The 72,089-nt window shown below is 34.4% G+C and overlaps 1 protein-coding gene and 2 pseudogenes across 1 annotated transcript; all 3 read left to right on the forward strand.

Annotated features, from left to right (window-relative positions):
- LOC124890520 overlaps positions 1-3,574 on the forward strand; it is a 6,481-nt pseudogene extending 2,907 nt beyond the window's left edge.
- Positions 3,575-32,926: 29,352 nt separating this feature from the next.
- Positions 32,927-47,314, forward strand: LOC107842101 (annotated as a pseudogene).
- Positions 47,315-58,225: 10,911 nt separating this feature from the next.
- On the forward strand, positions 58,226-66,390 carry LOC107842105 (rRNA N6-adenosine-methyltransferase METTL5). Its single transcript, XM_016685881.2, has 9 exons — positions 58,226-58,443; positions 58,818-58,874; positions 59,371-59,468; positions 61,439-61,508; positions 61,948-61,996; positions 62,083-62,171; positions 62,304-62,351; positions 65,578-65,637; positions 65,778-66,390. The coding sequence occupies exons 1-9, from the start codon at positions 58,384-58,386 to the stop codon at positions 65,886-65,888; spliced, it is 642 nt and encodes a 213-aa protein (XP_016541367.2). The 5' UTR covers positions 58,226-58,383; the 3' UTR covers positions 65,889-66,390.
- Positions 66,391-72,089: the final 5,699 nt, after the last annotated feature.

Genomic DNA, 72,089 nt, shown 5'->3' on the forward strand with positions numbered 1-72,089 from the left:
AGATCTCCAACTACTAGGTCACTTCACATGATTTGTCAAACAGATCTGCCAAATATCTTGTACCGCCATTACCAACCAGTGGGGCACGCCTCTTGACCACCACTTGTCAAGAAGACTTTCTACACATAACACCAACCATAAATCTCCAACTTCTAGGTCACTTCACATGATCTACCAAACAGATCTGCCAAACATTTTGTACCGCCACTACCAACCAGTGGGACACACCGATTGACCACCACTTGTCAACAAGACTTTCGACACAAGGCATCAATCGTAGATCTCCAACTACTAGGTCACTTCACATGATCTGTTAAACATCTTGTACCGCCACTATCAACCAGTGGGATAGGCCGTTTGACCACCACTTGTCAAGAAGACTTTCGACACAAGGCATCAACCGTAGATCTACAACTACTAGGTCACTTCACATGATTTGCCAAACATCTTGTACCACTACTACCAACCAGTAGAAAATATCGCTTGACCATCACTTGTCAAGAAGATTTTCGACACAAGGCATCAACCGCAGATCTCCAACTTCTAGGTCACTTCATACGATTTACCAAACAAATCTACCAAACATCTTGTATTACCGTTATCACCCAAGGGACAGGCCTTCTGACCACCACTTTCTAGAAAGACTTTCGACATAAGACACCAGCCAAATATTCTATACCGCTACTACCAACCAATGGAATACGCCGCTTGACCACCAGTTGTCAAGAAGACTTTCGACACAAGGCACCACCTGCAGATCTCTAGTCTTGTTGTCACACCGGAAACTTCTCAAAAAACACAGTCCATTACTCCGACACATCCGAACCTGGCTCTGATACCACTTGTTGGGACCGCGTATAACTTCACCCAAACTCCGCACTAGTATGTATTGTCTACTTTGGGCCAAGCCCTCACGGATTTATTTTTGGGCACCTCCCAAAAGGCCGAAAACTAATGGAGTTGGGTGAGACTTCAAATAAAATAAATCCCGCTACGGTAATAATATTGTGGTAATAAAAAGCAATAATTATGACAACAATAATATGGTTAATCAAAAAGAACAATAAGAGCAATAATGACACCAAGATTTTTACATGAAAATCCTCCTAAATAAGGGAAAAAAGCACAGAGCAAGAGGAGAAACTGATATTACTATAGTAAGGAATTTTTACACCGTAGTCATAAATACAATATTCAAAGTGACTGCCACACACTCAAAAGAAATAACCCTCTTTTGACTTCCGCCTTACTAAAATACCTAGTAAGGAATTTTACACCGTAGTCACAATACAATACTCAAGGTAACTACTACACACTCAAAAGAAATAATACTCTTTTGACTCCCAACTTACTAAAATATCGTTCACTCTAATTTTTCCTTCACAGACTAATTTTATCACAGTCTATGAAATACTCTGCTCTCTATTGTTTTTCTCTCATCTTGGTGTTGGTGTTGGTGTCCCAAACAAATGAGCTGAGAAGCTCCTTATATAGGCAAAAAATAGCCACATTGATGCCATTGGTGAAATAAAAAATACTATCGAAGAGCAGATTTTTCTGTAGCCAATTTTGACAAAGTGAAGGGTTAGGTATGCAAAAATTTTTGACTCTTTTTTCTGCCAAGAACAGGGGCTGGTTTGTTGTTGTTTGACATTTCTTTTTCCCAAATTTTCAACCCTTGCAGCCAATGAAAAAAAATAAGGCATGGGATGGACCTATAATATGGATCGTAGGAACTTGGGATGATATCAAGCTATGTTTCACAGATTGTAACTGTGGAAGCCGAATACTGTTGACCACTCGGAATACGGAAGTAGCTGAATATGCTAGCAGGTAAGCCTCCTAATCAAATGCGACTCTTGAATCTTGATGAAAGTTGGAAGTTACTGAAGAGAAGAGCGTAGAACACTGTATCCCCCCTGAATTTAAACAACTTGGGAAGCAAATTGCTCAGAAATGTGTGGGATTACCTCTGGCAATTATTGTTATTGCTGGACTTCTTTCCAAAATTGGTGAAGCATTGGATGAATGGAGAAGTGTTTCCGAGAATGTAAGTTCGGTGGTAAGCACAGACCCTGATGTCCAATGCATGAGAGTGTTGGCTTTGAGTTACCATCACTTGCCACATCACCTAAGACCATGCTTTCTATATTTTACAATCTTCCCTGAGGACAAAGTGATTTATGTGAATAAACTTGTGAAATTATGGGCAGCTGAGGGTTTTTTGAAGGTAGAAACAATGAAAAACATAGAAGAAGTGGCAGAAAAATGTGTTAAAGATCTTATAGATCGAAACTTAATTTTCATCCACAGGGGGAGTAGTTTCGATGGAAAAATAAAAGCTTGTGGAATGCATGATGTGATCCGTGAACTCTGCTTGATAGAAGATCGAAACAAAAATTTTGTGAATGTTATTACGGATAATCAAAATCCAGGTACTTTTCTACAAAGCAAGTTCGGATCAGCATCCGATCAAAGCAATCCAAACTTGTCTCCAGTCAGTTGTCTATGGTTCATAATAATGATTCCTGTTCTGTTCTCCTCTTTACTGAAGACACCTCAAGCTCAATAATGATTCAAGAGTTGAAGCGTTTCAAGGTACTATAAGTCTTTGATCTTGCTTCACTTACATTGGACGCTTTTCCCAATTGTATAGTTGAACTATTTCACTTGCGATATCTAGCTTTGAGTGTTTACGCGTCCACTAATGATTGGGATATTTTCATTCCACCATCAATAGCTAGCCTTCAGTATTTGTAAACTTTAATACTTAGGTCTCCAACATCTCTCATGTGGAAGTATACTAGGCCTTTCACATTACCATCGAAAATTTTCAAGATGTCATAATTGAGGCATCTCTCTTTGGACTGGAATTACTTGAATCAACATGAGTCTATACAGAGAAGTGAGCGTTTGAGAAATTTACAGTGTCTGTCTGGGTGGAATCCTCTATCTTGTACTTCATCAATGCTTAGACTACTTCCCTATGTAAAGAAGTTGCAAATATGTGGTATCCAAGAAGACTACATAAGAAGGGACAAGGTCTTCCATGATCTTTGCCGCTTAGATCAGCTTACGAAACTGAAGTTTAAGATAAGAAAGATAATTGGAAGACCGATATATGATACATCTTTTGCTCTTCCTACTCTAGGTACTTTTCCGAAGAACCTTACGAAGTTAGCTTTTACTGGTACTCGTTTGCATTGGGAGGATTTGGGGATTCTCGGTAAGCTGCCCAAACCCGAAGCCCTCAAGCTAGGATATGATGCCTGCATTGGTGCAGATTGGGAAGTAGGTAGGTGAGGGAGGGTTTCCACACTTGAAGCTCTTGCGACTGAAACATTTGTACTTGCATAACTGGAGAGCTAGTAGTGATCACTTTCCATGCCTTAAAAGACTAGTCATTAACCGTTGTTGGATCATGTATTCGATTCCACAGGATTTTGTAGACATAACCACTCTTCAGCTGATTCATATAAGTGACTGTGCAAAATCGGTTGGGATCTCTGCCAAGAATATTCAGCATGAAACTGAAGACAACTATGGAAATTCTGTTGAGGTCCGTATCAATTAGTCCTTTCAATTAAGCCTGTCTTTTGAGTTAACTTGCTTCATGTGTCTACGTTATATGATAAGTAACAATTGTATGTGATTTAGAAACATTCTGGTAGCCACTTTTTTCGCCAAGGTACTTATGTTTCAACAGTAGTACAACAATTGTAAAAAGAGATTTACATTTTTGGTCGGTTTGTTTGCATTAGCTTAATTTGAGCTGAGGGTTTCTTGGGAACAGCTTCTCTACATCCAAATGGTAGGGGTAAGGTCTATGCACACTCTACCCTCCCCAGACCTACTTTGTGGGATTTCACCGAGTATGCTGTTGTTGTTGATCTTTTTGTTTGCGACCTGTCTCTTTGACTAACTTGTAATAAGAAAAGGGAGAACTTTTGGTCTTTTTGTTTACTTATTTGTGAAAAACTTCAAAGAATGAAAGAGCAAGAATTGAAAATTCTCTTCGTATAATTGTGTGTCATACCATACAGATTACCATTGTATTTATACACAAAGAAAAACTAAAAAAAGGAAAACCTAAAAGAATATTGTGAGCTGTCATTCTAGAATATTCTGCCTAAACTGCCTCTAACTTATTCTAAAGATAAAAAACAAACTAAATATATACATGAATGGAAAAAATAAAAATAACCCTAAGGCCCAATATGACTGATGACTTTTAGCCCGCATCAACTATATTTATTTCTCTTCTTTTTGAAGCAGTAGAAACAGTGCAATTATTTTCGCCGGCACCACCCCCTCTCAAGTTGATGGCCGGTGATCGGACTTGCAACTTGTGCAATAAAGATCGATGAAGAGGCCCTGCCAATGCCTTAGTGATCAGGTCAGCTAGCTGAGAAGAAGAAGGAACAAAAGATAAGGAAATTAGACCGTCGAGAAGTTTTTCACGAATGAAATGGCAATCAAGCTCAATATGCTTGGTTCATTCGTGAAAAAAGGGATTTTGAGCTATATGAATGGCCGCCTAACTATCGCAACTAATGGGCACTGGGAAAGAGGGATTAACGGTCAAGTCCTGAAGCAAACGAACAATCCAGGTAATTTCAGCGACAAGGCGACGCATAGACCGATACTCAGCTTCCGCAGAAGAGAGTACAACAACCGGCTGTTTCTTCGATTTCCAGGAAATTGGACAACCCCCAAGACTCAAAAAAAAATGCTAACAGATCGATGAGAATCTGAATATATAGCCCAATCGGAGTCGCAAAATACTTAGATTTTAAGATAAGGATCGGGAGATAAGTAAAGCCCCAATCTTGGATCTTTGCTCAGGTAACGCAAAGCATGATAAGCCACCTTAAGATGTCCAGTACAAGGATTCTGCATATATTGGCTGAAAGTTTGTACAGTATAAGCTAGATCAGGCCTAGTATTGGTCAAAAAATTCAGCTTTCCCAGAAGTTGCAGATAAAATGTTGGATCTGATAGTGGCTCACTAGAGGAGGAAGAAATTTTAAAACTTGGATCCAAAGGAGTAGAAGTGGTGTGACAACCCTCACAGTCAAATTCAGTTAAAAGTTCTAAGGAAACTTTCCTCTAGGTAATGATCATCCCTTCATTTTCTCGTACTAATTCCATTCCTAAGAAATGATGGGCTGCTCCCAAATCTTTTATCTTAAATTCAGAATGTAGAAATCCTTTGATCTCACAAATTTCTTTTGTATTGTTTTCAGTGATCAATATATCATCGACATAAATGGCCAAAATAGTTACAAAATCCCCTGTCAATTTGAAAATAAACGAGCATACCACTGACAAGATGCCTACTTTAGCCAATAAAGCAATTTGTAGTCAACACACATGATTGGAAGAAGGTGGTGTCAATCCGGGGGAAAATCTCATGTATATTTCTTCATCAAGATCACCATGAAAAAATGCATTGTTTACGTCAAGCTGGCAAACTTTCCAATCCCTTTTTACCGCAATTGATAAAAGACATCTGATAGTAGTGATTTTTACCATGGGAGAGAAATTTTTGGTGTAATCAATCCCTTCCCTTTGTGTATCTCCCCGAATCAGTAAATGAGACTTCAATCGTTGTAAAGAACCATCTGACTTTAATTTCACTTTATACACCCATTTGCAAGGCAATGCTTTCTTTCCATGTGGTAATTCGACTATGTCCTGGGTACTATTGTCATCTAAAGCCTCAAGTTCATTAGCCATGGCAGTGCTCCAACCAGGATGCATTATCGCTTGAGCATAGAAAGTTCATTGATTTGACAGATAGAATTAACTAAAACCTGATTAGAAGTAGTTAAAGTAGAAAAAGAGTAACAATGTAATGAAAAAGAAGGTGGATTAGGAGAAATGACAGAATAAGAATTTTCACAAATGTAATCTGATAAATACCTAGGTCTTTGAGGAACCCTTTGTGATTGTTGCAGTAAAGCACCCTGTTCTGAAGGTAACACTGGAGTGGCATCTGTAGAGCCAATAGGAGAAGGACTAGATAAAGTAGGTAAGTCCATCTGTAGAGCCAATAGGAGAAGGACTAGATAAAGTAGGTAAGGAAGATGAGAGATCATGAGTCATTGGCATTGGGAATAGTACATGGATGGGGAAACACCAAAGTATCTTCTATATCTACGATGGGAAAAAATTGAGGAAATAATGTGGACATAGGTGTAGAAGAGGCAAAAGGAAAAATATCTTCGACAAACCTGACATTTCTTGAAATAATGAACTGATTGTTATGTAGCTGGAGAATTTTGTAGCCTTTTTTTCCAAAATGGTACCCTAAAAATATTCCAGGGAAAGCTCTAGGACTAAGCTTGTCCCTGTTTCTGGAAAGACTGGATACAAAACATAAATACCCAAAAGGTTTAAGAAAATTATAATTGGGAACAGTTCCAAATAAAACCTGATACGGGGATTTCTATTTTAATATAGAGGATAGAAATTTATTGATCAAATATGTAGCGGTGAGAAGACAATCACCCCAAAATCTTTTAGGAGCTTGAGACTGAAATAATAAAGCTCGACATGTTTCCAAGAGGTATCTATGCTTTCTCTTAACTACACAATTCTGTTGTGGTGTTTCCACATAAGAAGTTTGATGTAAAATACCCTTTGAGTGAAAAAACTCTTTAGGATCATTCCTTGTTCCCAATTCAAATGCATTATCAGATCGGATACTCTTAATCTTGGTAGAAAATTGTCATTCAATTAGAGATATGAAACTTTGTAAAGTAGGGAATGCATTAGACTTAGTAGATAAAAGAAAAGTCCAAGTACATCTTGAGAAATCATCTACTATTGTTAAAAAATATCTTTCTCCTTTATATGTAGGAATCTTATAGGGCCCCCCAAGTATCTATGCGGATTAGTTCAAAACAACACTTTTTTCCAGTGGTACTTTTAGGAAAAGATGGTTTGGTTTGTCTCTCCATAGGACATATAGAACAAGGGAACTCCATTTTTCATGATAATTTAACTTCAACTGATGTATGTGCTTCATAGCATCAAAATTCTAGTGTCCTAATCTATTGTGCCACAAAATAGTACTGGAAAAAGCTGAATAACCAAGAATATTGTTATTGATATTTCTACTGGAAAGAGCAGTACAACCATTGCTTAAAATAATATCATCCTTTTGACAGGTTGATTTAGGAGACAAACTAGACTTAAACTCTAGACTAGAATTCAAAGAAACTGGAGACAAAGATTTCTGAGGAATAAGCTGCATATGGGATGTGTTATCCTTCATCACATAGAGGCCTGCTGAAATATTAACAAGAACCAGATTCCTCTTCAAAAAAGGGGTCTGCATTGTACAGGTAGATTTAGAAAAGATAACGTCACAATCAAATTGATTATACAATTGAGAAACTGAGAGTAGATTATATTTAAATATGGGTACAAAAAGCACATTATGAATTTCAAGTTCAGGAGTAAGGTGTAGACTTCCCACATAGTCCACCTTCACCTTGAAGGAATTGGGCAAAGTGACTAAAATTGGATAAGAAAGAGTTAAGACATTGTGCAGTAAAGATTTATCAAATATCATGTGCTCAAATGCCCCAGAATCTATTATCCAAATGTGGTTGGTAATTTTAGAAAAGAAAGATCTAAAACTAAAGACATGAAAACCATAATGCATACAAGCCAGATTTGCACTGGCCTCAGAAGTTGTTGTAGAACCTGTTTGTACTGTTCTGAACATCTGAATCAATTTTTCACATTGCTCATTAGTGAATCCTTGATTGGTGACTATTTCATTGATAGTTCCTCCTTTGTTGAAGTCTTGTTCGATGGTTGCATTAGCTTGATAACTCCTAAAATTTCCTTTTCTCTACCTGTTGAATTTAAAATGTGCAGGATAACCAACAAGTTTATAACAGTCTTCTTTGAGATGTCCAGATTTCTTGCAATATTTGCAAAATAGATCATTCTTTTTATTCTCAAAACTTGAACTTCCTACTTGTATCTTTGCCCTGTATTCTCCAGAATTCTTAGAAGTATACAAATTTTGTCCAGAAATCATAAAGGCGGACGAGTCAGTAGTAAGAGAATTATTAGAATAAACTTCCCTTTGAGATTCTTCATGCAAAATTATAGAGTAAGCTTGAGCAGTGCTAGGAAGAGGCTTCATCATGAGAATATTTCCTCTCACACCAGTAAAAGCATCATTAAGACCCATTAAAAATTGTATTAGTTGCTGGTCTTCGTTCATTTTAATATTATGAGTCTTTGCTCCACAATCACAAGTACATTTGCAATTCATAAATGTATTTAGGAGTTTTAGTTGATCCCAAATTCTTTTCAATTTGGTAAAATAGCTTGCTACATCATTAGTACATTGACCGACATTATTGAGCTCCCTTTGCAACTAAAAAAGCCTTGCTCCATCAGCTTGACCATATCGATCCTCTAGCTCAATCCAAATCTCCCTAGCTATTTGGGAGTAAATTATGCTTTCAAAAATTTTCCTGCTAAGAGAGTTCAACAACCAATAAATGACCATGTCATTGCATCTCCTGAACAATGGTGAATCCTCAGTAGGACATTTACAATCTCCAGTGATGAATCCAAGCTTATTTTTAGCCGAGAGAGAAATAAGCACTCCTCTCCTCCAATTTTCATAGCAACTACCATCAAAAGTTATGTTCGGCAACAACATATCTGGATTATCGGAAGGAGACAAGACTTGTAGAGATGTTGCCGATACAGTTTTTTAAAACAGTGTTGATGGAGAAGAATCATCAGCAATATTAGCATGATTTGAGAGAAATTCAGAAAGAAGATGAATGTTTCTGTAGAAGCTCTGATACCATGAAAAACTTCAAAGAATTAAAGAGCAAGAATTAAAAATTCTCATACCATACAGATTACCAACGTATTTATACACAAAAAAAAAACTAAAAAAAGGAAAACCTTAAAGAATATTGTGAGATGTCATTCTAGAATATTCTGCCTAAACCGCCTCTAACTTATTCTTAAGATAAAAAATAAACTAAATATATACATGAATGGAAAAAATAAAACTAACCCTTAGACACGTATAGATGACAAGGCCCAATATGACTGATGACATTTATCCCGCATCTATTATCTTTATTTCTCTTCTTTTTGAAGCAGTAGAAACAGTGCAATTATTTTCTCCAACAACAATTTGACAGATATGTAAGCTTCAAACAACTAGTCATTAATTAAAGCTAGTATGAATGAAAAGAAATTTCCTTTTTCACTTGATTGTTGTTATTTGTATTTGCCATGTACTATTTTTTGGTCTTTCAGATTCTCTATAGTAAGCAAAACAAATTTGCAGATCATTGTAACAAACCAGCAAACTCAGCCGGAAGGGCCATAATGCAGTAATAGACAAAGGCACTCTCCTAAATATCTGGACAACTATGCATTCCTCGATTTGAAAACAATGTCAAAAGCTGGAAAATCGGACACCTAAAGAAACCACTCAAGGCGTATAAATCGACAAAGTAGTTCTGTTCTCCTTGCATGTTGAGTATTTCAAATCCTATGTGTTAGTTCTGTTCAATCAATACAAAGCAGTTGTTTACAATCACTATACGAGAAGCTTATGTATTAGTTCTTTATTTAGCTTGCTATGAAGAGTTATATGTTGTTGTAGATCAACTTTACTTGATGGGATAAAAATTTATACACTAGTGCACAAAACTTAAACTCTTACACAACATGCCTGCTCATGGAAGTATGACCACAAGTACAGCATGTTAGATTTTTAAAAGGTGCGAATGTAAAAAGAATAAGTGTTTTTTTCGAAAAGACACCATGAGAAAGGATGTAATAATAGACACCTTTTCACTTTGGATAGTTATGACCTTTCTAATGGATTGAGACTTTTTCGAAGAGTTGAACCTTTTTCTGAAGAGGTGCACCTTTCTAAACCATTGCTTCTTTTCTGAAGCACCACCTTTTTGCTATAAATATTTAATTTCTCCTCAGATATGAATATATGATTTTTGAAAAAACACTCTTTTCTTGAAAAAAAAACTCAATTGTGATTTGTTACTGTTATATGCGTCTATAGTTTAACAGAATTTGCGATACTGCTATTCTGTTGAAGTGATTCATTTTATCGTGGGAGGAGATAGTATAACCTCTGGCACTTGATGGGGAATAATTTTCTTGAGCACACACCGTAAATTCTATGGACTTGAATCTTCTAATCTTCATCTTTTTCTAAATGTTTGATTTTTGCTATTTTTCAAGAGTTTAAACTTCTTTGTTGTTCTTGACATTGTTGTCGAAGTTCATGTCGTAAATACAGACTTTATTTAACGAAAAACAACAATCTTGAGGAAATTATAAAATAATTTATTTTTTGTGATTGTTTAGTAAAAATATCACTATTTATAAATCAAATATTTGGTTAATTTGTATTGGGTCTAATTTTGTGGAGACTAAAATCTTTTGATTTTACTCCCTTGATTAGAAGAATATAAAAATTTACTGAGAAATTGCGTTGAAAATTGTTCGAAGAATATAAAAACTTCACCGATTCGTTAAACTCTCTATATTAGTTTTTGGAGATTAAACTTATGATTTTCTACTATGTTTAAATTTGATTCTATAACACCCCGCACTTTCAGGCTAGAATTAAACCGTTATTTCTATGTGTAAAGGTTCCAAAAGCTAATAAATCCTATTCAAATTTGGTATGTTAATTGATTATTTAGTGTGTGAATCTAGTTGACCATGAATTGAGTTCATAGAGGTCCCCTAACTCAAGGACAAGTTGAAAGCTTTCCTATTGATTGTGCTTTGGTGAGTGTCTAAACTTGGGTCAAATTTCGTCGACCATAACTTTTTGTATATATCGAATTAGAGGTCTTAATGTATATCAAATGAAAGTTATTTGAGTCCTCTTTCCAGCACCACTAGTTTTGCTTTAACCTGATATCGGAGTAAAAAGTTATACCTATTTTACTGAGAGGTGTTAGTCTGCCGAGGTACGACGGCCAGACTGATGGACCGTAAAGCCAGCGATGGCCCATCAAGTTTTCCGTCAAGCTTAAGTAGTAATATCATTTTATTTCCAAGAAATGGCGGTTGGAGTGATGGTCTATCACCAGACTAATGGTCCGTCAACCAAACCGTCAGTTGAGACTGAATTGAGCAAAAAGTACATTTTGAATGGGATATTTTGGTACTTTTCCTCCCCAGAAACTTCTCACAGGAATTAAATTATATTCCAAATGCTATTAGTCAATCATTATCAGTTATACAATATCAAAATCCTCTTTTCACTCTCAAAAATAAGATCAAACTAGTGTTTCCTCCAAGAACAAGAAATCAAGAAAATCACTCCTTAAGTCCAAGATTTTCAAGGAATATATCAAGATTCGAGTTCTACTCTTTAAACCTTGTAATCTAAGGTACGTGAGGTTTTCCTAAACTACATGGGCATGATAAAATTGCTTCAATAACATTTACATGTTGAGAAATCATGAATTTACAAAAGGGTATTGAAGTTTCAACTACAATTATGCATTGTAAATCTTTCTTGATAATAAAGTTGTGGTCTTGAGGCCTTCCCCCTTAAATTTGATTATCGCTTATATATATATATATATATATATATATATATATATGGTTGGCATTTTGAAACTTGAATTGAGAGCATGAACATTCGTAATCCCTCTCTTATTATAAATTCCCTTGTGTTCATATATTATGAATTGTTTCAACTTCATATTGAGAAGTATGTACAAACGTCTTTACTATTGTTTAAGACTTGGTTTTGATTATGAATTAAAGAGAGAGAGTTTTACATGTTGATAAATATCGAAGATGTATAACTAAAAAATTGCATAGTTTGTCACAAAATACATGACAACCATATATTTGTTGAAATGTTAAAAAGAGAGAGTCCTTGCATATTTTTGTATAAGTTTAAAGTATGAATCCTCTTGAACTATTTGATTGATATGGTGGTCCAATCTTTGTGTTTTGAATGAAGAGACTATCCCATGATATTTTATGGCTTAGAGATACGACTTCACGTCATTGGTATGACAATACTATTTAAATGAATGACATAATAGAGTAAGAGTTTTAGATTTTCATTTCAAAGAATACATATCTTAAAGAACTAAAAATGCGCTTAAAGAGAGTTAGGTAGTTTCCCGAAGAAGGCTTGAGTTCAGATAACTCCTAACCTAAAATTGTGTTTTGCCGATACGGGTCTATTATGTCCCCAAGAGGGACCATATGTTTTCCTAGTGCCCTTTGGCGTATTAGAGATAGAGACTCCAACCCTTGCGGCAACCTTGGGTTGGGGGCTTGGCTGCCAAGTTAAGGTCAGATTTCATATAGCCCATGGGATTGTAGAGTTGTAGGGTATACCACCTAGCTCAGAAATAAGATAAAGAGTAAGTCATGGATTTCAGATTATTATTCAAAGTCTTTTAAATATGACCATGTGTTTTTCATACATCATATATAAATTGTTTACAGACTGCTCTCACTTATGTTGTATAAAAATGCTTTATTTTAGACTGCTTTATGTACCAGTACATTTATATTGACCCCCTATACTTCAGGGTCCAAGGCTCAGTCAAGAGGCCCCGCTAAGCCGTAGATTTGTCAGACAGAAGTGTGCAGTTGGTGAGCCTCCCTTATTTTGGAAGGCATATTTTTAGAACATTGTTATTTCATTTTTGTTTTAGGTCTAACTTGGGGCCTTTTCCCAGTTTAGATAAGGTATTGGTTTCGATATATTTAGAGATTTTGCAGACTGAATGTTAGATGTTGTTAGAAAGTTATGAATTTCATTTGAATTGGTTAGTTGGATTATAATGTCGACCATGATTCCGCATTATAATTTTTCTATATTTTTTTCTTATTATATGAGCATTGTGCATGATCTCCAGATAGATAGGGAGCCCCGAGCCTTCATAGTCTGGGATGCCCATCGCAGTCAGGTCCTCGGTTCAAGTCGTGACAAACTTGGCATCAGAGCATAGTTCATGGTCCCAGGGTGTCTGCGAAATTGCATCGGGTAAAGTCTTGTTTATGGGTGTGTAGCGTGCCACACTTATAATAAGGAGGCTATAAGGAGTTTAGGAATGTCTCTCTTTCTTCATGTTCTAGTTCATGCTGTGGAGTCAAAATATTCCTCTTTCATACTCTAGTTCATGCTATGGTGTCGTCCATATGAAAGTAAAGTTATCCCAATTATTTTCTTACTCTGATATTCTCAGATATGTCTTATTATTGAGGTAATTCAACTGCAGAAGTCCAGAATCTAAATGGTATGGTCCTTGTTGATTGAGTCATAAAAGATTATAAAATTATGCAAGGACTTGAGAGGAGTCTGTTAGTTCTTCAAGGTTTATTGATTCTAGTGTAAACTTTGATCCTGATGAAATCGTGCTTTTTAGCCTGAGGTATTAAGTGTATCCAGTCCCTTTCAAAATTCCTATTGCAGGGAATGTTGTGTAGCAGAATGTTGGAACTATATTTCCACCTGAGTAGAAGTATATGTTATGGTTTTATGACCTAATGGTAGTGAGATGGTCTAGAAGTTGGTAACATGAAGTCACTAGGTTAGCATTCAGAGTGAGGGTGACTATTGCGTAAATAAGTAGTTTTTGTTGTATAACCCTTTGATTTAGGGGTAGTTCTCTCTCTTTTATACTGGTTGGATAATATTGTGGCAAGACTTGTAGATTGTATGGTGATGTTTGGAGAAAGTGTTTGGCTTTGATTTTTTTTATTTATTCAAAATAGGGAAAGACCCCAGAGTGGATTACAGAAATTCCTTATAGGCTGCGAATGAAAATGGTTAGATTAGCCAATAAGTTGTAAGTATAGACTCGTTGTTGTATGTGGAATTTGAAGGTAGTCTAAATGTATGCTTGGGTAAGTAAGTATGATGTGAGAAATTAGAATATGTAGGTAAGATTGTATTGGGTTATAATGCTTTACCCCCTTAACATTCTTTTCTTTAGTGGTTGTAAACTAGTACTTCATGCGCAAAGGTATGTAGTGGATTTTGGGTTGTAATTGGGATGTCATGGATGGGTTGTGATTGTAGGTAGTGGTTAAATAAAATGAGTGTTTTGAGTTGAATTCCCAATTTGATGGACTAGTATAATATGGTGCATGCTTCACCGATGGTACGTGATTGTTGCTAGACTATAGGCTTGAACTTCAGATGTAGAATGTGGTGGTAAGATTAGTAGCTTAAGGTTAATGATGTATGTATTTGTGGGAATAAATTAGTAGGCTTGATGTGATTTGTGAAAGAGCCTAGGTTGATAATTTATGAAAAGTTGAGTGGTAATTATGAGGTATATGTGTATATGAGAACTATTTTTAAAATGATGAATTATGGGTGAGTCATTAAGTGGAGAAAGGTGTAAGTATATAAGAATAAGTTGCACCCCCTGGTAGTATGGCGTTAGGTATGATTTTATGATATAAGTTATGTGATTAATAGTCTAATGCTAGAAGGTTAAGTAGTGGAGAGTGGATTTATCTGATAAGGAATGAGGATTTGTATGCTCATGAGACTGCAAATTGTAGGTTGATAATGATAGAGGATAGTGGAAAAATAAGAGTGGCGTTCTTGGAAAGCAATGCCTTTAGAGTATACTTAAAAAGGGAAGGTTTAGCATTTATGTGTATAAGTGTTTTGCATACCTAGTTTTTGTTCTTGAAGTTGTAGTATAGAGAAGTCTGGTGAGTTATTGTACGGTGTTCGTTAGAGTTGAACTAAGGAAATATAGCTAGGCAATATGAGTCTTGGGTATGGTTTTACAAATTTTATTAAGCTGTAAGTTATGTGATTAGAGGTGTAATGCGAGCATTCTAAGGAGTTAAAAATAGAGTGTTAAGTGTTTGGAAGCATGGATGCCCATGCCCATAATGATGTTAGTCATAAGTTGGTGACTTTGGGGTTATGGGAAGTTATGATTAGTATCCCTGAAGAGGGATGACCCAGAAAGAATTTAGTGTCTTTATGTAAAATTCTTGAAGTAAGTGTGTGTTCGTGTGTATACCAACATCCCCTATTGTATTAAGAACTGTGGTTATAAATTGATGAGAGGTTATATTCTCAAGTCTAGGAGGGTGACTTTGATCTAAGGGGGAGATGATGGATTAAAGTGGTTCTCAAATTTTTTTTGTTGTGTCAAGCTTTAAGTAAGAATCATGTTAAATCAATTCCTATTCAAGAAAACTCCTCCTACTTTGATTTGAATGGACTTCTACCCATGTATTATGTATTCATGTCTTGCCTATGCCTAAGTTTTGAGCTCTCTATACAACTCATGTTATGTTTTGATATCCAAACAAGGAGCAATAATGTCTCTCAGTGATCCAATATTCCAAGTATCCAATCCATATGTTATGTTGCTCATGATCCAAACCTATGTCTCACAGCATGCTTGGTCCTAAGAAAACATTTTTCTGTATGGCACTGAATCATATTATGCCGGAATTAGCCAAAGATATAAAGTTGTGCGAACTTATGACTACCTCAGCTCTGAAAATGAGAAGCAATAGCTTCAAGTATCAATCTTTGTCTCAATCATTGACTTTATGAATTCCGACCTTATGTTATACAAATCATGAGATATGTGTACCCATGTTTTTCACCATAGTATATCCTAAGAAATCATGTTGTGTTATGTTTATGCCGAACGACCCTTTACTTATGATCCAGACACTTGAAATCTAAAGCACTCCGTGTCTATTCTATCGTATCTTCACTTCATGTCCCTCCTTGAGTAGTACAATAAGTATAAGCTATAAATTGACAAGTGTTACATCCATTCATGATATTTAGGCTTAGTTCCCTTAGTGACCCTCCGTATGTCAGTATGACGGTGGTTGTGAAAGTGTGGTAGTGTTTGGGTGGGGGAGTAGATGTTTTTGAAGACAGATATTTTGATGTGACTTCTAGAGTTAAGGTTATAGGAGAAGGGGGAAGAAGGAGATGAGCTTTCATTACATGAGATAGTTAAAGAAGGAGTTATGTGGTGAAAATCTTAGTGAGAATGATTGAACTGGCTGGTCTTAGTTGGGAGATCCATGAAGTGGGTGTAGTAATGATAGGTTTAAATTTTGTGATTGATGAAAACACAAATCAATGTGCCGTGTGGTTTGTATTCCTTGAATTAATACTTAAGGTTGTTGGATTATAGTGATAGGGTAAGGTTATTTCTTAATGTAATGTAGAGTGTAGGATCTCGTAGTTTAAGTTAGCACCTCTTTCCTCCAAGTTTGGCTTCAGCATAAAATTATTATACGGCGGGACACAAAATTCTTGTGGTTAGATGTGCTATGGGAGAATCATAGGTTGGAAATGATGAAGTATGTTGATTAATGTTGGGGGCATAGATGAATAGTCTATATAAACTTAAGGTCCATTCGTTGTATCTTGTAAGGTGGAAAATGCCTCTAAATCCTGTCTCCCACAAAATCTCATTTCATGATAAGTACTGATGTAAATAGGGCCTATGATCACCAAATAAACTCATGCCTTATGTTGTGATGATAATTATTCATAGAACTCATGTGCAAGGTCATCCCTATGTAAAGTTTCACTACCTCATGCTTCATGCTTACGCGTTTCACTAGGGTTATCATGAAGCTCTTTAGATGCCTTTACATATTTTGTTGAGGAAAAATGTTCAATGCGAGATTACATTCCTTATTTCATACATTTAGAGCTTCAATAAGTCCCTACCCATTATTTGGGGATGAATGATCCCAAGGGGGAGATAATGTAACACCCTGCACTTTCGGGCTAGAATGTAAACCGTCATTTTTATGTGTAAAGGTTCCAAAAGCTAATAAATCTTATTAGAATTTGGTATGCTAATCAATTATTTAGTGTGGTAATATAGTTGAGCATGAATTGAGATCAGAGAGGTCCCCTAACTCAAGGACGAGTTGAAATCTTTTCTATTGATTGAGTTTTGGTGAACGTCTAAACTTGGGTCAACTTCCATCGGGCATAACTTTTTGTATATATCTAATTAGAGGTCTTAATATATATCAAATGAAAGGTTTTTAAGTCCTATTTCAAATGCCACTAGGTTTTCCTTAATCTGATATTTGGGTAAAATGTTATGCCCATTTTACTGAGAGTTGTCAGTCTGCCGAGGTAAGACGGTCAGACTGACGGATCGTCAAGACAGCGAAATGCTGACGGTGATGAAGGTTACCGACTTTGTGGACGCGGAGCCAACGAGGGACCATCAAGTTTCCCGTCAAGCCTTAAGAAGTAAGATTATTTTATGGCCAAGAACTGATGATTGGAGTGACGGTCCGTCAACCAAACCGTCAGTTGAGGCTGAATCGCGCAAAACGTGTATTTTTAACGAGGTATTTTGATACTTTTCCTCCCCAAAAACTTCTCACGAAAATTAAATTATATTCGAAACATTATTAGTCAATCATTATCAGTTATACAACATCAAAATCCTCTCTTCACTCTAAAATATAAGATCAAACTAGGGTTTCCTTCAAGAACAAGAAATCAAGAAAATCACTCCTTAAGTCCAAGATTTCCAAGGAATAAATCAAGATTCGAGTTCTACTCTTTAAACCTTGTAATCTAAGGTACTTGGGGTTTTTCTAAACTACATGGGCATGATGAAATTGTTTCAATAACATTTACATGTTGAGAAATTATGAATTTACAAAAGGGTATTAAAGTTTCAACAACAATTATGCATTGTAAATCTTTCTTGATAATAAAGTTTTGGTCTTGAGGCCTTCCCCCTTAAATTTGATTATCGCTAATATATATATATATATACATATATTTTGGCGTTTTGAAACTTGAATTAAGAGCATGAACATTCGTAATCCCTCCCTTGTTATAAATTTCCTTGTGTTCATATATTATGAATTGTTTCAACTTCATATTGAGAAGTATGTACAAACGTCTTTACTATTATTTCAGATTTGGTTTTGATTATGAATTAAAGAGAGAGGGTTTTACATGTTGATAAATGTCGAAGATGTATAACTAAAGAATTACATAGTTTGTCACAAAATACATGACCACCACATTGTTGAAATGTTGAAAAGAGAGAGTCCTTGCATATTTTTGCATAAGTTTAAAGTATGAATCTTCTTGAACTGTTTAAATGATATGGTGGTCCAATATTTATGTTTTGCATGAAGAGACTATCCCATGATATTTTATGGCTTAGAGATACGACTTGCAAGTCATTGGTATGACGATACCATTTAAATGAATACCATAACAGAGTAAGAGTTTTAGATTTTGGTTTCAGAGAATACATGTCTTAAAGTGCTAAAAATGCGCTTAAAGAGAGTTAGGTGGTTGCCCGAAGAAGGCTTGAGTTCAGATAACTCCTAGCCCAAAACCATGTAGAGACTCCAACCCTTGCAGAAAACGTGGGTTGGGGGCTTGGCTGCCAAGTTGAGAGCAGATTTCATATAGTCCATGGGATTTTAGAGTTGTAGGATATACCACCTAGCTCAGAAATAAGATAAAGAGTGAGTCATGGATTTTAGGTTATTGTTCAAAGTCTTTTAAATATGCCCATGTGTTTTTCATACATCATATATAAATTGTTTACAAACTGCTCTCACTTATGTTGTATAAAAATGCTTTATTTTGGATTTTTCTGTGTATCAGTACGTTTGTAGTCTGAGGCTCAGTCAAGGGGTCCCACTAAGCCGTAGATTTGTCAGACATAAGTGTGCAGTTGGTGAGCCTCCCTTATTTCGGAAGACCTGTTTTTAGAACATTGTTATTTCATTTTTCTTTTGGGTCCGACTGGGGGCCTTGTCCCAATTTAGACAAGGTGTTGGTTTCGATGTATTTAGAGATTTCGCAGACTGAATGTTAGATGTTGTTAGAGAGTTATGAATTTCATTTAAATTGGTTAGTTGGATTATAATGTCGTCCTTGATTCCGTGTTATAATTTTACCGCATTTTCTTCTTATTGTATGAGCATTGTGCATGATTGCCAGATAGGCATGGGCGCCCGGTCCTTCGTAGTTCGGGATGCCCGTCGCGGCCAAGGCCTTGGTTCGGGTCATGACAGATTCTGATTTGAAAAATATAAAAACTTCGTCAGTTTCAAACTTCGTCATGCACATTCCATGTCACATATACTAGATTCGATTGAACCTGTTGCTAATAAGTTATAAGCTATATATCCACCACTGATGTCACCTTGGACTGTTTTCTTTTGGAAAGTTCATGTCCAGACTGATTCTTTGAGTGTGGTGGTGCTTTTTTTAATTTTAAGGACAAAAACTATTACATGTCAATTCCAAAATCTTTTAAATAAGGAGATTTGGTGAAGAGTCCATGTGAAGCCTGATATATGAAAGGGAACTTTATTTGTTAATTAGATGGACAAAGTCTAACCAGAAATGCAGAAAAGCATCAGAATCAAAAATTATAAGTTAATAGAACAAGTTTCCATTTCGTTATTATGACATAACGTGGTTAAGTTGTGCCACATAGCAACAATTGAGTGATTGTTATTCCACAATTCAAATTTAATTTCTTTGAAGACTACAACATGAACCATTCAGAACTGGGATATTTTTTGGTGGAAGGGTGGTTTTTCATAAGAATCAAGTTAGATACTATTAAAGATATATTGTAAACAGCTGACGGAAATGAAAGATAAGGCTAAGTACAGTAGACCTTGTAGTCGAGCCCTTGTTAGATGTGCGCATAGTGGGAGCTTTAGTGCACCAGACTACCTTTTTTTTCTAATTCTGCATTGACATTCTAGTGATAGAGAGTAAGTGATAAGCAATAGAATATATACTTTGCATGTAACACAAGGTTACAGTCTTGCATGTAAATATATATTTACTTCTTTGTACATAAATGTTGTTGGAATAGTGTTTGATTATAAGGGCTAAACTGTCACTCAACTTTTAACGGATAAATATGTAAATCAACTTTTGACTTACACTATTCCCGCTTTAAGTATAATATGTTATTTCCCACAATATATTCGGGTACGCAGAAATCTGTATAGTAAAACTACAACTTCAACTCGAGTTCAAGTATAAACAAGAACACAATGAAGTATCAAATACCCTCAACACAAGATCAAAATGACCTTTCCAAGAGGTGTATTTATTTTTTCAGAAAAAATAAAGATGAAACAGAAATGATTAAGGCCAAGCGTCCAAATTCACGGACTTTCCTTAAGGAATAATTCCCCTCGCTGTACCCGAGGTTATGGAATCTTCCTCCCAAGATAAAATGGCCTTCAATCTGACTATAGCAGTACCTCAAATAGGCGGATTCTTCGAACGCACTCAACGGTTTGAATGATCACACACAGAGTTTTTGTTAAGACAAGAAGAAGTTTGTAATCTGAAATTTTTTTTATTTTAAAACCTGTGGATGAAATCAGATTTTTTATAGCCAAGAGATGCCTTGTAACACCTCGTATTTCGGACGAGAACGAAAATCGTCATTTCTTTCACATAAAATTTCCAAAAGAAATAATCCAATGAAATTTTAGTGTGTGTAATACCCCGGAAAATTTTTCGTTGAAATTTTGTGCGTAAACGTGTTGGGTTCTATCTTCTAGAATGAACTATAAATTTTTCGTGTGGAATATCTTATATTATGACCCACCATTGTGTAGATTTTTGCTCCAACTTTAAACGATCATAACTCCTTGTACATAATGATCTGGGTGATCTACTAAATATCAATGGAAATATCTGCGAGTCCTCTTTCTAATGAAATTGATTTCATCTAATTTTTCTATTGGATCAAAAAGTTATGGTCGATCTACTTCAGCCTGTCAAAAGTGAATTTTTGGGTTAATTTCAAATGATCATAACTCCTCATACACAATGATCTGGGTGAGATACTATATATCAACGGAAATATATGAGAGTCCTCTTTCTAATGAAATTAGTTTCATCCAATTTGGATATCGGAGTAAAACTTTATGGTTGATCTACTTCGGACTATCAAAACAGTCCACCAAATGACAGATTCGAGAATTATTTGATTTTTGCGTTTTGGTCATCCCCCCTCATCCAAAATCCGTCCAAACCCTATATTAAAGCCTATTAGAAGCATTATATGTTATATTTCATCAAATTCCCTCAAAAAGAAAACCCTAAGCTCCTACATCCAACTTCAAGAACCTCTAAAGTTCACCATTAATTCTGCAAATTTATTCAAGATTCCAAGTTCCTAGTTCAAGAACTTCAAGAATCTCCTAAGTTCACCATTAATTCTGCAAATTTATTCAAGATTCCAAGTTCCTAGTTCAAGAACTCCAAGAACCATCATTCAAAGGCACGATTAACATCTCAAAAACGAGTATCGATCTAAAGCTCATCATTCAAGGTATGTGAGGTTTTTTCAACACGAACTCTCTTTCGTTCTTGTGCCCAAATTGATTTTTCTTTTATGAATATACATAATTTTACATGTTTGTATATGAATTTGAAGCATGAATTTATATCCTATATGATTTTACATGAGATTATGATACTCTCTATGTTTTAAAAGTTGAATTGAATGAGAATGATGACATTTTTGTACATAAAGTTGAATTTTCCAGACTTTAAAGTAAGTTATATATATTTATGATGAAAAGCATGAATCTTGAGAAAATTTAATATGATTTTGATGTATGAGACCTTGAGTCCAAATTGGAATTGTACTTTGAGAAATTATGTGCTATAAGCACAATGAGATTTGAATCCCAAAGCTAATTTTCTTTACCAAGATGTATGATTATAAAGCTGAAATTTTAAGTTTTAACTGATTATTTTTGTGCTTATGTCATAAAGTATGAAACTTTAGAAGGTTTTATCGTGATATTGATGTATGGGTTTTTGGAACCCTATTTGAGATTATTATTTTGAGAAAATCATATGTTATAAACACCTTGAGTTTAAATAATTTGAGATGTTTTGAATGATTTGACCTTTTGGTCGTGAATGAGTTATTTTGAACTCAACTATGAAAGAAATCCACGTTTTTATTGATTATGATAAAGGGGTAGCAAATTGGCTCCCGATGAAAATTGTTGAAGTGTTTATTGTGGATTTTCTTTAATGTGAGCTTGAGGCTGATTTAAATTTCTGAGCTAAGTCCGGGAATAATCTTTAGCACCGAGTGGGAGATATAAAGTGACCTTACTTTCCTAGAACTATGTGCACCCCGTAGGATGTGAGCCTGAGGCTGATTTATATAGTGATCACTAGTATTTTTGAATTTATACTGGAAGTCCTACTCCGATGGCAAGGATAGGATGGCTCTTCCCAACGTGGGTTGTACGTTGGACTCCATGTAGCTCACATGGTTTATGACGGTTATAGGATCTCCCAGTGTGTGTGTGTTTCCTTGTGTCTATGGTGAACGGTGAAGTGATTTGAAAGTGAAATTGTGAAAGTTATGCTTTCGAAAGATTTAAATGATATTTACGTTATGAGAATTGATATTCTTGATGAACTGAAAATGATTGACAAATTATATGATGACTCACATGTGTTATTATACTTATTTCATCCTCTCATGATTATGATGATTTTCTTCGGGCTATGTGAGTCTTTCATACATCCTGCATATTTCTTATAAATATTTATGATGATGATGTTTATACAACTGCATACACCCCCATATACTCGGTTCCTTTCTATGGTACTGACCCACATCTTCGGATGTGGGCGGCATTTTCTCAGAATGTAGGTTCAGGTGCTCAGTTCCAGATTTCACAGTGATTCTTCGGGCATGTTGTTCTACATCCCCTGTTGTGGTGAGTCCTCATGTTTCAAAGACGTGATGTCTGATGTTGTTTTCACGAAATTGTTTACATTTGATAACTGAGTATGAGTCAGTTGGGGCATGTCTCAATGGCTCGCTGGTTTTATTGATTTTCTTAGAGGCTTGTCAGACTAGTATAGATGTTGGGAGTTGACTAATAAGTCGTATTTTGTTATCTTTCTAAAATTATTTTATTCTTGGATGATGATTACTCTGTTGATATTTAAGGGTTATTTATGAAAACCCCATTGATTTGTGTTGAACTGATGAAAATGGCTCAAAGGGTTAGCTTGGAGCTACTCGTAGCCTCAAGCACCGTGTGACGCTCTGGGACCCATTTTTGGGGCGTTACAGTGTGTTAATAAATTATGTAGAGTGGAAACCTATTTGAGCATGAATTGAGATCATAGATGTCCCCAAACTCAAGAACAAGTTAAAAGTTTTCTAATCGTTCAAATTTTAGTGAGCGTTGAAACTTAGGTCAACTTCAATCAACCATCACTCTTTGTATATATTGAATTAGAGTGTCTACTATATATCAAATGAAAGGTATTCAAATTATCGTTCCAATGATATCTTTTCCCACCCTTATTTAGCCATAAACACGAAATTCAGTTCCCAAATACCCCAAAATACACCTTCATTCATCAAAATTGCTCAAGAACTCTCCTTAGGGTTTCAAAATAAAAACACAAGCAACTCAAGATTCAACCGTGGGTTTTAAAACTAATTGCATATTTGGAATCCCCAGAACGTAGGCTTCAAAAAACACCTATCATCTTCGCATTTAGAGGTACGTGGGGTTATCTCAAAAATCTCATGGGCTTAAAAATTCATGTTTTAAAAATGAGAGTTTTGAAATTATGAATATAATCCCGTTTTAAATGTTTTATGATATTGATTTTGTCTTTAGGCCTATTCCCAAAGTGGTTTGATATATGATATATGTATATGCATGTATTCCGAAAAGATGTTAACTTGAGAGCATGAATTATATGAAATCCCTCTCTTTATATGATCTTATTTTAAATTCTCATATAATGTAAAATGTTTGAAATCATCTTGACAAGCATGACATGAAATATTTTGAAAATGGTCATGGTTTTGACTTGCAATGAGAGGATTGTTATGTTGAAATATGATGAATATAATGGTTGCATGAAAGAATGATATGATATTGATGGCTTGCAAGTCGGGTATGACGATACCCTACAGAATAAGTTATGTGATTGAATTAAATAGAGTTTGATGCATTGATTTCACATGAGATAGGTGGATGCCCAAAGAAGGCGTTTGAGTGTAAGGGCTCATCGCTGGAAATCGTGTTTGCCAACATGGGGATTCGGTAATAGGCTAAGTGATCTTGTGTAGTTGACTTTATGTCATTCCCAAATTGGGACTATGGTTAGGAGCCCAGGCTAAGTGATCTTGGGCACTACTGTACTTTATTGGGTCGAGACACCCTGCTGTGTGATCTTGTGTGTCTTTTCCTCACTTATACTCTAATCTCGGTGGCAACCGAGATTTGACAGTTGGTGTAAATGTTATATGTAGGGTATTCCACCTAGCTCAGTTGCATTACATTGTTGTTGAAAACTATTACATTATGCCCATGTGTTTTCAAATGATTTGATATGAAACTGCTTTATAATGGCTCTCACCTATATTTGGAAAAAAATATTATACTTTGTTTTTGATTTCTCTGCGTACCAGTACTTTTGCATTGACCCCCTTCCCTCCTAGGTTTGGAGGCACAGTTTAGGGGTCCAGATAACCAGTAGATCTCTTCCGATATATTTACAGAATCAAGTGGTGAGCCTTCTATATTTCGAAAGGGCTGATGTCTGTTAGTTCATTTATCATTTAGTAGTTTTGGGTCTACTAGGGGCCTTGTCTCAATTTTCTAACAGTAATTTATTTCAATCATGTATTAAAGATTTCGCAGATAGTTGTTCAGATGTCAATAGATGTTGTGGGACATTATTTCCCCTTTGTTGATTTCATTTGATTTATGATCATGTTTTCCGTGATATTGTGTATCTTCCGCATATCTTATTATCATATGAATTATGTGCATGATTACCAGATAGATAGGGGTGTTTCGGGCCTTCATGGTTTGAAATGCTCGTCACGGCCAGGGCTCCAGTTTGGGTCGTGACAAACTTGGTATCAAAGCATGGTTCATGGTTCCAGGGTGTCTTCGAAATTGCGTCGGGTAGATTATTGTTTATGGGTGTGTAGTGCGCCACACTTATAAGCAGGAGGCTACTAGGTGTTTAGGAATGTCTCTCTTTCTTCATGTTCTAGTTCGTGCAATAGAGTCAGAATGTTCCTCTTTCATACTCTAATTCGTGCTATGGTGTCGCCCATACGAAAGTAAAAAAAGTCAGGTGATTCAAGTGCAGAAGTTTAGAATCTAAATGGTATGGTCCTTTCTGATTGAACCATATAAGAGTTAAAATTTATGCAAGGACTTGAGAAGAGTCCATTAGTGCTTCAATGTGTATTGATTCCGATGTAAACATTGATCCTGATGGCATCGTGCTTTTCAGCTTGAGGTATTAACTGCATTTAGTCCCCTTCAAATTTATGTTACAAATGTCTTGCTAAGGGGGGATGATGTGTAGTAGAATGTTGGAACTGTATTTCCACCCGAATAGTAGCATGCATTAAAGTGTTGTTGTCATGACCTATTGATAGTGAAATTAGACCAAGAAGTTAGTGATGTGAAGTCACAAAGTTAGAAGTCAAAGCGAGGGTGACTTTTGTGTAAATGAATATTTTAGTTGAATAATCGATGTTCGAGAACGATTTACCCCCTTATGATGATAGACTAATATGGTAACTAGTAGCATGTGTGGATGGTATGGTAGTCCATGGAGGAAGTGTTTGACTCCGATTTTCTTTATACAGAGTAAGATGTGTATTCTTAGTTCATTGGATATTGCATATTAAATTTCTATCTCATGTAATTTTTCATCAAGGTATTGTTGAAAAAAATAAAGTCTAGTGAAGCCGTGTGGGGATGTTTCGATCCACTAGCATAGTTGACTTGTCATTCATCTCATTTTCTTGTTCAAAATATAAAATCAAAGTCTAGTGAAGCCGTGTGAGGCCTATTTTGATTCACTAGCAACTTTTTGTTCTTGTGCTGGTTTTATATATATATATATATATATATATATATATATATATATATATATATATATAGCTGAATCTGGTTGCATGAGATTGAGTTGGTAAAGAGGTGATTCGTCCTTGTGTGTTAGTTTAGTAGAAAGTAGAGAACGAGTTGTTAGTTAGGGTGATTTGTTGGTTGCTTGAAGTGTGAAAATGGCTATATTAGCCAGTAAGTAGTAAGTATAGACTCATGGTTGTTTGTGGAATTTGAAGGTAGTCTAAATGTAGTTTGGGTAAGTAAGTATGAAGTGAGAAATCCGTATAAGTAGAAAAGATTGTATTGGGTTATAATATAAGATTAAGGTTGATCATGTCTATTATGTAACTTTACCCCTTGACCTTCTTTTCGTTGGTAATTGTAAACTAGTACTACTTATGAGAAGATATGTAGTGATTTTTGAGGCATTTGTATAGTATGTCCCAAATTTTATGGACTAGCATATTATGTTGCATTTTTCAGTAGTGATAGATGATTGGTACAGGACTATATGCTTGAATTTAATGTAGAATGTGGTGGTAAAAATAGTGGCATGAGATTAATGATGTATGTTTTGTGGGGAAAAAATTAGTAGGCTTGATGTGTTAAAATAGTACATGCTAATGAGTTATGATAAGGAAGACCGTAAGGTCAAGATCAATTATTTGTTGTTTGGAAGTTCTAGTGTACTAGTGTTTCTTGATGTCTATTTCATGGTATCCAAGTGAGAATCATGCGTAAGGTTGGGTTGTAAAATCATGTTTAGCACTATATATTAAGTTTTGAACAATTGATGTCCATGAAGGTAGATGTGATGATTTCTTGGTTAATAATACTAGTTTTATGGAAGTAATCTAATAGGCTTGAATGGTATATGCAAGAGCTTAAGTTTATTTGATTCGTAGTGAAGTATGATGTTGCATATATAATGTAGAAGTATGCCCAAGGTAATCTGAGGTTGCGGTATTTTCTAAGACTATTATATGTTTTGTGTGACGAGTGGTACCGTTGAGTTGCTAGGTGGAGAAAGACTAGTTAGATGGTATATGGTGTTCTAAATAGCCAAGTTAAGGAGTTTTGATTGATAGTGTTGAGTCTTTTTATATGATCTTGATTATCATAGTAGAGAGATGTAAGTTTGGAGTCGCGATATTGGTGAGCTATGTCGGAAGTAGTATGATTCATTGAAGGCTTGGTGATATCCATGTTGAGTGCTAGATTCTAAGTTTGAGTTTTTGAAAGTTGAACTAATAGAAATAAGAGTTAAAGCACTAGAGGGTGTGCACTCCGACTATGGGGATACCCATGAAGACCCAAAGTTTGTAAGTGTGCAAGTATTATATGATGACTACTGGGTCTATAGAATGATAAAGTGTATCTTAGAAGGTAGTATTAACAGTGGTTTTTCCACTTTCAAGTGTATTCATTCAGGTTAAGTGCCATGATATGCGTATATAGTAGTTTTCCAGACCCCAGAGTGCAGTGAGTGTACTTCAGTTTAGAGTCTAGTAAGGGATCTCCCAAACTTAATATGATGGCTTGAAGTTAAAGGGGAGATGATAGAGTGAATAACCAAGTCAGGCTTTCAGATTCTAGTAGTGATATCAGTATGACAAAGAACATCAGAAGGGAAGAGTGAGGCTCAACCCATTCCAATTTCAGTATTTTTCAGTTATCCTAATACCTACTCATACCTCACGTTTCAGTTCCATGACTTCCATGATCATAGTTTATGTTCATGTATATGATAGAAAATCGCATGCTCTTCCAGATTCCTAAATGAGGAACTTCAGTTCATTCACCCGTCGAAATCATATTCCATATGTCATGAACTCTAAATTGAGGTCATGCAGCTCATGACTCATGTATTCACACTTTATAGTGTGCTCAGTTCCCATAATTCATGCTATACTCTTTACGATAGGTGGAATATAGTTCATAGCCATGTATGCCCCAATTCATATTTTTTTCTTTGATAAATCCCGGATGTTGATTTGCCATTCCCCAGGCCACAGTTAAGTGTCAAGTTTCATACAACATCCTTCCTTGCTTCAAGATCTTATGTTCTAATCTTTAGTAACTCCTCTTTATGTGATGGTAGTGGTGATGAGTAAATATTTCTAATTGGTGTAAGATCATAGTATGCTTATTTTAGATAAGGCCATAAGTGCGAAGTAAGGTTGGGCCCAAGTCTTTGATGCATGTGATGGTTAGCTGAAAGATGTATGTGTGTGTGTGTGTTCTTGGGGTAGAGTGTGGGAGCTATATCGATAGATGGTTAATAGAATATGTGAAGTGTGTCTTTATGAGTGTTTACTTTGAACTTCATATGTGGTTATAGAGATAGGCTTGAATGACATGTTGGAATTTTTGTTAAGGAATGCTATATGCGCTAGCGACTTTGTAGTAATAGTTCAGAGTTAGCCATTGAAGTGGTAAGGCATGATAGGCTTAGGGTATGATCTTTTAAGAGATGTAGAAGGTGGAATCTTATGGTTTAGACTTGTATCGTGGAGTGGCATGTAGTAATTTGCGAGTTGGAGTTAGGCCTGATCACGGTGAAGAGGATTTAAGTTACTATAGACATCAGTAAAAAGATTTATAAATGCAAATACGAGAACAAATAAGTTGGATCGAATGAATATGGTATCTACGGGTAATAGTATAGTTAAGGGAGTATTCGAGGAGTGTGCTAATCTTTAAAGTAAGAAGTCGCATTGACTAAGTCCTAGAAATTCTATCCTAATTTATGAGTTATATTTCTATATTCCAGACTGTAGAGTAGTGTAAATGTTGTGATTTCCCTCAGATGGATGTCTTATGTAATCCATACCCAAGATTTGTGGCTTCCTATTACTGCTAGAACTTCTTTAGAGAAAGTGTTGAAGAGATACTCTAGTTGAGTATAAGTGTCTGGTATAATTCAGTCTGTAATTCAGTTTAACAGTCGGGCAGACAAGTTACTATGGTTTTTCCACCTTTTCACCCAGTCCTACTATCCGAAGTCTCATGCGTATGGCCATTCCCAAGAGATAATCTATTCCATCCATATAAATTGTGAGTTCAGTTCATTCCAAGCACCATGTTTTAGATTCAGCTATCTATTCATGACTCAGTGCATAAGAGTTCAGCGTATAATCTCAAAATTTTAGAAGTATTTCAGCTCAGATAGTGTAATACCCTTGTACGATCTAAGTCTTGATGTTTTATGATTCGTACTTGCATAAGTTATCACTTCCTAATTTCAATATGTATGATTGGATCATGAATATTTCAACGGAATCCTAAATTTTCAGCACGAATCAGCTTCTTGAAGCAAGAAAAGTCAAGTCAGCTCAGAATTCAGTTTCATTATAGAATTTTAAATATTTCAGATCAGTTATGTCCTTTCTTAGAAGGCACATCATATCCGTGTTACTCCATACCTTTAAGTTTCTACAAGTTCCTACCCATCATTCGGGGACGAATGATCCCAAGGGGGAGATAATGTAACACCCCGCATTTCGGACGAGAATGAAAATCGTCATTTCCTTTACGTAAAGGTTCCAAAAGCCATAAATCCAATGCAAGTTTAGTGTGTTAATAAATTATGTAGTGTGGAAACCTATTTGAGCAAGAATTAAGATCATAGAGGTCCCCAAGCTCAAGGACAAGTTGAAAGTTTTCCTATCGTTCAAATTTTAGTGAGCGTTGAAACTTAGGTTAATTTCAATCAATCATTACTCTTTTTATATATTGAATTAGAGTACCTACTATATATCAAATGAAAGTTATTCGAATTATCTTTCCAACGATACCAATTTCGCGAAAATCTGACACCCGGAGAAGAAGTTATGGCTTTACAAAGTTGAGTGTGTCGTGCAGCATAAGGTGTGCGACGCACAACCTAATGTGTGCGATAAAGAGTGCGCCGCACAACCTATATTATGCGATAAGGTGTGCGCCGCATATAATACTACTCAAGTGACTTAAACACTCCATTTTTGGGGCAAAATAGTGCTTTTCCCACCCTTATTTAGCCATAAACACGAAATTCAGTTCCCAAATACCCCAAAATACACCTTCATTCATCAAAATTGCCCAAGAATTCTCCTTAGGGTTTCAAAATTAAAACCCACGCAACTCAAGATTCAACCGTAGGTTTTTAAAACTAATTGCATATCTGGAATCCCCAGAACGTAGGCTTCAAGAAGCACCTATCATCTTTGCATATAGAGGTACGTGGGGTTATCTCAAAAATCTCATGGGCTTAAAAATTCATGTTTTAAAAATGGGGCTTTTGAAATTATGAATATAATCCCATTTTAAACGTTCTATGATATTGATTTGGTCTTTAGGCCTATTCCCGAAGTGATTTGATATAGGATATATGTATATGTATGTATTCCGAAAAGATGTTAACATGAGAGCATGAATTATATGAAATTCCTCTCTTTATATGATCTCGTTTTAAATTCTCATATGATGTAAAATATTTGAAATCATCTTGACAAGCGTGACATGAAATATTTTGAAAATGGTCATGGTTTTAACTTGCAATGAGAGGGTTGTTATGTTGAAATATGATGAATATAATGGTTGCATGAAAGAATGATGTGATATTGATGGCTTGCAAGTCGGGTATGACGATACCCTACAGAATAAGTTATGTGATTGAATTAAATAGAGTTTGATGCATTGATCTTACATGAGATAGGTGGATGCCCGAAGAAGGCGTTTGAGTGTAAGGGCTCATCGCTGGAAATCGTGTTTGCCAATATGGGGATTCGGTAATAGGCTAAGTGATCTTGTGTACTTGACTTTATGTCATTCCCAAATTGGGACTATGGTTAGGAGCCCAGGCTAAGTGATCTTGGGCACTACTATACTTTATTGGGTCGAGACACCCTGCTGTGTGATCTTGTGTGTCTTTCCCTCACTTATACTCTAATCTCGGTGGCAACCGAGATTTGACAGTTGGTGTAAATGTTATATGTAGGGTATTCCACCTAACTCAGTTGCATTACATTGTTGTTGAAAACTATTACATTACGCCCATGTGTTTTCAAATGATTTGATATGAAACTGCTTTATAATGGCTCTCACCTATATTTGAAAAAAAATATTATATTTTGTTTTTGATTTCTCTGTGTACCGGTACTTTTGTATTGACCCCCTTCCCTCCCAGGTTTGGAGGCACAGTTTAGGGGTCCAGATAACCAGTAGATCTCTTCCGATAGATTTGCAGAATCAAGTGGTGAGTCTTCTATATTTCGAAATGGCTGATGTCTGTCAGTTCATTTATCATTTAGTAGTTTTGGGCCTACTGGGGGCCTTGTCCCAGTTTTCAGATAGTAATTTGTTTCAGTCATGTATTAGAGATTTCGTAGACGGTTGTTCAGATGTCGATAGATGTTGTGGGACATTATTTCCCCTTTGTTGATTTCATTTGATTTATGAACATTTTTTCATAATATTGTGTATCTTCCGCATATCTTATTATCATATGAATTATGTGCATGATTACCAGATAGATAGGGGTGTTTCGGGCCTTTATGGTTTGGAATGCTCGTCACGGCCAGGGCCCCGGTTCGGGTCGTGACATGCCTCTTCTGAAAAGAGACAATGGTCCATCTTAGAAGTGTGATGTTTCTGAAAATGCATATCTGTTTACCCAAAACAGTGCAGTATTTTGCTAAAACAGTGCACCAGTTCGAAACAATGCATCACTTCATTGTAGAGTTGCATCTGTTCGAACTAACATATTAGTTCAGGAAACATTGTTTCGAAAATCTGCACCAGTTCAGAAATAGAAACACAGAAGCAGTGCATCAGTTCGCAAAAAGTGCAACGATTTATTGAAACAGTGGCACCAGTTCTCTTCGAATATTGCATCTGTTATTACTGCAGGCATGTATATTTAAATGGAGTTTCAAAAGACTTTTTGGATTGAATTTATTTATTTTATTTCTGTCAAATAAAATTTATTCAAAAAGATAGATCTCATTGATCGACCAAATCCGAATTCGAGCCGAGCGACGATGACGAAGGCACGAGGCATCTATTATTTCTTGCCTCACTTGCCATGTGGAGTAAGTATTCATCAATATAAACACTCAAGTTCTCTTCTTCCAGCAATGTGGGGGAAAGAGTAAACATATCAATTTGGAAGTACACTTTCCATTTTAGTGTCTCCGTCCCTCCACCCTTTTACTCTCCATTTTTTCATTCACACTTCTTTCATCTACTATAAACCCAACATAATATGGTATTATGACGTATGTGGTGCAATATGGAGTTTTTCCACAGACAAGAAGGCAGAATATTTCTCAGTTCATAATTTCTCAATTTTGAAAACAGAAAGTGCTTTATTTTTGTTTTCTAAAAAGGACTACTTTTCTTCTTTAACGAAGGTTGTTGGAAGCAAGTTTAAAGTCTCTTTCATTCAACTAAGAAAAATTACTTCCTCCTTAGAAAGTGGGGCAGTTGGAATAAGTTAAATTGGAGTGGAAATTTGTGATTAAGGGTGGGTAGGTGGGAGGAAAGAAATAATGAGCTTGAAATGCCACCCATTTGAGGAAAAATATTTTTTAAAACTTTCAACACGTAAAGGCGTAAGGGCATAGTTGAGTAGTTGGGAGGCGGGTCTCCCGTGGAATCAAGTCTAGCCTTTGTCCCGCTCAGTCATATGCAGTTTTACATCTCCTATGTGGTTTGTGAGTTATTGCACAATAAGCAGGTCACCACAAAATGCTTAGAGATTGTGGGTTTCCTAGGTTCCAAAAAATGGAAAAATTTAAAATCATTTTCTCCAGACAAAGCGTTCATTTTTACCTCTAGTCACACAAATGTTTATGAAGGACGAGTAATTAAAGTTGTGCCTTGTCAATATATATCACATAAATTAGTACAGAGAAGTAATTAAAAATTTACTTAGTTTGACTCTTGATGATAATTGTTTAAAGAAAGCTATAGCTGGTTGATCACTACATGGATTGTGGACCAAGGTGGAAATGTGATGGAAATTTCTTTGCACTTTCTTTTTAAAATAAATTTAGAAAGTACCAACTTGTTGGTTGTTGCTATTCTTCCTTTATCATACATTCTATGTGCAGAAATTCCTTATTGTACATCACACACATAACCACAAGAGAAATGGCTTACATTGCGATTACTTGCCTTAGGAGCACTGTACAACAATCGATGCAAGTCACAGGATGTAATTTGCAATCATTCTACGAAAAGCTTGAATCCTTGATAGCTATTATGGAGAAACCTTACAATATAAAGGGCGATGTCGTGGCATTGGCAAGCTTGGAAGCACAAATCGCGGAGATAGCATGCAGAGCAGAAGACGAAGTCGACTCAAAATCAATAGAAGTTCTACACGCAAAAACAAATAGTTTACGAGGTAAAGCTTTCTGGAAACTCTGTTGTTTCCCGGAACAAGCAATAGAACATATTGTTGGGTAAACCCGGAATAACAAAAAAGTATTTGTGCCAGAATAATAGGGAAAATAAATGAAAATACTGACACCAAGATTTTTACGTGGAAACCCTTCTAAATAAGGAAAAAAACACGAATCAAGAGGAGCAACTGATATTACTATAGTAAGGAATTTTTACATCGTAGTCACAAATATAATACTCAAAATGACTACCACAAACTCAAAAGAAATAACCCTCTTTTGACTCCCACCTTACTAAAAATATCGCTCACTCTAATTTTTCCTTCACAGACTATTTTTTATCACAGTCTGTGGAATACCTCACTGCTCCCTATATTATTTTTCCTTTCTGTTTTTGGTGTGTTAAAGTGAGCTGAAATTGCCTCTATTTATAGGCAAAAAAAAACATGCCCAATTGATGTAAGCAATGACATCAATGGGAAGTAATATTTCAAAGTATTTGAAATTTGCCAACTTGAAAATTTTGTTGCTGCAGCCAAAATGGAAAAATGGGATTCTATGTTGTTGCAGACAAAGTGGAAAAAATGGAATCGACCCTACAAATCTCCCCCTCAAATCTCATGCATCTGAAGGAGGTATCCTTGTTCTTCTCAGGGTGGGCTCATGCCGACAAGTTCTTTGCATAACTCGAACTTGTCTTTTGGCACCACCTTTGTCAGTATATCTTCGGAATTTTCACTCATGTAAATCTTTTTAACATGGAACGATTCGTGCTCCACTTGTTCACGAATTCAATGGTATCTCACATCAATGTGTTTTGTTCATGCATGGTACATGGAGTTTTTACTCAAGTCTATTACACTCTGACATCACAATAGACAATGTACTCCATTTGTTGCAATCCAAGCTCTTGAAGGAATAGCTTGAGCCATATCATTTCCTTGCTAGCTTCAGTAGCCACAATATACTCAGCTTCAGTTGAAGATAGCGCAATGCACTTTTGCAGCTTCGACTGCCATGATATAGCTCCCCCTGAAAATGTAAACAAAAATTCAGTAGTAGATTTTCTGTTATCAAAGTCACCTACCATATCAACATCTGTATAGATCTTCAAGATTGGATAATATCCTCCAAAACACAAACAGTCTCCCGAGGCTCCTCTTAGGTACCTCAATATCCATTTGACTGCTTCCCAGTGCTCCTTTCTTGAATTTTCAAGAAACCTGCTGACAACACCAACTACGTGAGTAATATCGGTCTGGTACACACTATTGCATACATTAAAATTCTGACAACTGAGGAGTATGGAACTTTAGCGATGCTCTTTTTTTTCTCCTTCATTATAGGACACATTTTCCTACTCAATTTCATATGACCAGCAAGAGGTGTGTTAACAACCTTAGCATTCTTCATGTTGAAGTGTTCCAATACACGTTCAATGTACTTTTCTTGTGATAGGTAAAGTTTCCTTTCATCTCTGAGACGAGTAATCCTCATGCCCAAAATCTGCTTAGCATGACCTAAGTCTTTCATAGCAAAAAACTTGCATAACTGTTTCTTCAACTCATCAATTCTGGAAGTATTCTTGCCCACAATCAACATACCATCCACATACAGCAAGAGGATGATAAAATCACCACTAGAAAAATTTTGTGCAAATACACAGTGATCTAAGAAGTCTTCTTGTAGCCTTGTTCCCACATGACAGATTCAAACTTCTTATACCACTGTCATCTAGCTAAAAGCCATAGAGACTCTTCTTAAGTTTGGACACATAGTTTTCTTTACCTTTCATATTGAATCCCTAAGGTTGTTTCGTATAAATCTCCTCTTCGAGGTCACCATGAAGAAAAGTTTTCTTCACATCCATCTTCTCAATCTCTAAGTCAAGACTAGCATCCAAACCAACAACTGTACAAATAGAGGTTATTTTGACGACAGGAGAAAATATTTTGTCAAAATCAATACCCTTTCTTTGACCAAATCCTTTGACAACTAATCTGGATTTGTATCTAGGCTTCAAGATGTGTTCTTCAAATTTTACTTTGAACACCCACTTATTCTTCAAAGCTCTCATGCCCTTAGGCAATTTCACCAACTCATAAGTGTGGTTCTCATGTGGAGATTTCATCTCATCTTGCATGGCTTTAATCCATTGATCCTTATGCTCATCTTCCATGGCCTCCTCATAACATTCAGGTTCTCCCGATTCAGTGAGTAACATATACTCATTAAGAGAATAACGAGAAGAAGGACTACGCTCTCTTGTAGACCTTCTCAGTGGAGCATTTGGCTCATCTATAGCTTCTTGAACTGCAGCATCATTAATAACAGCATCGTTGTCATTATCAACATCAACATGTTGATTTTAAACATGATTCTGGGCGTCACCATGATTGTCTAGCCCAATATCATGTACACTTGTATGAGAAAATTGATCAAGAGTAACCACACCATCAGAACTTGAAGATTCTAACTTCTCCGCTTTGTCAATATCTTCAATGATTTGATTCTCCATGAAGACGATATCCTAACTTCTTACAAGATTCTTCTCAACTAGGTCATATAGCCTATAACCAAACTTATCAAGGCCATAACCAATGAAGATGCACTACCTTGTCTTGACATCTAACTTTGACCTCTCATCTTTAGGCACATGTACAAAAGCTTTGCAACCAAATACTTTCAAATGGTCATAGAAAATATCTTTCCCATACCAAACTTCATTTGGTACATCACTTTGCAAAGAAAAAATAGGAGATAGGTTAAAAACATGTGCAGCGGTCAATAAAGCTTTACCCCAAAAGGAGTTTGGCAACTTTACTTTAGAAAGTAAATATCGATCCTTTCTATCAAGGTCCTGTTCATCCTTTCTGCCAAACCATTAAGTTGAGGCATCTTAGGAGGAGTCTTCTGGTGTTTGATACCTTGTCACTTGCAGTATTCGTCAAATGGTTCACAATATTCACCATCGTTATCAGTACAAATACACTTCAGTTTCTTCCCTGTTTCTTTTTCAACGGAAGCCTAAAACTGCTTAAAGACACCCAATACTTCCTTTTTCGTCTTCAAGACATAGACCCAAAGTTTCCTTGAGCAATAATCAGTAAAAGTGACAAAGTAAAGTGCATCACTTAAAGTCCTTTTCTTTATTGGACCATATAAATCTGAATGCACCAGCTCAAGCAACTCTGTCTTTCTTGAAGGAGGATGAGACTTGAAAGAAACTCTATTTTGTTTTCCAGCCAAACAGTGCTCGTATTTTTCTTATTTTGCACTTTCAAAATCTGAAAATAATTTTTTCTTGGCCAGAACATTAAGTCCTTCCTCGCTAATGTGGATAAGTTTCTTGTGCCATAATATTGAAGAGCTAGCGATGTCAACTGTATTCATCATGTTAGCACAAGTAGAAGCCATAGTCCAGTATAGACCATAACGTTTGTCTCCACGAGCCATAACCAAAGAACCCTTAATGAGTGTCATGACCCAAACCTAGGCCCTAGCCGTGACGAGCATCCCAAACCATGAAGGCCCGAGAGCCCTTCTAAGTTGTAATCATATACACAATTCATATACAAAAAGGAAATGCAAAAATACAAAATAATACGGAATCATGATCAATATCACAATTCAATTGAACAACCTGGAATGGACTCTATAAACCTCTAACAACGTCTAACATCAATCTGTGAAATCTCTAACAACTGAAAATGACATTTGTCTGAAATCTGGGACAAGGCCCCCAGTCGGGACATGAATCAAAAATGAAATAACAATAATAATTTCTAATACAGGCCTTCCGAAGTAAGGGAGGCTCACCAGTTGCAAATTTCTGACAAGTCAATCTACTACTTAACGGGACCCCAAGATGATATCTCAGAATCCTGAAATATAGGGGGGTCAATACAGATGTACTGGTATGCAGAGCAATCCAATATAATGTATTTTTATATAACATAAGTGAGAGCAATTTATAAACAGCTTTATATATGATATATGAAAAACACATGGGCATATTTAAAAGACTTTGAACAATTCTTTGAAATCATAAATCATTCTTTGTCTTACTTCTGAGCTAGATGGTACACCCTATAGTTTTATAATCTCACGGGCTATATGGAATCCGTACTTGACTCGACGTCTAAGCCCCCAATCCAAGTTTGTCACAAGATTGGGGTGTCAGCAAGGGGGAACACGCAAAATCGCAAAGCATGGTGTCATAATCCCCAATCAAATCATCATGTCATGGTAGTGCACAAGATCACAAATCAGGATACCTAAACATAGTCCCAATTTGGGACGACATGAATCAAGGTACACAAGATCACTAAGCATGGTACCATAACCCCGTGTCGGCAAATCACGGTTTCTAGCATAGATCCTTTCAACTCGTACTTTCTTCGGGTAACCATCTAACTCTCTTTAAGCCCATTTTTAACCTTTTATAAATATGCATCTTTCAAAGTTCAAAATCTGAAAGTCTGAGTAAAAATCTGATTTCTATTCAATTCTGTGTCTGTCATGGCATTGTCTGATTTGGTATCGTCATACCAAGACTTGCAGTCATGTTTCTGAGCCATAAAATATCATATCACAGTTTTCTCTTTCAAAACATAAGTTTAGAACACCATACTTCAAACAGTTCAAAAAGATTCATTCTTCCAAAACATTTATCAAATTAGGCAAAGATCATTTTTTTCAATCATTTCAACAAATATGTGGTGGTCATGTATCCTTGGCAAACCATGCAATTCATTCATTATAGATATATTCAACATTTATCAACATGTAAAAAAACTCTCTCATCAATTTAAAGATCAATCTTAAATCTTTCAACAATAGTCAATAACATTGATACCATGCTTCTAAATAATATTCTAAAATCAAGAGGCATTACAACATGAGAGGGAGCGTAAACAGTCATGCTCTCAATTTAATTAATAACTTTAAACACATACATACATATATAAGTTTACAAATCAATTTGGGAAAAAGGCCTCAAGACCAAATCAATATCATCAAAAGCTTTAAAAGCATGAATCTAATTATAAATCCAAAACCCTTTTTGTAAATTCAAGATTTCTAAAACCTTTAACAATGATTAAGGAGAATTTACTATGCTCATGTAGATTTAGAAAAAACTCCACATACCTTTGATTTTGTAGTTAGAAGAATGGAATCTGAATCTTAATTAGTTTCTTGGATATCATGAACTTAGAGACTTGAATTCTTGATCTTGAATATTGGAGCTTAGGGTTTTGGTTGAGAGGAATTTTGATGAATATCAGGATAAAATGATTTTAAGAGGCTTAAATATTGTGTTTAGAAGGATTGGGGTTGAGGTAAAAGACTAAAATACCCCTAAAGAAACAAAAAAAAAGTCGCAGCAGTCCCTTAGTTGACAGACTAACATGCTGAAGTAAATTGGGTATAACTTTTTACTTCGATGTTAGATTTGGACGAAATCAGTTGCGTTGGAAAGAAAACTCAAACAAATTTCATTTGATATATAGCAGGCCAACCAGTTCATTATATAACAGAATTTATAGTCAATGAAATTGACCCAAGTTGAAGTATCTACTAAAACTAAATCGATAGAATTATTTTCAACTCGTCTTAGAGTTAGGGGATTCTTGTGATCTCAATTCACATTAAAAGTTATTCACAACCTATATGATTTCTCATCACACATTTATTAACAAAGAATCAATGAGTTCGGGTCTATACGCATAGGAACAATGGTTTAAACTTTAGCCCAAATGTGCGAGGTGTTACAATGAGTTTCCATTTTCCACCACCATTGGTAATAACATATCCCTCATTATATAGAACGCCAACAGAAATAAAGTGTAAGCAAACATCGGGTGTATGTTTTACATTATTTAAAACTAGTTTAGATCCAGTACTAGTTTTCAAATAAATTGTACTAATACCAACCGCCTTAGAAACAGTCTCATTGCCCATACTCAAAGTTCCAAAGTCACCTGGAGTATAAGATAAGAAAAAATATTTCCTTGATGTCACATGAGATGCGGCATCAGAATCCACAACCCAGCTTGACTCATCACAAGCAACATTTATTAGATTTTCATCAAGGATAGTAACAAGATCTTCGGTGGTAATGGTAGCTACGCAATTTTCATTGTCGTCTTCTTTCTTTTTCTTCTTGTATCTTTTCTCCTTCTTCAACTTTCGGCAAAATTTCTTTGTGTACCCTTTTAACCCATAATGATAGCACTCTATATCTTTAAATTTTTCACTAAATTTGCTTCTATGGTGTTCATTATTTTGAGCACAATGATTCTTGATTCCCCCCTAGCGCTAGTCACTAGGACATTAGACGAAGAGGAACCTTGAGACTTTCGTTTCATCTCTTCATTATGAACACTACTCTTGGTAAAATCCATAGAGATCATGCTATCGGGAGCAGAATTTGATAAAGAAGTTCTAAATGTTTCCCACGAGTCTGATAGGGAACCAAGTAGAAGCAAGCCTTGAATTTCTTCATCAAAGTTAATGTCCATAGCAAATAGCTGGTTCATAATCCCCTGAAAGTTATTCAAGTGATCTGTCATCAGAGAACCATCATGGTATTTTAACCCCAACATTTGTTTTATCAAGAACATCTTATTATTTTCAGTCTTTCGAGCATACAAACTTTCAAGATGCTCCCATAGGGATCGAGCATGTGTCTTCCCCAGAAATATGGTTCAACACATTATCGTCAACCCACTGCCTAATAAAACTGCAAACCTGTCTATGCAACAGGTTCCACTCTTTGTTGGTTTTATTTTCAGGCTTTATAGTGTTAAAGACTACAGAAAAAATTCTTAACATAGAGCAAATCTTCCATTTTCTCCTTCCAAATGGCATAATTAATGCCATTTAAGGTAACCATTCTACTTGTGTTGGCTTCTATTGTTTATCAAAAAATACAGATATTACAAACCGTGGCTCTCATACAGGTTTGTTGGGTAAACCCGGAATAACAACAAAAGTATTTGTGGCAGAATAATAGAAAAAATAAATGAAAATAATGACACCAAGATTTTTACGTGGAAACCCTTCTAAATAAGGAAAAAAACACGAACCAAGAGGAGCAACTAATATTACTATAGTAAAGAATTTTTACACCATAGTCACAAATATAATACTCAAAATGACTACCACAAACTCAAAAGAAATAACCTTCTTTTGACTCCCACCTTACTAAAAATATGGCTTACTCTAATTTTTCCTTCACTGACTATTTTTTATCACAATCTGTGGAATACCTTACAGCTCTCTATATTATTTTTCCTCTTTGTTTTTGGTGTGTTGAAGTGAGCTGAAATTGCCTCTATGTATAGGCAAAAAAAACCTGCCCAATTGATGTAAGTGATGACATCAATGGGAAGTAATATTTCAAAGTGTTTGAAATCTGCCAACTTGAAAATTTTGTTGTTGCAGCCAAAGTGGAAAATTGGGATTCAATGTTGTTGCAGCCAAAGTGGAAAAAATGGGATGGACCCTACACATATTGATTCCATCATGAAGCTGTGGATGAAAATCCGGGACAGTTACAACAAAGTCGAAGAGTGTATGGATGACTTAGAACAAAGCAAAGGTTTTTTGGCAAAAACCGAAATTAAACTAGGACTAGCATTACAGAAACGAGGAGTAGGACAAATTGATTCCATGATGAATGACTGGACGACGAAGCAGAGCAGGCACACCAAAAGCAAAGATGTAGAAGCACAAAATTTGACTCTTTCTAGCACATTTCGATGTTCCTTGGAGCATGAGAATATGATGGTTGGCCACGAAAATGAATTCGAGATGATGCAGGACCAACTCACTAGAGGTACCGATGATCTAGAAGTTGTCTCAATTGTTGGGATGGGGGGCATTGGTAAGACAACTTTGTCTAACAAAATTTACAATGACCCGTTTGTTTTGTCTTGTTTTGACATTTGTGCAAAAGTCACTATCTCACAAGTTTATTGTGCGAGAAATGTACTCCTATGCCTTCTTTCTTCCATATGTGGAAAAACTGATCAAACTTATGAGGAGCAAGATGATTGGCAACTAGCAGACCAATTGCAAAAGCTTCTAAAAGGCCCAAGGTACTTGATTGTCATTGATGACATATGGGCTAAAGATGCGTGGGATGATATAAAACTGTGTTTCCCAGATTGTAATTGTAGAAGCCGAATTCTCGTGACTACTCGGAATATGGAGGTGGCTGAATATGCTAGCTCAGGTAAGCCACCTTATCAGATGCGCCTTTTGAATTCTGATGAAAGCTGATGTTTACTATACGGAAAGGTCTTTGTGAAAGACTGTTTCTCCCCTGAATTTGAACAACTTGGTAAACAAATTGCATTCAAATGAGGAGGATCGCCCCTAGCAATTGTTGTGATTGCTGGGCTTCTCTCCAAAATTGGCAAAGCATGGACTGAATGGCAAATTATTGCCGAGAACATAGGCTCAGTAGTAAACACAGCTCTTGAAACCCAATGCATGAAAGTTTTGGCTTTGAGTTACCATCACTTGCCACATCATCTAAGAGCGTGCTTTCTATATTTTGCAATCTTCCTAGAGGATAAATTGATTTTTGTCAATTCACTTGTGAAATTATGGGCAGTAGAGGGTTTTCTGAAGGTAGACGAGATGAAAAGTATGGAAGAAGTGGCTAAAAAATGTCTAAAAGATCTTGTGGATAGAAGTTTAATTTTCATCCACAAGGAGAGTAATTTTGATGGAAAGATTAAAGCTTGTGGAATGCATGATGTGATTCGTGAACTCTGCTTGAGAGAAGCTCGGATCATGAATTTTGTGAATGTTGTTGAAAGAAAGAATGATCAAAATCCAAGTGAGAAAACCATGCATTTTTTCTCGAAGGATTGAGGCCGTATCAGTAATGAGCAAAAGTTGTCTAGATGTCCCAATAATGAGGCTCACTCTATTTTGCTTTTCAAAAGAAAGCGAAGATTCATGTCAGAGTTGTTGCATTTCAAGCTAGTAAGAGTACTAGATCTTGCTTTAATGAGATGTTTTAGTGAGATACTTGATTTAATTCACTTAAGATACCTAGCTTTAAGTCTTTCTCCCGGCCTGCAGCGCCATCTAGGAGAAGATATTTCCTCATCAATAGACATTCCTTCATCAATATCTAGACTATGTTATCTGCAAGTTTTTATACTTAAGCTGTCACGTCACAAGGTCCGGCGTCATCCTTTCGTATTACCGTCAGAAATTTTGACGATGCAGCAGTTGAGGCGGCTCAGCTTGGACTGGAATTACTTGCAGTATCATGAGCCAACAGAGGAAAGTCTGGTTCTGAAAAATTTACAATTTCTGTCGGGATGGAATCCTCTGTATTGTACTGGATCTGTCTTTAGACTATTTCCCAATTTAAGGAAACTGCAAATACGTGGCATCCGAGAAGATTTTCTTCGTCGCAAGGACCTCTATGATTTTCGCTTCTTAGATCAGCTGGAGGAATTGAAATTTTGTCTCTCTAATCCAAATTTTTCTTGCTTTCTGGAAAGCTTTACAACTTATGGTGCTACTCCACAAGATATTACGTGGTTTACGAGGAGAAAACAACCAGAAATGATGTTTCTGGAGAGACCATCTCAGCTCCTTCCTCGTCCAGGTGCTTTTCCATTTATTCCCCTTCGTCCTGCTCGTCCTTTGCCACCTTTGCTCCTATCTCCTCCAGATGCCTTTCCACAAAACCTTAAGTTTTTAGCTTTTAGTGGGACTTCTTTGTGGTGGAAGAATTTGAGCATTGTTGGTAAATTGCCAAAACTCGAGTCCCTTAAACTTGCACATGATGCCTACATAGGCTACGAATGGGAAGTATTTGAGGAAGGTTTTCCTTGCTTAAAGTTCTTGCAACTGAAAGATTTAGGCATTTGGTATTGGAGAGCCAGTTGTGATCATGTTCCATGTCTTGAACGACTATCTCTTGATCGTTGCCGGCATTTGGTTTCGATCCCTCAAGATTTTGCAGATATAACCACACTTGCCCTGATTAATATAAGCTACTATTCAGAATCTGTTGAGAATTCCGCCAAGCAGATTCAACGGGACATTCAAGAAAACTATGGAAGTTCTATTGAAGTCCATCTGTCAAGCTTTGTAAGACATCTTCGTCTTTGATGTACTTCTTATTATTGTTGCATGTGGTTGTGCTTCCAAATTATATATGCTAAGGCTAAGGCTTGTGTGGTCACGAATATATGAGTTGACTTAACAATAACACGTTTTCAGTTTGATTAGAGGATATTGTACAGAATATACAATTTTAGAGCTATCAACGAAATCAATTATGCATGATAATCATTTGTGTGATTTGAATAGTTTTTGTAATACAAACTAGATATCCTAAATTATGTTTTTAGAAGAAGTTAAAGGATCAAAAACATACCTAAAGTATCCCCATTTTTTTGAGTTTCATAGCTGAACTATTGGTTGTTGACTTTTCCTACTTGGATTATCACCAAATGTTCATGAGCAGGTATGTCGAGTAAGATATTAAGTTTTGTGCTCTATAAATTTTTATACCATGTAAAGTTGACCTAGAACAACATATACTCTTCATAGCAAGCTCGATACCGAAAAGTGTAAAAATTCTTTACATACGTCATTCTATATAATTTAGATCTGTAAAATATTGTGTAAGTTCTTATACGTACATGCTCTTTTTTGCTATAATTTTCTTTCCTAATCAATAGATCTAACATTTCATTTTCCATCCTTTGTGACTCTTTCATATTTATTTATTTTTTTGCGCAGAAAGAGGTGATGAACTTAAGGGTAGGATGTCCACATCACACCCCTTAAAGTGTGGCCCTTCTCCGTATTAGGGTATAATTTTACTTTAATTGTCTTACTAAGTTTAAGTTTTACTTTTCTTGAAAGAAAAATAAAAGTAATATCATAATTACTTTTACTTTTTCTGAAAGAAAAATATAAAAAATTTTCATATTTGGCGTATAAATATAAGATATCTTCTCATACCATAACACAATAGCATCCACAATGTAGTCATTGAAGAGTTTTGTTTAGGGAGAGATTTCTCCCAATAGATTTTGTGCTTTTCAATATTAGTTTTTAATATGTGGGTCGTTTGACGAAATATATTCACTATAACAAAAGTGATATTTAGCTACAAAATTATTAAGTACTACAAAAAATTCATCACTAATTATTCATTTTTTGTGACAAAAATTAGATTTCATCTTTAAATACATGAGCAATATACTTTAGTGACGAAACATACAATTTCATAGCAACATTTTGTCTACTAAAATTGCCCACCAAAAAATAATTTGGCGCCATTTATTAAGAATTATTAGTGACGAATTTTAATTTATCAATGATACATTATTTTGTCACTAATAATGTTTCTAGTTTGTGACAAATTATTATTTGTCTTAAATTAGTTATAATTTTGAACACGAAAAAAATTTGTCACAAAAAATAAGCTATTGCAATAGCGACGAATTAAAATTTGTCATTAAATGTGATAAACTTCTACCATAATAGTTTATATTTAATTGTGACATTAATTTTTTTTACTAATAATATAACCAATTAGTGACAGTCATTTTATTGTCTCTAATCAACCTGTGACTTAGTGACAGTAAATTGTTGTCAGAAAATATATAGAATTTAAACAGAGACAATTTAAATTTGTAGTCGAATAATTTGACTATTTGCTGTGAATTTTTTTGTAGCTAAATATTGAACTGATAAATATTTTTTCAAGCACTTTCTATAGATAAAAATACGACGAAACTATAGAATGATATGATAACACCGAACTATATCTTACAAAAATTCAAATAACAAATGAAAACATTTAATTAAACCTAATGTGAGTAGGACTTGTAACATCATAGAGAGCAATTATACGGAGATAAAGTTAACGTGTAATCCTATATTTTAAAAAATTTTAAAGCATTTTTTGAATCTTTGATTAACTATTTTCCACCATTAAATATAAACTTAATTGTGGAGATTTATTTGTGGAGATCATAATAATAATATCATTATAAGATCATTTTATCTTGTTTATTTTAACTCACACTATACAACTTTTTTGTGTCGATTTTACTGTAGTGGTTGTGATAACCTCCACAAAATGCATTAAATTGTGGATATTTGTCAATGCGGCTACAATCTTGGCGATTAATTGTCTCCACAATATAAGAGATTAAAATTAGATCAAAACCGACAGACACCTTTGATTTATTAATTAAAATCGTCAAACTCAGTAACATCAAAAATTAGCAGGTCAATTTAAGAAAACCAACATTAAGGCCGAGTGGTGTCCGTCAATTTTTATAAAATCGATGAAGTCCCTTGATCGTTAGAATATAAAAAAAATATATAGCTACTTCAATTCAAACCCAACTATTTATCATGACATTGCACAATTCTATCACTAGATCTCATATGCTCTTTGATGAAATACTTTTGTTGTTGTTATTAGTTGGTCAAGTTTCTTGAATGACTATTGGAAATCCCCTAAACTTGGCGCAAACTTTCATTTTGGTACCTTAACTAGGCAATGTTCATTTTAGATACCTTATGTTAGGTTGTGTTGTGTTATTTTGACACTTTTTTTATAATCAGTCAAATATACAAGGTATGTGTTTTACACTGACGACTGAAGTATCAAAATAACAAATTAAATGAAAACATGTGACATACATACTAAAAATAATTACTGAAAAATATATTGTAAAAAAACCTATTTTAAAACCTATTTATTTAATTTTTTTAGAAAAAAGGGACAACAGCAGCACAATTGTCTTGTGAAGAAGATCGGAGAAGCCGTAGCTCCTCCATAACACACACATACCTAAATACACCCAATTCACTAACACCATTGATTTCTCCATCCTCCTCAATTTCCAATCGACAACACGCCCCATTATTAATTTTCTTCATTGACAACCAACTGGCCCTCCATCAATTTTTTCCTCACTCACTCAATTTTCCACTACACAGAAACCTCCCCTCTTCTCGATTTTTATTTTAATAAAGAACCATCTTCAAGCCACCATCTTTACCCTCATTAACATCGAAACAAACCCTCATTCGCCAAAAAATGTGCAATTGTCGTTACTGTATCAAAATTTATTCAATTCACTGCACACAATTTTAAAATTTTAGTATTTTACTTGAAAATTGTTTTCTAAGTTTTCAAATATTTATTTCAAGTTGTAAATTTGGTAGATGAAGGTAAAAGGATAAAGAGTGAAGAAGATAAAGCAAAAAAATGTATTTTTTATCAAAAAATAGCTAGTCACACGCTTAAGGAATGTGCAGCACACACAATGTGCCAAGTCAGCAAAAAGGTGCAAAAATGATACAAAGGAACACTAGTTGAGGTGTTTAAAATGAACAATGGTTAGTGACATACCAAAATAAAAGTTTGTGTCAAGTTTAGGGGCCGCCGATGTGTTTAGCCATTCAAGAAACTTGGCCAACTAATAACAACAACAGAAGTATTTCATCAAAGAGCAAATGAGATCTAGTGGTAGTCATTCAGGACATGATAAACTTGCTCAACCAAAACTTTGATTTAGTAATTTTGCTTTTCTATTTTTAAAATACTATACTATTACGTGGTTCTTTAATTTTCAACCAAAACCTGCTCATATTTTTTTAATTATGAGATCCCTATTAATTCGATATGGTTCTTTAATTTTGAATTGAGTTTCAATTTTTTTCAGTATGCATGGTAAATCGGTAATCTTAATTTGTTCAACTTGACTTATATATACTCATATAATAGTGAATCATGACTTCTTGTATTTTTTTTCAACCAAAAAAGTATCTCAATTATATATCATATTAATTCCCTACATACGTAAAAAATATATATTAAAAAAAAAAGTACAAGCAACTTCGTTTGTTAATTTATTACCCACACAAAAAAATAGTTCAATATTTAAAATAAAGTAGTCAAAGTTCCAACATCTAACCATTTATATACAATACTGATACAATATTCAACTTGGGTAATTCGGCCTTTTTAAAAGTATTTCAATTTTTTTTTGTTATAAATTTTTTAACTGATCAAATATTCTGCTTTTTTTATTATTTAAAAATAATATTTAAATTATATAAAAATGATATAATTGTTAAATAAAATATGTATCTATATAAGATATATGTATAGAAATTTATAGCTCTATTAAATAAGTTTATGTATAAAATATATAAAAAATATATATAGAAAGTGTATGAAAATTATATAATTGTTGTATAAAACGTGTAAAAGAAAAATGTACAGTTATTGTATAAATTATGTATCAAAAATATAAAATTTTCGTATAGAATATTTATATGTATAAGATATGTATAGAAACTGTATAGAAGGAGTGTAGAAACGGTATAGAACAAGTCAATAAATTGAAATGGCTAGAAAGTAGAATTTAAATTTCATGATCATTTTCATAGAAATAGTTTTATTTGAAGTGTCGTTTCTGTCTTTTCCGCTAATATAAATGAACTATTTATGTAGCTATGTATTTCAGTGTCATATTAATTCGATATTTTATTTATAAATACCCAATTTAAAGAAAAAACTAAAAATATAGAATATATAGTATGCCATAATACTACAATCACGGTATCAAAAAAATTAACTCAATATCTAACCTACCATACCAACCCCTAACATTTGGTTAACCCATTTGGTTGCACAACAAATGGTAGATCAAACCACTTTGCCCAACTCAAGATATCATTTTATCCTAGAGGTCTTATTCAAGGCAACGTGCCAAATTATGTGGCACGTCAAGTCAAATAAAAGAGACAATAAGATCATTTCGCATATTAAAATGACATAGCATGCCTAGTCAAATTCAGTTACAAGTAAAACATGTCACGTGGACAAGTGACAAGCGATGATTAATTAAATTTCGTGATGCCACTTGAACCTAACAAGGTGAAAATGTTTTTTCCTCATCACAACTTTTTCATCCCATAACTACAAATAGGGGTCTCATAATTTAAAAAAAAAAAAAATCTAACAAGAAATTAGAGGAGCTCGTCGATTAAAGATTACAAATTTCCTATAATCTGCAACCCTTCAAACATTTCTCTAAAAGTTTTCAAATAAGGATAAGGTAAATTAAAGAGAAAATACCCTGTTACCCCCTGAACTATATCCAAAATGGCGGTGACACACCTCAACTTAAACGAGTCCTATTACCCCCCTCCCTCAAACTAATTAAAGGTGTAATTTTGACACCCTTAGTGCCTACATGGCACATACGTGTGCCTACGTGGATACTTCAGTGTGTTGTACCACATATGTGCCACGTAGGCACTAAGGGTGTCAAAATTACACTTTTAATTAGTTCGGGAGGGGGGGTAATAGGACTCCCTTTAAGTTGAGGTGTGTCTCTACCGTTTTGGGTATAGTTCAGAGAGGTAATAGGGTACTATCTCTAAATTATTAAAGATCATATTTTGCTTGTTTGTGGGAGAACTATTGTTTGTGGTGGTCATCAAAGGGTTTATGATGAATCAAATTTAAACTCATATTCAAATAAAGATCAAATTCACGATCAAACCAAAAATATCTTGAATTTTACATTTAAAAAGAAGAATAGGAATTTTTATAGATATTATAACACTCCACATTTTTTTGTCTTGATTATTATATTCTAAATACAAATTTTATTATCTATAAGCGTATTTTTTTTTAATAATATAATAAATATTATGTGTAAAATAAAATGATGCCAACACAGTTTCATGACTAAAAATATCTTTTTATCATGATAATTCATAATTTTCTATCCAATGTTTTTCTAAATTTATTATTCCCTTTGTTTTAATTTATTTTTTCTTTTTTTTAGTTCGTTTAAAAAATAATGTGTTTTTCCTTTTTTTTGGGCAACTTTTTAAATTTGATTAATCCCATTACATGTTTAAGATTAGAGATTAAAAATATTTTGATAGATTCTACATATCTTTAATTTAAATTACAAGATTCAAACTCAAAAATCTTATTTACTTTCTTAAATTTCATGCTAAATCATAATCAAATAAAAATAACATAAATGTACACCTTAACTTACCATATTTACACAAATTTCACCCTTACAAAGTAATTACAAAATGTCAACTAATTATGTATCTTCGTTGGATGTATCAGAAAGCTAATTATGTATCTCGACAGATTTAAAATTGAAAAAAATATATCGGGAGCTAATTTTTTATCTTTAGAAAGGAAAAAAATATATCATTGGATATATTATGAATCTCGACAGATTCAAAATTGGAAAAAAAAATATCGGAAGCTAATTATGTATCTTTACAAAGAAAAATATATATATATTCATTAGATGTATAGGGAGCTGATTATGTATCTCGACAGATTTAAAATCGTGATATACAGTAATTATAAAAATATTGAAATTTTCTATAACTAAGCTCCAAACCGTCAACATGTCTATTGTTTTTCCAAAATTATTTACGTTAAATCAAAATAAGATAAAATTTTAGTTTTCTTAAATTTCATGCAAATTAAAATTAAACGAACAAATTGATAGAAAGAATTATTGTTTGCCAAATTAGTAGGAAAATATAGGCGGCAACCCTTCCCTCCACTTTCAATTATTTTCTCCAAATACTTAGCGCGCTAATTTAGCTTTCATTACAATTAGGTATTCTTTTTGTCGCTTTGATGTATTTGCAGCAGTTTAACCCAAATCTGGAGAATTCTTGCTTCTGCACAATGTCTGGTGCGTTCTTGCTTAAGGATTAGATTAATTATGATCTTCTTAATTTGTGAATTCTTCGCAGATTCTTTTGTGTTTCTTTTCTTCTTTTTATACAAGCTTCAAAGTTTTTGGACTAGAAAATGGTATGCATTCATTTCGGGTGTTATGAGTATTTGGAGAAGTAGAAACTAGAATGTCAAGGTAGATATATCTTTTTTCCCTATGTGTTCTTTTATTTCTTTGCTATGTTCTCTTCAAATCAGTTGGAATTTGGTCCATCAAGATAGTTTTTAGCAATCCCTTTAGAATCTCCTCTCCTCCTTAATTTATGTTTCATTTGCTACCCTTTTCGTTCTTCTCCGTCCTTGCACATTGCATTTAAGCTTGAACATTTCTGATTTATATATTGTAATGTGAATGCTGTGGTTCAAAAGAGACCATGTCTGAACCTTGTGATTAGATAAAAGGCTCAACTTTTATTTTTTCGTAACTTTGCTTTTTATTTTTACTGGATTTGTTGTTGTAAATCTTTCTTTAGAAGTATCAGGGAATATGGTAGGATATACTAGTTATATAATTGATTCGAGAAAATGGATTCTTAAAAAAATCATAAACCATATTTGTTATGAACTAATTGTCCCACATTGGAAAAATAGAGAAATGCTAAGGGGTTTATAGGTCAAATGGGTTCTCCCATCTATCAGACTAGTGGGACAATTGGTTCATAACAATCGCCTCCGCTTAAGAACCAACGACCTCGTTGGTCACGGTTGAGCCCAGTTGATCTCGGTTGGCACCCCTCTTGGGTCCAGGTCACCACTCTGAGTCGTGACTCCATGCGTGGATCGATCCTCATTGGTCACGGCTAAATCCAGTTGGTCACGGCTGGCACCCCTCTTGGGTCCAGGCCACCACTACGAGTCACGGCCCAACGTGCGGCTCCCCATACGTGGATTGATCCTCGTTGGTCACAGATGGTATCCCTCTTGGGTCCAGGCCACCACTCCGAGTCACGGCCCAATGCGTGGGACTCTCAATGAAAGCACCAATATTATAAACCAAATGGAAGAGCCCAACCCAAAAAACTAGTCTGATAGGTGGAAGAACCCCTTTGGCCTATAAACCCATTAGCATTTCTCTATTTTTCTAATGTGGAACAATTGGTTCATAACAATATGTCATATCGGTTTTATGTCACTTGTCTACAATAGCATATACCTGTTGTGGTTCCTCAACTTTGGTTTGGGGAGGGTAGAATGTACTTAGACCTTACTCTTATTTTTTTGTGGTAGAGAGACTTTTTTTTTTTTAAGACCCTCAACTCAAATGAGAAGTTTTTTAATTCGGTAATCTGAAGAGTAATGCCACAAGTAATGTGTTGCTAAAAAAAAAAAGAAACTACAACAAGGATATATAGTATTCTTAAGTGTCTAAAAGGCTCTTTTGGTACAAGGAATATGGAATAACTAACCCCAAAATTAATTTTGGGATGAGCTTATCCTATATTTAGTTGGGATAAAATTGTGGGATAATATTTTCTGGAATTGTAGTGTCATTTTATCCCACATTGAAAGTGGAATAACAATCCCGAGTTTACTTGTTTCCCAACTGAACGAGCTCTAAGGGACTTCTTCTTCTTCTTCTTCTTTGCTTCTTAGAACTTTCTGCTTACAACATTGTTGTATTGTTTAATAGTTCTCACCATGGGGTCTTATTTGAACAATATTGGTGAAATGAACAATTTAAATATGAATGAAACTCTTAAATAATTTAATTCTTAGGTCAGTTAAGTGTATTATTTGTGTTGTGCTTATATAATTTGGACAATAGATATTGAATTGAGATGGGTAAAAGATCTATTTTTCGACAAGATACTCTTTTGTTAGTTTTTTTAACTAGTCGCATTTTACTTGATTTTTCCAGAAGAAAGTGTAATTAGTTGTAATTAGTTGCTCATAAAGCATCTAGCATAACATCTTTAATTTCCTGAAAGGTGAATGTATCATGTAGCTCACCATGCCACACCCATTTTCGTATCTTGTGATTAGTTGGATCCACATAGTGTCAATCTCATACATCACTCATAAAAGAGTTATCTAGTCCGATGATCTAAAATGGGCCATACCATGTAAAATTAAATCTCAATCTCCGTCTCCGTACATAGGCATTGAAGAGTGCATATGAGTATAGTATTTTTTTTCTCCTCAAAGTCCTGATTTGGTTTCCATTTATATTCCATACCAACAACTTCTATGATTATTAGTGTAAACTATTGCTATCTTTTATCTACAATTGAATGTAGATCTTGGAGTTCTTTTTTGAATAATGTACTTACAAGAACTTAACTGTTTCACAGTTTTGGTTCATGGGTGAATATTTCCATGTTTCAGCAGAGCTTCGGAATTTAAGCAAATTCTTTCCACCTTAGTTTCTAACAATCAAATTCCAAAAATACTAGATGAGTATTTTTCAATTCTACATTTACAGAAGTTTGAAATATCTCCATTCTTGTGTACATTGAGCACAATGTGAAAAGTCAAGAGTTTGATGAGAGTTTATTTTCATGTCATAATTTTTGGACACCAAATAAGTAAAATTGAATAATTTTTTTTTGGATAGAGAGCATGTTAAGTTGCTTGGAATGGACAAATACAATTGCTATGACCAGAATTTTTTAACTAAATAATTGGCTTTGGCAGTATAAAGATAACGGGATCAAGAAGTCTATATTTTAAGAAGGGGGAGATCACTGTACTAGTAATATCAAAGTCTCAAATATAAGATAATATGATGTTGTGGCTATATGCAATATCTGTAGTAGGTACGTTGCTCTGTTGTATGTTTCATGGTGCAACATGTTATTGGATGAACTCTTAGCTTTGGCTTGATTATAAGTCCTTTTAGAGCATCAGTGGCCACTTTTTTTAATATATACTTGGGTGTTTTCAAGTTTCTTCTTACAAAATATGATTATATTTATCTTCTTTTTTTTGTATGAACATTGTAAACAAACATTATTGGCAATGTGGTTCATGAGTGGAGCTATTTTTGCCTCCACATCCTGTGTATATATTAGGTTTCTGTTGTATCGGCTGATTTCTAATAGCCTACTATTAAAGTATGTCAGCACCCAAGGGTGTAACCTAGTGGTTCAATGAAGTTGGATTGAGCAGGTTTAATTCCCAACATAGACAAACACTACGTGATTTCTTCCCATCAGTTCTAGCTTTGATGGACACATTTACCTAATATTTATTATTGGTGGGAGGTGACAGGTGACGGGTATCCCCTAGAATTAGTCTAGGTGCATGCAAGCTGACCTAACACCATGGTTATAAAAAAAAGTACACAGCCTTGAGAAGACTAGAATTGATCATGAATAAGATTGTTCAAGTTCTCACTAGATGATCTTTTGTTTGCTTGTGGATCTAATTAGCTTGTTGTTTGTTCTTTAGTGTACTTAGAGTGGAAAACCATTAAGGTTGTTATTTGAATGTTTCGTGGGTTTAATTATTTTCTCACTGTCGCTCATTTTTGTTGTCTGCTAGTTTGGTAATGAATTGAATTAGTAACAGCTACACATATGATGGTATAGTAGAAAACATTCTTAGTTTTGTTATCAAGGGATTATACTGAAGTAGAAGTGTATTAGAGTGTAGTAGTCATCTGTCAATGCCAGCCAAACAAGTGATCTTTTAATTACTAATTTGAGTTTTACGAGGCATATTTCAGTTCAACGCACAATAACACCAGATCTGGAACTCACTTTTGCTGCTCCAAAGCTATTGAATAATTAAAGTTATCATAACGATGTTATACAATCTTATTTGCTATGTTTTGTGGAAAAATTTCGTTACTTAATTCATTTACTTGTGTTGCTCTCTTTTTCGTACTTTCTGCATCTCAAATGGGTTTTGTATCTCTTTATGAATAATTAATGGGCGCAAATAATGATTCATATAGGTGGCCTTAGGAGCTATTAAAGATTAAGCCATATTATATTCAAGTACTTTAAACTTTATTTTTCTTTGTTGATACAATAGTTAACTGCCTTAATTTTATTTGCAGATTCGTTGTAAAGAATAAAGTGATAGATTTGACTTGTACACCAAGGAATGAAGCTAGTGTTGAAGTCCACGAGATAAAGATTGAAAGAAAATGACGATAAATAGACAATAATTGTGGTTTTCCTTCAGACCAACCTTAATTCTTTTTGAGAATATTGGTACCGTTTGAGAAAGTTACACATGGATTAATATATAAATGTCAATTATAAATGATTTATTGAAACTTGAATGACTTCAATTATTGTTCTTATCATATTCAAATAAGAAAATAACAATTGTGTTTATAAGCTTGTGAGGCATACAAAATTAGCTTGAAAATGGCTCAAGAGTGATTTTAAGATAGACATATAGTGACGAATTAGTTTGTCAGTAACGTGACACACAAATGATTTTCAAATACGAAATTGTTGCCCTTTCTAGACAAGAAAAAGTTTGTCACTAATTTATATATTTAGAGATGAAATTTCTCTTTCGTACACAAATCATGTACCATTTAGTGATGCAATCACATTCTTTTAACGACAAGTTATACATACCTTTAGAGACGAACAATATCGTCACTAATTAAATTAAAGTGAAAAATTAGATGTGTCGGTAATAAGTATCCTTTTAGCAACGCTACAACATTTTATGCTATTTGTGACAAATAATTTCGTCATAAATACTCCACATTTGGGGACGAAATTTTATTTTGTAGTTAATAAGATTTATTTAGTGACGAAATACTAAATTGTCTTCAATTACTTTTAGCGACCCATGTTTAGAGACGAAAGATTGACGATTTTATTTTTGTCACAAAATATTTTTTAGGACGAAATATGAGTTTTATGTGACAAAATAATTCATCACAGATAATGAAATTTGTTGTAGTGTAATATATATGTTTTAGTATATTTTTATTTCTATCTGAATTATTATCGTCTTTGTTTGCAAACTATAAGCTTCCGCATAACGCCCTCTCGATTTTGAACCCAACAAGTAGTATCAGAGTCTATAGTTAAACGGTCCAACGGTTCAAATCGGAGACAAGTGGTATCAGAGCCTACGATTCAAAGGTTCAATAGTTCGGGGAAACGAGGTTGAAGACAAGTTTAAGGCGGTTCAAATCAATTTGCAACCAATTTGACGATAATGAAGATCTTTGTCTAGCTAGGAGAAAAGTTTCAAATAAATTTTCAACAGTCTTGCTGCTAATCTATCATTAAAACCAAAATCAATTTTCAACCAATGTTTATGGGCTCCAACTTTCAACCCTTGCTTACTTTTAATTCTTGGGCTCTTTTTAACTCGTGCATATATTTTTAACGCATGAGCTCCATTTTTAACCCGTGCTCACTTTCAATGTACAAGGGTTTACTTTTAACTCTGTTCACTTATAACACAGGGATCCAATAATGTTAACCCATGTTTTTATTTTTAACGCATAGAGCTTTAATTTTTAACCCATATCAACTTTTAATCATGTTAAGCCGAAGTGGTATATGAATAGAGTGTGAAGAAGAAGGTTCACGAATATTTTGTGAAGAAAATCAAGTCAAAAAGGAAGATCTGTTAGGGTTTTACCCTGATTTGCTTACCAAGTTTAAGTTTTACTTATCTTGAAAGCAAAATAAAAGTAATACCATTAAAGAAAAATATAAAACTTTTCCATTTTTGGCAAACCTCTTTCTTGAAGGAAAGGTTTTTTAGACATCTATAAATAGAAGAACCTCTTCTTGTAGCATAACACAATAGCATTCACAATATAGTCATTAAATAGTTTTGTTTAGGGGGAGATTTCTCCCAATAGATTTTGTGCTTTTCAATATTAGTTTTTTTAATATGTAGATCGTTTGACCAAATATATTAATAATATATATGTTTTTATTATATTTTTATATGTATCTGAATTATCATCGTCTTTGTTTGCAAACTATAAGCTTCCATATGACACCCTCTCCATTTTGAACCCAACACTCTGGACCCTGTTATCATATGGTATGCTTTGTACATGGTGATGACCTTAAAAGATAGGGCTGCTTATCGGATTGATCGAATGGACCTTTACACTTAACGGTTTGGCTTATTGGTTATCGGTTTTAAAATATATAAATCCACTAGCCAACCAATAAGATATCAGTTGGTTCGATAATGGATGAACAATTATCGGACGGTTATCGGGCGGTGTATCGGACTTCCGCAATTAATTTGACTATAAAAATAGACAAATAGTAGTACTATATCGTGATAAAGAGAAAGTTCTAACTTTCTATGCAACATGGGTTGTGAAGGGAAGAGCCTACTGAGCCATTCTACTAATTGTAGTTGGAACCTCGAGGAGAAAAGCACTGAAGAGCTTTGATTTTGTTAATTTCTAAACATGTATCAAGAAGAACGATTAGTCACTACGAATACATGATGAATATCTATTCACTATCTCCAAAACAGATACAGCAAAAACTCCATAAATCACAATATATTCTAAAATATGGTTTTCTTTCTAAAACAAATGAAGATGGCATACTGGCAGAAGAACCAAAGTTGAAAGCACTAGTAGTCAATTGGAGCCTTTGCTTTGCAAAGCTCTAAAAGTCCAAAGGCCGAATATGTTATGTTACTTTTACTCCTAATAACTTCTCTTTAGTTTTTATTAGGGTTAATTAGTAATGGGCTTTAGGTTATTACACTAGAATTCAGATATATTACGTTTAGAGTTTATATTTTATAATAATATAATATGTATTTTAATTTTTATATATCTAGGTGGAAAAGTATAAGTGTACTAGGTAATTCTTAACGGGTTGACGATTTATCCAATAAGGAAATTAAGTAATTCACTTCCACACCGATAAGCCATTAATTATAACATTTGAATCCGTCCACCAACCGTTTATCCGATAAGCCAACACCAATAAACCAATTTTGCAGTTGGCTTATTGAATATGGTTCGGTTTTGAATGACCCTATTAAAAGGTGTTCCACTGATTAGCCAGTCCTCGAAAGGAAAGTCAATTCATAAGTCGGTTGTGTTGATGGAAATTTTGTTCGGTTTCCTTTTCTTTCAAGAATTTTTCATGAGGCGCAAAATGAGTGCAGATGGATTGTACATATTGTATTTAGCAGTTCAAGCTCTAGTGTACGTTTAGAAATTCCAATTTCTGTGGATTTTTGTGTTGCTTGTTCTAAATGTTTGGAAGGTTAGCTTTGGATCTTTTCTAGATGCTGGTTACAAGTAAGGAGATTGAAAACTTCTCATTTGTTGGTTGATCAACAAATTCCTTTTGATATGATGCAGAAACTTTGAAATACCGATAAATAGGTGTTAATACATAAAAATGATCCTAAACTTGACACCAAATTATAATTTTGGCCTTAAACTTTGACAGTACACAAATATGACTTTTAACTATTCAAAACTGCACAAATATGACCTCCAGTGTTGTTGCTGTTTTAGTGTGTTTTACTCTTGATATCACTTCCCTTCTTGTTATTCTTGCGAATCCGAGAGAGGTCATCAAAAGGGTCCATAGTTCTTGAACTAGTGGACTGATTTTTGTGTTTGTGTTGTTGTGTTTTTAGGGAGTTTGGTATCAATTATGTATCTCAACAGACCCAAAATCTGGAAAAAAAATGTGTCGGGAACTAATTACGTATCTTTACTAAGGAAAAAATGTATCTTCGTTGGATGTATTGGAAGCTAATTATGTATTTCGGCAGATCCAACATCGAAATTTTCAGTAATTATATAAACTAAAAATTACACAAATATACAACTTATGTTTCCAATATTACAAAAAATCTCAACTCCCTAAACATATTACAAAATTCCAACATATACACAGAATACTATGTATATGTCGGCTATATTATGTATATTAATAGGAAGAGATATTAAAGTAATTAAAAAGTGGAATAGAATGTAATTACTTCCAAAAGTTGGTACTTATGTTATTTATACTTATATAAAATGTCAGGAATTTTCTAAACTTTGTCGCTCTATGGACACACTTGGTGCAATTTCCTCACAAATTGTGGGCCACTTGTACAAATGTATTGGGCTAGTTTTGCAATCTTGGGCTTAGGGATTTTCAAGTCCATACAAGCATAACAAAAACACACTCTCTCTCTCTCTCCTTCAAGTCCATACAAACATAACAAAAACACTCTCTCTCTCCTCTTTTCACACACACAGAGTAGAAAGCTTTAGCAGTCATCAAATCAAAGTGAAAGAAGATGAAGCTGAAACAATTAGAAAGTCTTCTTGGTTCTCTTCAACAATTCTCCAATCCAAAGGTTAACTCTTTTTTTTTTTTTCCATATAATTCTCTGTAATTAAATATACATCTTTATGTGCTTTATTTCCAATTTTTTTGTGATTCTTGATTACTAATTTTAGTAAAAATAATGTTCTTTTTGCACTTTATTTTCCAGTTTTTGTGATTCTTGATTACTAATTTTAGTAAAAGTAATGTTCTTTTTGCACTTTATTTGTCAATTTTGTGATTCTTTATTACTAATTTAGTAAAAATATGTTCTTTATGCACTTTATTTTCCAATATTTGTGATTCTTGATGACTAATTTTAGTAAAAATAATGCTCTTTTTTCACTTTATTTTCCAATTTTGTGATTCTTGATTACTAGTAAAAAATTGTTCTTTTTTCTGCAGATTGAGCTAGAACAATATCCTACTGGACCCCACATTGCTTCTCGTATGCTTTACACTGTAAATTCTCTATATGGCTATATAGTCCCAGCCTTTTCTATGTTTTTCTTTCAAGGGGGTGTTTGGTCATGAATATCGAGAAATTTGGAAAATGTTGTTTTTGTTTTTAAAATGAAAAATGGTATTTGAGAATTGGAATTGTGTTCATCCATGTATACAAATTGGAGTTCCAACAACAACAATAACATGCCTGGTGAAATTCCACAAGTAGGGTCCGGGGAGGGTAGAGTGTATGCAGACCGTGGAGGCAGAGAGTTGTTTCTGAAAGTGTAAACAACTTTTTTATTTTTGTGAGTAAATTGGAGAGAGAAAAGGTGAAAGGCTTTCTTTTTGGCGATTTTCAAATTCCGGAATTTTATGTCAGACCTGTTTTCGGAGTTCAATCCCCAAAAAAAACTAAAAGAAGTTCATGGCCAAAATGCCCCCTAAGTTTTGTTAAAAGGGTATCTTTGTTATTAAATTTTTGGGTTCCGTATAAAACATTTGATCTTTTTAGGCTGAGAATTCATTTGAGGATGTGAACAGTAAGGTGGTTGCAGATTTCGGATGTGGTTGTGGTACATTAGGCCTTGCTGCTGGTCTTTTGGGAGCTGAGTATGTTCATAGCTCTCTCTGGATTTTGTTTCTTTTGTTAAAATTTACTGTTGTGTGGAGATAATATATATGATTTTGTACACCCAAGAATTGTCGAAGTCAGGAATTTCGCTAAGGGGGTTCAAGATTTAAATATTTAATGTATACTCCATAAGTTTCAATTTGTTTAACTTACTTTCCTTTTTAGTCCGTATAAAAAAAGTCTCTTTCTGTTTAATGAACTTTACTGATGCTTGGAGATGATAAATACTCCTTTGGTTTCAATTTGTTTGTCTGGTTTCATTTTGATTTGATTTGATTTTTGAATCTTATGGTTTTAAATTAAAGATATTTAGGATAACAAAATGCGCTTTAATCTTGTTGTCTTAAGCATGCCACGTGGAAATTCAGAAATAAAAGATACAGCTACAAACAACAACAAACAAACCCAGTGTATTCCCACATAGTGAGGTCTGGGGAGGGTAAGATGTGCGCAGTCCATACCACTACTCCCGGGGAAGTAGCAAGGCTGTTTTCGATAGACCCCCAGCTCAAGACAAGGAATAGTAATCAAAGTCATACCAAAAAATCTGGAACAAGACAAAACATAGAGACGCCACATCCAGGGAAAGAGTAAACAAAGACTAGTAAACAATCGTTATACTACAAGCAACAAGAAATGATAATAAGAATACTAAACCCACCAAGTAATGCCCTACCCTACCTACCCAAAATGGCACTAGCCTTCCATGCTAATACGCGTCCTCCAGATCTTTCTATCTAGGGTCATGTCCTCAGTAAGCCGTAACTGCTCCATGTCCTGCCTAATCACCTCTCTCCAGTACTTCTTCGGTCTACCCCTGCTCTGTCTGAAACCATCCAAAGCAAGCCCCTCACACCTACAAACCGGTGCCTCCGTGCCCCTCCTCATCACGTGTCCGAACTATCTCAAACGAACCTCCCGCATCTTGTCCTCCACCGAAGCCACTCCAACCTTTTCTTGGATAGTCTCATTCCGAACTCTATCACCCCTAGTAAGCCCACATATCCAACGCAACATCCGCATTTCCGCCACCTTCAATTTCTGAATGTGAGAGTTCTTGACTGGCCAACACTCTGCTACATACAACATGGCCGGGCGGACTGTCACCCTGTAAAATTTTCCTTTAATCTTGGACGGCACCTTCTTATCAGACAATACTCATCCATCCCACCCCGATACGGTAAAAGACATCCTCATCATCCATCCCACCCTTGTAAAATTCAGAAACGAAAGATGTGCCAAAAAAAGGAAAAAGACATTCTTTCTTTAATGGACTAATTAGGAAAGTAAGATACAACAATAACAACAACGACATACCCGGTGTATTCCCACCTAGTGGGGTCTGGGGAGGGTAGAGTGTACGCAGTCTATACCACTACCTCAAGTGAACTAGAGAGACTGTTTTTGATAGATTCCCGGCTTAGAACCAATAGCAATATAACAAACACAAAACATAAATGTATATAAACTAACAATGCTAGCCACAAGATAATACTAGATCCACTGGATAATACTAAAACTATACATCCGAAACCGTAAGCAGCACTCAACACCACGAACAAGAAACTTCAAACACAAATAAAGAACACTTCCCTACTATTACCGACGCACTCCCACCCCCTAACCGTCTACCCTAATCCGCCTCCTCCATACATTCCTATCAAGGGTCATGTCCTCCGTAAGCTGTAACTGCTCCATATCATGCCTAATCACCTCCCTCCAATATTTCTTCGGCCTACCTCTACCCCAACCATTGTTGAAGTTAGGAATGTTGCTAAGGGTATTCAAGACCTAATATGTATGTATAAAATTGATATTGGACCTATATACACTGTTCCGGTGAAGGATGTTAGAATGACCACCCTTTTGCATGCAATAGAGCCTTCCCTTGGATTGCCATGGTTCCCTATATGTGCTTGATCTTTACATAGTCTTTTTTTGTGATCAGAAGTATTATTGGGCTTGATATTGATGCTGAGTCTCTTGAGATTGCATATGAAAATGCCGACGAGCTTGAGGTATTATTCTTTTATTTGATAATCCCTCCATTTAAATTTTTTTGTCTAGTTTTGACTTGACACGGAATTTAAGAAAATAAAGAAGACTTTTGAATCTTATAGGTTTAGACTAAAGATATATAGAATGTACCGAAATGTCCTTTAATCTTGTAGTCTTAATTATGTTACGTGTAAAGTTGAACTTAAAGAGTTGCCAAAATAGGAAATAGGCATTCCTTTTGAAATGGATTACAAAGGAAAGTAAGACAAACAAATTGAAACGGAGGGAGTAACACTTTTTGCCTTTTTGTGTGTTTTCCTTTTTCAGTTGCAAGGTTGCAAAAGCGTTTAACACAGGGTCTTTATACATTGGTTTTGATTGATACATATAGCCTTCCATGTATAGTCTCACTTTTGCTAATACGTGTTTCATTCATTTCTTGAACTATTTCATCTGCAGCTAGACATGGATTATATTCAATGCGACATCAACAGCTTAAATTGGAGAGGTATCTTTTTTCGCCTCGCTATTTACTATTCAGCCCGGAAGAACAATATCTTTCTCATGACTCATTGATCATTTCACTATGTGTAGGTCAGATCGTTGAAACAGTAGTTATGAATCCGCCTTTTGGAACACGGAGGAAAGGCGCTGACATGAACTTTCTCTCTTTGGCGATGAAGGTACGGTGGTGCTCTCCATATAATTGGTATCCAGGTTTTATATTATTTGCTCGATATTCTGTTTTGTGCTTTGCATTGGCTTTTTGTCCTCTTCTTTTCCAAGATTAATGTGTGGTTTTATTAACGTATCAGGTTGCTTCTCAAGCAGTTTATTCCTTACATAAGACCACAACTAGAGAAGTAAGTTCTTCCATGCTGTCTTCCAACTAACTTAAATATGAACTTTCTTGAGTTTGTGGTGCTCATAAATCATGCCGACGTAAATTAAGTTGCTGTCACTTCTTGATAAAAACAAAACAAAACAAAAAAGAAGAAAAGTTGCTGAGTTAATCAATCAGCTATCTGAATGTTCAACTATTATACTGAATGCTGAGTTTATACTTTCTAGCTCAAAACTAACAAATAAAGAAGCTTAGATTTACCATTTATAACTAAAAACCAGTATACTTTTGGTTTACTTTGTTGTGGGTTGGGGTGAGGGTATGGGGAAGGTGATACGGGAATTCCTAGCTCGAGACCTTTCACACGAAGCCAAGCACGTGAGTTGCAACGACTCCTAGCCTTGTTCACATTCTTGGCCATTTGTGAGGCCCTTGTGAGCCCATCTAAGGGCCTATATTTAATAAAATGTGAAGAGGCCCACCAAGACACCCCAAACCCACCCACTTAAATGCCAAGGGTATTTTGGTCTTTCTCCCTCCTTTCTAAGTGACTATATAAGCCATTTAATAGGCCTAGTCTTGCTTTAGTTCATTCCTATTATTCAAGAAACAAAAGACTTGTAAATTTTTTACTTCTCTTTCTCATTTGGGGAGGCCAAAACCGAATTCTCACTAGTAGAGTGATACTAGTGTTGTGTCTTGGCTAGAAACTAGGTTCTTGGGGTTCTTTGAGTTCCTCTTGGTCCACGTAAGAACTTGGTATTGATATTTATTAGTCTTAGGGTCCTTTCTCTTGTTAGGGTTCTTAGATTAATGAATATTGTGTGTCAAGTTTCTATCTCTTTCTTTGTAAATCTTGTTAACATTGTGTTGTTGAATATAAAAGTCTAGTGAAGCCGTGTGGGGCTCTTTCGATTCACTAGCAATATTGTCTTTGTTGTTCTTGTTGTTAAACTCACTTTCTAGCTCAAACAAGTGTTGCAAGCCCAGTGAAGCCGTGTGTGGCCATTTTCGATTCACTAGCACTTTGTTGTTCATGTTGTTGTTCTTGTGTTGGTTGGAATCTCTTGATACACACTTAGTATTGTATCAGAAGGGAAGAAGGAAACCTATTATATGAAACGCTATCAACATACGGTAGTCCTTTTTTCTTTTTCTTTTTTCGAGATAACCTTGGTGCCCAGGCCAGCTTGCGCACCTCGACTAATTCCACTAAATACCTGCTACTTTCCATCAGTAACAGGTACTGGGTAACTTTGTCCACCAATGCTAGTGCTAGGACATAGGAATAAATATAGTGTTTTTGTCTCCAGACCTCATGGTTCCCAACCACTTCATTGACAACTAGGCCACACCCTTGGGTGTCTTCAACATACAATATTCATTTGAGGAGGTATCAATTGCCTTTGAAATAATTGTTGTTGGTGTTTCTGAAATTATTGGAACCTTTTGTATCTCTATCTTTGCAGGGTAAGATCTGTGTATACTCTATTCTCCCCAGACTCTACTTGTGGAATTACTATGGGTTTGTTGTTGTTCCAAAATTGATGGAACCTTAAGTTAGCTTCTGGCATTGAGGAAGAGGGGAATGAACAAAGTTTATGATTTTCGAAGTGGAAAGTTAAAGAAGTTGGCACATTAGTGAAAGGAGGCTGACAGATTATATATTCGGGGAAAGGAAAGCTGCATTGAGACAATGCTGTTTCATCCAAAATTAGATCCTTTTTTAAAACATTGGTGCTCGGATCAGCTTTGTGACTAGTGCATGTATCGAGTTATCTGAGCACATGATTTGAGCAGATGAGAAAATTTGACATAGCATTTAGTGTTTAGCTGGTCTCCATTGTTTTCATCCCACTTTATTAACCAGTGTCCACTAGGCTACATGCCTACAACTTTGGGTCCCAATATTAACTCATTGATTTCTAGCATGATTGGTTACTTTGCTTATGCAAGTATTTGGTTCTTGCTCATAAGCATTTACGATTCCTCTAGATTTCTTCGCACTAGACATTTTGCGTTGTTTTATGATGTTATAATTTTTCTTGATGGGGTTACATCAAGGATCGACGCTTAGTCCGTTTCTTTTTGCCTTGGTGATGGATGTTTTGACGCGGCACATTCAAGGTGAGGTACCTTATTGTTTGCTTTTTGCGGATGATGTAGTCTTGATTGATGAGATACGTAGTGGAGTTAATGCTTAATTGGACGTTTGGATGAGAACTCTTTGAGTCTAAAGGATTTAGGTTGAGTAGATCTAAGACGGAATATTTGGAGTGTAAGTTTAGCGAGGTGTCTCATGAGTCCGATGTGGTTGTTAAGCTTGACACTCATTCTATTTGTAAGAGAGACAGTTTTAAGTATCTGGAGTTTGTGATTCAGGAGAATGGAGAGATTATCGAAGATATCACTCATCGGATTGGGGTAAGGTGGATGAAATGGAGGCTTGCCTCCAGAATCTTGTGTGACAAAAAGGTACCTCCCAAACAAGCCTCCAGAATCTTGTGTGACAAAAAGGTACCTCCCAAACTTAAAGGCAAGTTCTACAGAGTGGTGGTTAGATCGCTTTGTTGTATGGGGCGAAGTGTTGGCTTGTTAAGAAGACCCACATCTAAAAGATGAAGGCGGCGGAGATGAGAATTCTTCGATCGATGTGTGGTTGTACTAGGAAAGATAGGATTAGAAATGAGGTTATTCGAGATAAAATGGGAGTGGCTTCGGTGGAAGCTAAGATGAGGGAAGCGAGGTTGAGATGGTTTATTCATGTGATGTAGAGGAGCACGAATGCCCCAGTGCGGAGATCTGAGAGGTTGGCTGGGGATGGCTTCAAGCGAGGTAGAGGTAGACCGAAGAAATATTGGAGGGAGGTGATTAGACATGACATGGAGCAACTCCAACTTATCGAGGACATGACCCTAGATAGGAAGTTGTGGAGGAGACGGATTAGAGTAGAAGGTTAGTCTGAATTTAGGATGTTGTATCTTTTGGTGTGTTACTTGGAGTATCTTGTTTATGGTATTATTGAATATGTTAATTTCTGTTGTATCTTGGTTCTTTTGCTATTCCTTATCTTAGATTGTTTCACTTACCCTCCCGAGACCCCACTTGGTGGGAATATACTGAGTATGTTGTTGTTGTATAATTTTTCGTCACACGTGTAAAACTGCATACAATGTGTGCCTCTATTTTAGTGCACGAGTGCTCTGATCTAGAACGTGATTTGGCATTTGTGTATGCTCTAACAGCATGTGAAAAGAGCAGCCTTGCGAGATTATAATGCAAGAAGTGCTGAAGTTATATGCGAGGTACGTATTTTTCTCATTCCGCTATCAGTTTTTAAGTATCGAAACGAACAAATTCAGCATTTTATATGCTAGTGGCGTTAAGTGAAATTCTTCGGTGTAGGCTCATGAATGTTTTTTGCCTTTATCTCTCTCAATTGCAGCTTCGGTATGATGTGCCACAACTGTACATATTTCACAAGAAAAAGGAGGTCGACATTGCTGTGGACCTCTGGCGTTTTGTTCCTCAAAGAACGCAAGAAAGATCTCTGTAGTATTATGAAAATAGTAAGTCTACTGAGACGACGATATTTAAAGGAAGTAAGAGTATTTTGAACCATGTGCGCATCTGCAAACTACTTTGGCCTCAGGGGCTTAGTTCTATTCAATTATCGAAGGTTGAGGGACTTGTGCCAAACGAACTAAGTCTGATATTTAAGTGGAGAAGGGTGCCTTGTTGAGTTTGATTTTGTTACTTTTTGATCCTAAAATTCCACCAGCACATTTACAAGCCCAAAATATCCTAACCCCTTCATTCAACCCACACACCTACCCTTACACATTCTCCCTGCACCTACTCCCTCCCCCTGCAAGCAACCACCCCTCCCGCATGGACGTGAACCTCACCTGGTCACACAGCCACTCCACACCACTGCAGCTGTTGCACGCCCAGCCCCAAACCCCATAGTTTATTACATTGAATGATGTAAATGCTCGTCATAATATTTTTCTACTTACTAAATATTCGAGTAAAAAAATCACTTATTTTAGGTTTTATTTTTCGTGGGATATATTTTCCTTCATACTAAGCACCTTAAGACTAATTTAGGGTTAAAAATAATTAGGAGCAGAATGAGAAATAAAAATACAGATCTAGCAGATAACTCAAATGGTAGTTTAGGGTGAGTAAACAGTTTCACCCCTTATATTTGGGCTACGTATTACTTTTTCATGAATTCTTTTAATAAATATATTTGAAAAAGAGAGGTAACACCACATATTTTGCTTTATAAGCTTGTTCAACCCAGGGTCGGCTTCAGCATGAAGCCACCAAGGCTAAGAGTTTGGGGGCCGTAGTTTTAGCAATTATATGTTTATAGTTTTGTAGATTTTTTCTCTTAGAAAATATTGAGTACTGTTCAGTATTTTTTATTTTATTTTAATATTATTTTAGCTCAAAAGAATTATCACTTTAAAAATTCAAGACTAAAATTGATAATTATTTCCAACTTTATCTTTAACATTAAAGAATGCTCTTCTTAATAATGCTCAATTATTAAAAAAAAAAAAAAAGTAATAAATAGGATAACCTTGTAATCTATATGTTATATTTATTTTGCCTGATGAACATGAAAAGTAGTAGAAAGGTAAGTAATATTTCAAGACAATACAAAGATTTCAGTATTATTCTTCAAATGTGTATGGTGCTTATAGAGTTGACATAAAAAATGTCTTAGTTGAAACTTTTTAAAACTAAAATTGATAAAATCTTACAATCAACAAAGTTTTTGGAGAAGTTGAATGAATTAGGTATGTAATCAATCGAAAAGAAATTATTGGGAGAAGTTCATTATAAAACAATTTTATTCATATCTTTGCATCTCAAATAATAGCTATAAAAATTAAGACCTCGTTTTGAAATTTTGCTTTAGGCCATTGGATATATTGAGTTGCCCCTGATTTAACGCCCCTGAAAGCAAAAGAAGAACAAAAAAGAGGGGCACGCCTAGTTGTGTTTCTTGTTTGGCAATTTTTTCGCTCCTCGGAGAGGAGTGTTTTCACGTAAAAAAAACTTTTTGTTGATTCACGTTAATCGGTACTTCTTGCATAGTTATTGAAGAAGTACATAGGTGACAACATAAAATAACACAAGGTTGACTAGGTGATCAACTTATAACTGAGTTACGTTCGTTTAAACTTGGGATGAAACTTTAATCTGTTTAGTTTTCAACTTACTAGTCCTCCGAGTCTCGTATCTCCCACTTTCTTTTTGGTATAACCGTTCGATTTTCCCCACCCACCACGCTGAACTTTGCCATCTTAGACATTGAATAAAAACACATTTCAAGTTCTAACCTACTATACTTATTCTTTGCTCCTGAAGTTTTCTTTAATTATTTTGGTCATTATTCAATATTCGATATCCACTAGTCCGACTTGATGGGATTTCCTCCATTATTGGGTTCATTATAAAGAGACGCTCTTTAGAAGAAATTCTTCATTTTCAAGGTTGAGGATAAAGGAATAAAGGAATCTCATTTATGTTCGAAGTTGAGACCTCCCGTCAAGAATAAAGGAATTTCATTTACCCAATCACATCTTTTAAGTGATTTTTCCCTTATAGAAAGTGCGAAAGGTTTGACTTATGAACCGAAATGTAAGTTTTGGCATTATTTAAGATTTAAGTCGATCATGAAATGAGCAACTTGTTTTATGAACTTAAATAAATGATTATTAAAAAGAAGCCAAGATGCAATATGGCCTATCACCTATGGGTGCAATGTGGGATTAAATTAATTATGCATCATTGGCATAGAAAAATTCAAGATTAGTGGGAAAATTAAAAATGAATATAGATTTTCAAAGGGTAGTTTCTTAAGAAAGATGTATGTGGTTCACACTGAAAGATTATAACTCTGTTTTTGTTCTTAAATCTCTAAGAAAAATCGACATGATGATGACAACTGAGGCTTGTTAAGCGGTTGAGCATCTCTACCATCAAGGCATTGACCACACTATTGATTCTCCTCAAAACAAAATTTATATGATCTCTAATCGAATTTAATTCTTTTTGTAATAAAAGTAAAAACACACCTGAAATATTCCATTTCTTTAGTTTCATAAAAGAATTGTAGGTACGGGGGCATTTATACAATCGATATCTCTTTGTCGTTGGACATGAATTTTAAGATATTGATTGTATAAATTCTAGTAAAAATAAAATTTACCTGGAATCAATTCTTTTAATGAAATACTTGTGTATGTTTTTAAAATGTTCATCACACTACCATTTCAACTTTTAACAAATCTTTTAGCTCCATCCCTGACCCCTCCAAATAATCTCCGAACCAAAACTTTTAATTTCTTTTAATTTCATAATAAACAACATTATTTTATGTTATGTTTTCTTTAGGTCGTATATCCAATGTGGTGATATAATTTTCATATAAACTATTAGAAAATAAGTGAACATATGTTTTCATATATTTTAATATCATATTTATCTATAATCTATATTTATATTTAGTAGCGGAGCCAGAATTTTCATTAGAGGGGTTCATAAGTGAACATCTGAACTAACCGAAGGATAATTTTTCGCCGAAGGGAGTTCGGATGAACCCCGTCGGCAAAGGGTAGCTCCGCCCCTGTCTATATCTATAATCTATATGTATAATTTATATTTATATCTATAATCTATATCTATAATCTATCTATAATATATATCTATAATCTATAATCTATAATAAATAATCTATATCTATATCAATAATCTATATCTATATCTATATCTATTATATATTAAAAGTGTGAAGGGTTTTAGAAATGTTATTTGAACTTTTTGCCTTTCATTAAACGTCCTAGTTTTAGACAAAATCTTCTTTTCACTATTTTTTTCTAATATTTAAGAGTTAAAAATTAATTAAATATATTTATGATAAAACTTATTCTTATACAACTATTTTTTTTCATTAATTTAAGAATTTTAAATCAATTAAATTTGATTTTAAGAAGGTTTAAAAAGTCTATAAATCTATATCTATGTCTAGAATATATTAAACCCATTAACCACTTGAAACTTCTGGTGGTAAAATATAATGTGCTTACAATACAAAAATATGTTTTGAACTTTTTGCACTTCATTAAAAACCTTCATAATAGATAAAATCGTTTAATTTTAAATAATCAAAAGTGTTGCACGTGTAACTAAACTAGTTACATTAAAAAAGTGAAGGTGTTTAGAAATGTTATTTGAACTTTTTATCCTCCAATAAAAGTTTTCGCAGTAGAAAAAATCATTTTTCAATTTCTTTTTAATATGGGAAATTTTGTAAACTCCTAAAATAATATTGAAAAGTAAGGCATGAAGTAGTTGAAAAAGAAAACTATAAATAGTAGAAAAATTATTATTCCTAAATATTAGGAAAAAATTTATGACACCTTAAAGAAAAGTTGGATATTAGGAATTAATTTCTTTTAAAAAAGATACAATTTTAAAAGAGAAAAAGTCCTACGAGTATTTTTTTTTTAAAGCCTTTTCTTCTCCAAATTTTTTTTTTTTTTTTTATGATAGATAGCTAAACTTTTACTTAAACTAAATAAAATTATAAGTTAGATTTTTGTCCTAATAATTTTTTGTTATTGAAATTTTCATTATTTGAACAAATTCTAAATTTTAGAATTTCAATCAATTTGGAATTTCTTTCCTTACTTGAATTAAATATCATAATTAAAGTACCTTCTATTCTCACTTTTTTTATATAGGATCATCACTTTTGCTTTTGCATACCTCTTTTCCTTGTTGCCACAGACTAAAAGAGATGCATCAATTTGGATCATATTTGTATTATGATTATTTTTTTTAATATTTAAAATCTTTCCTTCTTTTTAAAGTCAAACATTTATAAAATCATTGATTACATTCTTATTACGTACTTAAAGCTTTTAAAAATCTGATACTTCTTAAATTTTTCTTATTCTAATAGTTTTATATTTATTTTTAAATTATTTAATTTTTTTAAAAGTCAAATTTAATAGATTTAGAATCCTTAAACTAATGAAACACATATTAGTTGTCATTAATTTTGATGACTTCTAATATGAAAAGATTTTACCATAAATATATTTAATTATTTTTCAACTCTTACATTAAATAAAAAAATGACTTCTAATAAGGAAAGGTTTACCATAAATATATTTAATTAATTTTCAACTCTTAAATATTAAAACAAAATAGTAAAAAGACGATTTTGTCCAAAACAAGGACATTTAATGAAAGATAAAAAGTTCAAATAACATTTCTAAAGCTCTTCACACTTTTAATATATATTATATCTATATCTATAATCTATAATCTATAATCTATAATCTATAATCTATTAAAAGTGTGAAGGACCTTAGAATTATTTTTTAAACTTTTTGCCATTTATTAAAAGTTTTTTACTTTAGATAAAATTGTCTTTTTGCTATTTCTTTTTCTAATATTTAAGAGATAAAAATTAATTAAATATATTTATGATAAAATCTTTTCTTATTAGAAATCATTTTAATTAATGATAACTAATGATTTTTTCATGACAAAATTAAATTGACTTTTAAATCCTAAAACTTAAATTGACTCTGAAATCTTAAAATAAAAATACAACGTGTTTTATAACTAACTTAGGAGCCGACCTCGTACATAAAAACTTTACGCATATACTTAAGAATTCTATTTTTGGTTGAAAACCTTGAACCAAGTACTCATATACTTGGCAATTCTATTTTTGGTTTAAAAAAAACCTTTAGCCGACTTGTTAGGAATTCTGTTTTTAATAGAATTTTTTTTTCACCCGAATTTTTTGTTCTTAATAATATCTTTTTATATATTTATTAATTGAACAAAAAATGTTAAAATATGATTTTGTCTATTGCAAAGTCTTCAAATGAAGGACAAAAAGTTCAAACAACATTATTAAGGTCCTTCACACTTTTAATATATTAGATAGATTATATATATATATATATATATATATATATATATATATGTACTAGTTTAGGTGTACGCGCCTCGTGCGTGTAATTCACTTTATTGAGTTCAAACGTTGCACTAAATAAGATATTTGTTTAAATAATAAAGATAAATACAATAATTAAATTCAACATCTTTTAGAGATATATTTAATTAAAACTAACCTTATCAAAAAAATTTATCAAAGTTGATCGACATTCATCTACCACTTGTAAACTGCAACAAAACAATACGGTGATAGAGACATCAAAACAATATAATTAAATCTAATCTTTACACAAAAATTTTCTTAACATTGTTTGACACTCATGTACCACCTGTGAACTATAACAAAATAATACAATAATAGAGATATCAAAATAATACACCTAAACTTAACCTTTATACAAAAAAATTCTCAAAATAGAGATATAAATGCAAGATATGTTGTTCCGAATCAAGTTGGAGGAGCATCATATTTTTTCAATGAGTAAACCGATTTCTTCGGTAGTTTAATGTGCATCTCAATATTTATAGAAGTATTTTCTTAATAGAGTCCTATTTTAGGAGTATTTTTTCTATCCTATTTTAGGAATATATTTTGAAATAGTGAAAAGATAATTTTGTCCAACGGAGTGTTTTCTAATGAAGGACAAAATAGTGAAAGATTCGTAATATTTTTTGAAAATATTTTCTAATAGTTATAATTGTCTAAATAATTATAGAAGTCTTTTCACTATTTTTCATTTAGAAAATAGTGAAAAGACAG

Source organism: Capsicum annuum, unplaced genomic scaffold (genome assembly GCF_002878395.1).
Source record: "Capsicum annuum cultivar UCD-10X-F1 unplaced genomic scaffold, UCD10Xv1.1 ctg1935, whole genome shotgun sequence".
Classification (NCBI taxonomy): domain Eukaryota; kingdom Viridiplantae; phylum Streptophyta; class Magnoliopsida; order Solanales; family Solanaceae; genus Capsicum; species Capsicum annuum.

Coding starts and splice junctions, on each gene's coding strand:
- LOC107842105 (XM_016685881.2), top strand. CDS start 58,384: ATGAAGCTGAAACAATTAGAAAGTCTTCTTGGTTCTCTTCAACAATTC. Junction 58,875..59,370: donor CTTCTCGTATGCTTTACACT/GTAAATTCTCTA, acceptor TGATCTTTTTAG/GCTGAGAATTCATTTGAGGA. Junction 62,352..65,577: donor ATAAGACCACAACTAGAGAA/GTAAGTTCTTCC, acceptor ATGCTCTAACAG/CATGTGAAAAGAGCAGCCTT.